Genomic DNA, 72,089 nt, shown 5'->3' with positions numbered 1-72,089 from the left:
TCAAGTTTCAAAGAGCTAGCACAAACCGTGTTTGATTTAGAGTTCCAAATGCATGTATCCATATAGGAGAAAACAGAGTGAAACCTAAAAATTAAAACTGTTACTGCCAAAGCACGGTTTAACATAGAAGAACGAAATTTGGTGAGGCAAGTGGGATTGGGGTACTGATCATTACCTGAAACTGTCATCAAGTTTGGGTTAAAAAATGTGTGCTGAGATTTCAGGAAACTCGTAGTTTTTTGGAAGCTTGGCAACCCCTTTCCATGAAAGTGATTTGCGCCAGTCTCTGCTTAGGGCTACATCAATAGGAGACAAACCATAGAGATAGGACATGGAACTACTTTATTGTGTCAATATACAAAGAGCTAGCACAAACCGTCTTTGATTTAGAGTTCCAACTACATGTATCCATATAGGAGAAAACAGTGAAACCTAAAAATTAAAACTGTTACTGCCAACGAACGGTTTAACCTAGAAGAACAAAATTTGGTGAGCCAAGTGGGATTGGGGTACTGATCAAAATCTGAAAGTGTCATCAAGATTGGATGAAAAAATGTGTGCTGAGATTTCAGGAAACTCGTAGTTTTTTGGAAGCTTGGCAAAACCTTTCCATGAAAGTGATTTGTGATAGTCTCTGCTTAGGGCTACATCAATAGGAAACAAAACATAGAGATAGAATTTGGAACTACTTTATTGTGTCAAGTTATAATGAGCTAGCAAAAACCGTGTTTTATTTAGAGTTCCAACTACATGTATCCATATAGGAGAAAACAGAGTGAAACCTAAAAATTAAAACTGTTACTGCCAACGAACGGTTTAACCTAGAAGAACGAAATTTGGTGAGCCAAGTGGCATTGGGGTACTGATCATTAACTGTAAGTGTCATCAAGATTGGGTGAAAAAATGTGTGCTGAGATTTCAGGAAACTCGTAGTTTTTTGAAAGCTTGGCAAACCCTTTCCATGAAAGTGATTTTCGCCAGTCTCTGCTTAGGGCTACATAAATAGGAAACAAAGTATAGAGATAGAACTTGGAACTACTTTATTGTGTCAAGTTTCAAAGAGCTAGCACAAACCGTGTTTGATTTAGAGTTTCAACTATATGTATCCATATAGGAGAAAACCGAGTGAAACCTAAAAATTAAAACTGTTACTGCCAACGAACGGTTTAACCTAGAAGAACGAAATTCGGTGAGCCAAGTGAGATTTGGGTACTGATCATTACCTGTAAGTGTCATCAAGATTAGGTGAAAAAATGTGTGCTTAGATTTCAGGAAACTCGTGGTTTTTTGGAAGCTTGGCAACTCCTTTCAATGAAAGTGATTTACGCAGGTCTCTGCTTAGGGCTACATCAATAGGAAACAAGCCATAGAGATACAAATTTGAACTACTTTATTGTGTCAAGTTTCAAAGAGCTAGCACAAACCGTGTTTGATTTAGAGTTCCAACTACATGTATCCATATAGGAGAAAACAGAGTGAAACCTAATTTAAACTGTTACTGAAAACGAACGGTTTATCCTAGAAGAACGGAATTTGGTGAGCCAAGTGGGATTGGGGTACTGCTCATTACCTGTAAGTGTCATCAATATTGGTTGAAAAAATGTGTGCTGAGATTTCAGGAAACTCGTAGTTTTTTGGAAGCTTGGCAACCCCTTTCCATGAAAGTGATTTGCGCCAGTCTCTGCGTAGGACTACATCAATAGGAAACAAACCATAGAGATAGAACTTGGAACTACTTTATTGTGTCAAGTTTCAAAGAGCTAGCACAAACCGTGTTTGATTTAGAGTTCCAACTACATGTATCCATATAGGAGAAAACAGAGTGAAACCTAAAAATTTAAACTGTTACTGCCAACTAACGGTTTAACTTAGACGAACGAAATTTGGTGAGGCAAGTGGCAGTGGGGTCCTGATCATTACCTGTAAGTGTCATCAAGATTGGGTGAAAAAAATGTGTGCTGAGATTTCAGGAAACTCGTAGTTTTTTGGAAGCTTGGCAAACCCTTTCCATGAAAGTGATTTGCGCCAGTATCTGCTTAGGGCTACATGAATAGGAAACAAATCATAGAGATAGGACTTGGAACTACTTTATTGTGTCAAGTTTCAAAAAGCTAGCCCACACCGTGTTTGATTTAGAGTTCCAACTACATGTATCCATATAGGAGAAAACAGAGTGAAACCTAAAAATTAAAACTGTTACTGCCAACGAACGGTTTAAACTAGAAGAACGAAATTTGGTGAGCCAAGTGGCATTGGGGTACTGCTCATTACCTGTAAGTGCCAACAAGATTGGGTAAAAAATGTGTGCTGAGATTTCAGGAAACTCGTAGTTTTTGGAAGCTTGGCAACCCCTTTGTATGAAAGTGATTTGCGCCAGTCTCTGCTAAGGGCTACATCAATAGGAAACAAACCATAGAAATAGAACTTGGAACTACTTTATTGTGTGAAGTTTCAAAGAGCTAGAAAAAACCATCTTTGATTTAGAGTTCCAACTACATATATCCTTATAGGAGAAAACAGAGTGAAGCCTAAAAATTAAAACTGTTACTGCCAACGAACGGTTTAAACTAGAAGAACGAAATTTAGTGAGCCAAGTGGGACTGGGGTACTGATCATTACCTGACAGTGTCATCAAGATTGTGGGAAAAAATGTGTGCTGAGATTTCAGGAAACTCCTAGTTTTTTGGAAGCTTGGCAACCGCTTTCCATGAAAGTGATTTGCGCCGGTCTGTGCTTAGGGCTACATCAATAGGAAACAAACCATAGAAATAGAACTTGGAACTACTTTATTGTGTCAAGTTTCAAAGAGCTAGCACAAACCGTGTTTGTTTTAGTGTTCCAACTACATGTATCCATATAGGAGAAAACAGTGAAACCTAAAAATTAAAACTGTTACTGCCAACGCACGGTTTAACCTAGAAGAACAAATTTTGGTGAGCCAAGTGGGATTGGGGTACTGATCAAAATCTGAAAGTGTCATCAAGATTGGATGAAAAAATGTGTGCTGAGATTTCAGGAAACTCGTAGTTTTTTGGAAGCTTGGCAACCCCTTTCCATGAAAGTGATTTGCGCTAGTCTCTGCTTAGGGCTACATCAATAGGAGACAAACCATAGAGATAGGACATGGAACTACTTGATTGTGTCAATGTACAAAGAGCTATCACAAACCGTATTTGATTTAGAGTTCCAACTACATGTATCCATATAGGAGAAAACAGTGAAACCTAAAAATTAAAACTGTTACTGCCAATGAACGGTTTAACCTAGAAGAACGAAATTTGGTGAGCCAAGTGGGATTGGGGTACTGATCATTACCTGAAAGTGTCATCACGATTAGGTGAAAAAATATGTCCTTAGATTTCAGGAAACTCGTAGTTTTTTGGTAGCTTGGCAACTCCTTTCAATGAAAGTGATTTACACCGGTCTCTGCTTAGGGATACATCAATAGGAAACAAGCCATAGAGATACAAATTAGAACTACTTTATTGTGTCAAGTTTCAAAGAGCTAGCACAAACCGTGTTTGATTTAGAGTTCCAACTGCATGTATCCATATAGGAGAAAACAGAGTGAAACCTAAATATTAAAACTGTTACTGCCAACGAATGATTTAACCTAGAAGAACAAAATATGTTGAGCCAAGTGGGATTGGGGTACTGATCATTACCTGAAAGTGTCATCAAGATTGGGTGAAAAAATGTGTGCTGAGATTTCAGGAAACTCATAGTTTTTTAGAAGCTTGGCAACCCCTTTCAATGAAAGTGATTTGCGCCGGTCTCTGCTTAGGGCTACACCAATAGGAAACAAATCATAGAGACACAACTTGGAACTACTTTATTGTGTCAAGTTTCAAAGAGCTAGCACAAACCGTGTTTGATTTAGAGTTCCAACTACATGTATCCATATAGGAGAAAACAGAGTGAAACCTAAAAATTTAAACTGTTACTGCCAACGAACAGTTTAACCTAGACGAACGAAATTTGGTGAGCCAATTGGGATTGGGGTACTGATCATTACCTGAAAGTGTCATCAAGATTGGGTGAAAAAATGTGTGCTGAGATTTCAGGAAACTCGTAGTTTTTTGGAAGCTTGGCAAACCCTTTCCATTAAAGTGATTTGCGCCAGTATCTGCTTAGGGCTACATGAATAAGAAACAAACTATAGAGATAGGACTTGGAACTACTTTATTGTGTCAAGTTTGAAAAAGCTAGCCCACACCGTGTTTGATTTAAAGTTCCAACTACATGTATCCATATAGGAGAAAACAGAGTGAAACCTAAAAATTAAAACTGTTACTGCCAACGAACGGTTTAACTTAGAAGAACGTAATTTGGAGAGCCAAGTGGCATTGGGGTACTGATCCTTACCTGAAAGTGTCATAAAGATTGGGTGAAAAAATGTATGCTGAGATTTCAGGAAACTTGTAGTTTTTTGGAAGCTTGGCAACCCCTTTCCATGAAAGTGATTTGCGCCAGTATCTGCTTAGGGCTACATGAATAGGAAACAAACCATAGAGATAGGACTTGGAACTACTTTATTGTGTCAAGTTTCAAAAAGCTAGCACAAACCGTGTTTGGTTTAGAGTTCCAAATACATGTATCCTTATAGGAGAAAACAGAGTGAAACCTAAAAATTAAAAGTGTTACTGGCAACGAACGGTTTAACCTAGAAGAACGAAATTTGGTGAGCCAAGTGGGATTGGGGTACTGATCATTACCTGAAAGTGTCATCAATATTGGTTGAAAAAATGTATGCTGAGATTTCAGAAAACTCGTAGTTTTTTGGAAGCTTGGCAACCCCTTTCTATGAAAGTGATTTGCGCCAGTCTCTGCTAAGGGCTACATCAATAGGAAACAAACCAAAGAGATAGAACTTGGAACTACTTTATTGTGTCAAGTTTCAAAGAGCTAGAACAAACCATCTTTGATTTAGAGTTCCAACTACATGTATCCATATAGGAGAAAACAGAGTGAAGCCTAAAAATATAAACTGTTACTGCCAATGAACGGTTTAACCTAGAAGAACGAAATTTGGTGAGGCAAGTGGGATTGGGGTACTGATCATTACCTGAAAGTGTCATCAAGATTGGGGGAAAAAATGTGTGCTGAGATTTCAGGAAACTCCTAGTTTTTTGGAAGTTGGCAACCCGTTTCCATGAAAGTGATTTGCGCCGGTCTGTGCTTAGCGCTACATCAATAGGAAACAAACCATAGAGATAGAAGTTGGAACTACTTTATTGTGTCAATTTTCAAAGAGCTAGCACAAACCGTGTTTGTTTTAGAGTTCCAACTACATGTATCAATATAGGAGAAAACAGAGTGAAGCCTAAATATTAAAACTGTTACTGCCAAAGAACAGTTTAACCTAGAAGAACGAAATTTGGTGAGCCAAGTGGGATTGGCGTACTGATCATTATCTGAAAGTGTCATCAAGATAGGGTGAAAAATGTGTGCTGAGATTTCAGGAATCTCGAAGTTTTTTGAAAGCTTGGCAACCCCTTTCCATGAAAGTGATTTGCGCTAGTCTCTGCTTAGGGCTACATCAATAGGAGACAAACCATAGAGATAGGACATGGAACTACTTTATTGTGTCAAGTTTCAAAGAGCTAGCACAAACCGTGTTTGATTTAGAGTTCCAACTACATGTATCCATATAGGAGAAAACAGAGTGAAACCTAAAAATTAAAACTGTTACTGCCAACGAACGGTTTAACCTAGAAGAACGAAATTTGGTGAGCCAAGTGGCATTGGGGTACTGCTCATTACCTGTAAGTGCCAACAAGATTGGGTAAAAAATGTGTTCTGAGATTTCAGGAAACTCGTAGTTTTTTGGAAGCTTGGCAACCCCTTTCTATGAAAGTGATTTGCGCCAGTCTCTGCTAAGGGCTACATCAATAGGAAACAAACCATAGAGATAGAACTTGGAACTACTTTATTGTGTGAAGTTTCAAAGAGCTAGAACAAACCATCTTTGATTTAGAGTTCCAACTACATGTATCCATATAGGAGAAAACAGAGTGAAACCTAAAAATTAAAACTGTTACTGCCAACGAACGGTTTAACGTAGAAGAACGAAATTTGGTGAGCCAAGTGGGATTGGGGTACTGATCATTACCTGAAAGTGTCATCAAGATTGGGTGAAAAATGAGTGCTGAGATTTCAGGAAACTCGTAGTTTTTGGGAATCTTGGCAACCCCTTTCCGTGAAAGTGATTTGCGCCAGTCTCCGCTTACGGCTAAATCAATAGGAAACAAACCATAGAGGTACAACTTGGAACTACTTTATTGTGTCAAGTTTCAAAGACTAGCACAAACCGTGTTTGATTTAGAGTTCCAACTACATGTATCCATATAGGAGAAAACAGAGTGAAACCTAAAATTTAAAACTGTTACTGCCAAAGAACGGTTTAAAGTAGAAGAACGAAATTTGGTGAGCCAAGTGGCACTGGGGTACTGATCATTTCCTGAAAGTGTCATCAAGTTTGGTTGAAAAAATGTGTGCTGAGATTTCAGGAAACTCGTAGTTTTTTGGAAGGTTGGCAACCCCTTTCCATGAAAGTGATTTGTGCCGGTCTCTGCATAGGGCTACATCAATAGGAAACAAACCATAGAGATAGAACTTGGAACTACTTTATTGTGTCAAGTTTCAAAGAGCTAGCACAAACCGTGTTTGATTTTGAGTTCCAATTACATGTATCCATATAGGAGAAAACAGAGTGCAACCTAAAAATTAAAACTGTTACTGCCAATGAATGGTTTAACCTAGAAGAAGGAAATTTGGTGAGCCAAGTGGGATTGGGGTACTGATCTTTACCTGAAAGTTTCATCAAGAATGGGTGAAAAAATGTGTGCTGAGATTCCAGGAAACTCGTAGTTTTTTGGATGCTTGGCAACCCCTTTCCATCAAAGTGATTTGCGCTGGTCTCTGCTTAGGGCTACATCAATAGGAAACAAGCCATAGAGATACAACTTGGAACTAATTTATTGTGTCAAGTTTCAAAGAGCTAGCACAAACCGTCTTTGATTTAGAGTTCCAACTACAAGTGTCCATATAGGAGAAAACAGAGTGAACACTAAAAATTAAAAATGTTTCTGCCAATGAATGGTTTAACCTAGAAGAAGGAAATATGGTGAGCCTAGTGGGATTGGGGTACTAATCATTACCTGAAAGTGTCATCAAGATTGGGTGAAAAATGTGTGCTGAGATTTCAGGAAACTCGTAGGGTTTTGGAAGCTTGGCAACCACTTTCCATGAAACTGATTTGCGCCAGTCTCTGCTTAGGGCTACATCAATAGGAAACAAACCATAGAGATAGAACTTGGAACTACTTTATTGTGTCAAGTTTCAAAGAGCTAGCACAAACCGTGTTTGATTTAGAGTTCCAACTACATGTATCCATATAGGAGAAAACAGAGTGAAACCAAATTTAAAACTGTTACTGCCAACGAACGGTTTAACCTAGAAGAATGAAATTGGGGGAGACAAGTGGGATTGGGGTACTGATCATTACCTGAAAGTGTCATCAAGATTGGGTGAAAAAACCTGTGCTGAGATTTCAGGAAACTCGTCGTTTTTTGGAAGCTTGGCCACCCCTTTCAATGAAAGTGATTTGTGCCAGTCTCTGCTTAGGGCTACATCAATAGGAAACAAACCATAGAGATAGAACTTGGAACTCTTTATTGTGTCAAGTTTCAAAGAGCTAGCACAAACCGTGTTTGATTTAGAGTTCCAACTACATGTATCCATATAGGAGAAAACAAAGTGAAACCTAAAAATTAAAACTGTTACTGAGAACGAATGGTTTAACCTAGAAGAACGAAACTTGGGGAGACAATTGGGATTGGGGTACTGATCATTACCTGTGTCATCAAGATTGGGTGAAAAAATGTGTGCTGAGATATCAGGAAACTCGTAGTATTTTGGAAGGTTCGCAACCACTTTCCATGAAAGTGATTTGCGCCAGTCTCTGCTTAGGGCTACATCAATATGAAACAAACCATAGAGATAGAACTTGGAACTACTTTATTGTGTCAAGTTTAAAAGAGCTAGCAAACCGTGTTTGATTTAGAGTTCCAACTACATGTATCCATAAAGGAGAAAACAGAGTGAAACCTAAAAATAAAAGCTCTTACTGCCAACGAACGGTTTAACCTAGAAGAACGAAATTCAGGGAGCCAAGTGGGATTGGGGTACTGATCATTACCAGAAAGTGTCATCAAGATTGGGTGAAAAAATGTGTGCTGTGATTTCATGAAACTCGTAGTTTTTTGGAAGCATGGCAACCCCTTTCCGTGAAAGTGATTTGCGCAAGTCTCTGCTTAGGGCTACATCAATAGGAAACAAACCATAGAGATAGAACTTGGAACTACTTTATTGTGTCAAGTTTCAAAGAGCTAGCACAAACCGTGTTTGGTTTAGAGTTCCAACTACATGTATCCTTATAGGAGAAAACAGAGTGAAACCTAAAAATTAAAAGTGTTACTGGCAACGAACGGTTTAACCTAGAAGAACGAAATTTGGTGAGCCAAGTGGGATTGGGGTACTGATCATTACCTGAAAGTGTCATCAATATTGGTTGAAAAAATGTATGCTGAGATTTCAGAAAACTCGTAGTTTTTTGGAAGCTTGGCAACCCCTTTCTATGAAAGTGATTTGCGCCAGTCTCTGCTAAGGGCTACATCAATAGGAAACAAAACATAGAGATAGAACTTGGAACTACTTTATTGTGTCAAGTTTCAAAGAGCTAGAACAAACCATCTTTGATTTAGAGTTCCAACTACATGTATCCATATAGGAGAAAACAGAGTGAAGCCTAAAAATATAAACTGTTACTGCCAATGAACGGTTTAACCTAGAAGAACGAAATTTGGTGAGGCAAGTGGGATTGGGGTACTGATCATTACCTGAAAGTGTCATCAAGATTGGGGGAAAAAATGTGTGCTGAGATTTCAGGAAACTCCTAGTTTTTTGGAAGTTGGCAACCCGTTTCCATGAAAGTGATTTGCGCCGGTCTGTGCTTAGCGCTACATCAATAGGAAACAAACCATAGAGATAGAACTTGGAACTACTTTATTGTGTCAATTTTCAAAGAGCTAGCACAAACCGTGTTTGTTTTAGAGTTCCAACTACATATATCAATATAGGAGAAAACAGAGTGAAGCCTAAATATTAAAACTGTTACTGCCAAAGAACAGTTTAACCTAGAAGAACGAAATTTGGTGAGCCAAGTGGGATTGGCGTACTGATCATTATCTGAAAGTGTCATCAAGATAGGGTGAAAAATGTGTGCTGAGATTTCAGGAATCTCGAAGTTTTTTGAAAGCTTGGCAACCCCTTTCCATGAAAGGGATTTGCACCAGTCTCTGCTTAGGGCTACATCAATAGGAAACAAACCATAGAGATAGAACTTGGAACTACTTTATTGTGTCAAGTTTCAAAGAGCTAGCACAAACCCATTTGATTTAGAGTTCCAACTACAAGTATCCATATAGGAGAAAACAGAGTGAACCCTAAAAATTAAAAATGTTACTGCCAATGAACGGTTTAACCTAGAAGAAGGAAATATGGTGAGCCTAGTGGGATTGGGGTACTGATCATTACCTGAAAGTGTCATCAAGATTGGGTGAAAAATGTGTGCTGAGATTTCAGGAAACTCGTCGTTTTTTGGAAGATTGGCAACCCCTTTCCATGAAACTGATATGCGCCAGTCTCTGCTTAGGGCTACATCAATAGGAAACAAACCATAGAGATAGAACTTGGAACTACTTTATTGTGTCAAGTTTCAAAGAGCTAGCACAAACCGTGTTTGATTTAGAGTTCCAACTACATGTTTCCATATAGGAGAAAACAGAGAGAAACCTAAAAATTAAAACTGTTACTGCCAACGAGCGGTTTAACTTGGAAGAACGAAAATGACGGAGCCAAGTGCGATTGGGGTTCTGATCATTACCTGAAAGTGTCATCAAGATTGGGTGACAAAAGTGTGCTGAGATTTCAGGAAACTCGTCGTTTTTTGGAATCTTGCCAACCGCTTTCCATGAAAGTGATTTGTGCCAGTCTCTGCTTAAGGCTACATCAATAGGAAACAAAACATAGATATAGAACTTGGAACTACTTTATTGTGTCAAGTTTCAAAGAGCTAGCACAAACCGTGTTTGATTTAGAGTTCCAACTACATGTATCCATATAGGAGAAAACAGAGTGAAACCTAAAAATTAAAACTGTTACTGCCAACGAACGGTTTAACCTAGAACAACAAAAATATGGAGCCACGTGGGATTGGGGTACTGATCTTTACCTGAAAGTGTCATCAAGATTGGGTGAAAAAAACTGTGCTGAGATTTCAGGAAACTCGACGTTTTTTTGAAGCTTGGCAACCCCTTTCCATGAAAGTGATTTGCGCCAGTCTCTGCTTATGGCTACATCAATAGGAAACAAAGCATAGAGATAGAACTTGGAACTACTTTATTGTGTCAAGTTTCAAAGAGCTAGCACAAACCGTCTTTGATTTACAGTTCCAACTACATGTATCCATATAGGAGAAAACAGAGCGAAACCTAAAAATTAAATCTGTTACTGCCAATGAACGGTTTAACCTAGAAGAAGGAAATTTGGTGAGCCTAGTGGATTGGGGTACTGATCATTTCCTGAAAGTGTCATCAAGATTGGGTGAAAAAATGTGTGCTGAGATTTCAGGAAACTCGTAGTTTTTTGGATGCTTGGCAACCCCTTTCCATCAAAGTGATTTGCGCTGGTCTCTGCTTAGGGCTACATCAATAGGAAACAAGCCATAGAGATACAACTTGGAACTACTTTATTGTGTCATGTTTCAAAAAGCTAGCACAAACCGTCTTTGATTTAGAGTTCCAACTACAAGTGTCCATATAGGAGAAAACAGAGTGAACACTAAAAATTAAAAATGTTTCTGCCAATGAATGGTTTAACCTAGAAGAAGGAAATATGGTGAGCCTAGTGGGATTGGGGTACTAATCATTACCTGATAGTGTCATCAAGATTGGGTGAAAAATGTGTGCTGAGATTTCAGGAAACTCGTAGGGTTTTGGAAGCTTGGCAACCACTTTCCATGAAACTGATTTGCGCCAGTCTCTGCTTAGGGCTACATCAATAGGAAACAAACCATAGAGATAGAACTTGGAACTACTTTATTGTGTCAAGTTTCAAAGAGCTAGCACAAACTGTGTTTGATTTAGAGTTCCAACTACATGTATCCATATAGGAGAAAACAGAGTGAAACCAAATTTAAAACTGTTACTGCCAACGAACGGTTTAACCTAGAAGAATGAAATTGGGGGAGACAAGTGGGATTGGGGTACTGATCATTACCTGAAAGTGTCATCAAGATTGGGTGAAAAAATGTGTGCTGAGATATCAGGAAACTCGTAGTATTTTGGAAGGTTCGCAACCACTTTCCATGAAAGTGATTTGCGCCAGTCTCTGCTTAGGGCTACATCAATATGAAACAAACCATAGAGATAGAACTTGGAACTACTTTATTGTGTCAAGTTTAAAAGAGCTAGCACAAACCGTGTTTGATTTAGAGTTCCAACTACATGTATCCATAAAGGAGAAAACAGAGTGAAACCTAAAAATAAAAGCTCTTACTGCCAACGAACGGTTTAACCAGAAGAACGAAATTCAGGGAGCCAAGTGGGATTGGGGTACTGATCATTACCTGAAAGTGTCATCAAGATTGGGTGAAAAAATGTGTGCTGTGATTTCATGAAACTCGTAGTTTTTTGGAAGCATGGCAACCCCTTTTTGTGAAAGTGATTTGCGCAAGTCTCTGCTTAGGGCTACATCAATAGGAAACAAACCATAGAGATAGAACTTGGAACTACTTTATTGTGTCAAGTTTCAAAGAGCTAGCACAAACCCTGGTTGATTTAGAGTTCCAACTACATGTATCCATATAGGAGAAAACAGAGTGAAACCTAAAAATTAAAACTGTTACGCCCAACGTACAGTTTAACCTAGAACAACGAAATTTGGGATCAAAGTGGGATTGGATCCTGATCAACACCTGAAAGTGTCATCAATATTGGGTCAAAAAATGTGTGCTGAGATTTCGGGAAAATCATAGTTTTTTGGAAACTTGGCAACCCCTTTCCCTGAAAGTGATTTGTGCCACTCTCTGCTTAGGGCTACATCAATATTAAACAAACCATAGAGATAGAACTTGGAACTACTTTATGGTGTCAAATTTCAAAGAGCTAGCACAAACCGTGTTTGATTTAGAGTTCCAAATACATGTATCCATATAGGAGAAAATAGAGTGAAACCTAAAAATTAAAACTGTTACTGCCAACGAACGGTTTAAAGTAGAAGAATGAAATTTGGTGAGCCAAGTGGCACTGGAGTACTGATCATTTCCTGAAAGTGTCATCAAGTTTGGTTGAAAAAATGTGTGCTGAGATTTCAGGAAACTCGTAGTTTTTTGGAAGGTTGGCAACCCCTTTCCATGAAAGTGATTTGTGCCGGTCTCTGCTTAGGGCTACATCAATAGGAAACACACCATAGAGATAGAACTTGGAACTACTTTATTGTGTCAAGTTTCAAAGAGCTAGCACAAATCGTGTTTGATTTAGAGTTCCAACTACATGTATCCATATAGGAGAAAACAGAGAGAAACCTAAAAATTAAAACTGTTACTGCCAACGAACGGTTTAACCTAGAATAACGAAATTGGGGGAGACAAGTGGGATTATGGTACTGATCATTACCTGAAAGTGTCATCAAGATTGGGTGAAAAAACGTGTGCTGAGATTTCAGGAAACTCGTAGTTTTTTGGAAGCTTGGCAACCCCTTTCCATGAAAGTAATTTGCGCCAGTCTCTGCTTAGGGCTACATCAATCGGAATAAAACCATAGAGATAGAACTTGGAACTACTTTATTGTGTCAAGTTTCAAAGAGCTAGCACAAACCGGGTTTGATTTAGAGTTCCAACTACATGTATCCATATAGGAGAAAAAGAAGTGAAACCTAAAAATTAAAACTGTTACTGAGAACGAACGTTTTAACCTAGAAGAGCGAAACTTGGGGAGCCAATTGGGATTGGGGTACTGATCATTACCTGTGTCATCAAGATTGGGTGAAAAAATGTGTGCTGAGATTTCAGGAAACTCATAGTATTTTGGAAGGTTCGCAACCACTTTCCATGAAAGTGATTTGCGCCAGTCTCTGCTTAGGGCTACATCAATATGAAACAAACCATAGAGATAGAACTTGGAACTACTTTATTGTGTCAAGTTTAAAAGAGCTAGCACAAACCGTGTTTGATTTAGAGTTCCAACTACATGTATCCATATAGGAGAAAACAGAGTGAAACCTAAAAATTAAAGCTCTTACTGCCAACGAACGGTTTAACCTAGAAGAACGAAATTCAGGGAGCCAAGTGGGATTGGGGTACTGATAATTACCAGAAAGTGTCATCAAGATTGGGTGAAAAAATGTGTGCTGTGATTTCAGGAAACTCGTCGTGTTTTGGAAGCTTGGCAACCCCTTTCCTTGAAATTGATTTGTGCTGGTCTCTGCTTAGGGCTACATCAATAGGAAACAAGCCATCGAGATACAACTTGGAACTACTTTATTGTGTCAAGTTTCAAAGAGCTAGTACAAACCGTGTTTGATTTAGAGTTCCAACTACATGTATCCATATAGGAGAAAACAGAGTGAAACCTAAAAATTAAAAAGGTTAGTGCCAACAAACGGTTTAACCTAGAAGAACGAAATTTGGTGAGCCAAGTGGGATTGGGGTACTGATCATTACCTGAAAGTGTCATCAAGATTGGGTGAAAAAATGTGTGCTGAAATTTCAGGAAACTCGTAGTTTTTTGGATGCTTGGCAACCCCTTTCCATCAAAGTGATTTGCACTGGTCTCTGCTTAGGGCTACATCAATAGGAAACAAGCCATAGAGATACAACTTGGAACTACTTTATTGTGTCAAGTTTCAAAGAGCTAGCACAAACCCATTTGATTTAGAGTTCCAACTACAAGTATCCATATAGGAGAAAACAGAGTGAACCCTAAAAATTAAAACTGTTACTGCTAATGAACGGTTTAACCTAGAAGAAGGAAATTTGGTGAGCCTAGTGGGATTGGGGTACTGATCATTACCTGAAAGTGTCATGAAGATTGGGTGAAAAATGTGCGCTGAGATTTCAGGAAACTCGTAGTTTTTTGGAAGCTTGGCAACCCCTTTCCATGAAACTGATTTGCGCCAGTCTCTGCTTAGGGCTACATCAATAGGAAACAAACCATAGAGATAGAACTTGGAACTACTTTATTGTGTCAAGTTTCAAAGAGCTAGCACAAACCGTGTTTGATTTAGAGTTCCAAATACATGTATCCATATATGAGAAAAGAGAGAGAAACCTAAAAATTAAAACTGTTACTGCCAACGAACGCTTTAACCTAGAAGAACGAAAATGACGGAGCCAAGTGGGATTGGGATTCTGATCATTACCTGAAAGTGTCATCAAGATTGGGTGAAAAAATGTGTGCTGAGATTTCAGGAAACTCGTCGTTTTTTGGAAGCTTGCAAACCCCTTTCAATGAAAGTGATTTGCGCTGGTCTCTGCTTAGGGCTACATCAATAGGAAACAAGCCATCGAGATACAACTTGGAACTACTTTATTGTGTCAAGTTTCAAAGAGCTAGTACAAACCGTGTTTGATTTAGAGTTCCAACTACATGTATCCATATAGGAGAAAACAGAGTGAAACCTAAAAATTAAAAAGGTTAGTGCCAACAAACGGTTTAACCTAGAAGAACGAAATTTGGTGAGCCAAGTGGGATTGGTGTACTGATCATTACCTGAAAGTGTCATCAAGATTGGGTGAAAAAATGTGTGCTGAGATTTCAGGAAACTCGTAGTTTTTTGGAAGATTGGCAACCCCTTTCCATGAAAGTGATTTGCGCCAGTCTCTACTTAGGGCTACATCAATAGGAAACAAACCATAGAGATAGAACTTGGAACTACTTTATTTTGTCAAGTTTCAAAGAGCTAGCACAAACCGTGTTTGATTTAGAGTTCCAATTACATGTATCCTTATAGGAGAAAACAGAGTGAAACCTAAAAATTAAAACTGTTACTGCCAATGCACAGTTTAACATAGAAGAACGAAATTTGGTGAGCCAAGTGGGATTGGGGTACTGATCCTTACCTGAAAGTGTCATAAAGATTGGGTGAAAAAATGTGTGCTGAGATTTCAGGAAACTCGTCGTTTTTTGGAAGCTTGGCAACCCCTTTCCATGAAAGTGATTTGCGCCAGTCTCTGCTTAGGGCTACATCAATAGGAAACAAACCATAGAGATAGAACTTGGAACTACTTTAATGTGTCAAGTTACAAAGAGCTAGCACAAACCGTGTTTGATTTAGAGTTCCAAATACATGTATCCATATAGGAGAAAACAGAGTGAAACCTAAAAATTAAAACTGTTACTGCCAACGAACGGTTTAACCTAGAAGAACGAAATTTGGTGAGCCAAGTGGGATTGGGAACTGATCATTACCTGAAAGTGTCATCAAGATTGGGTGAAAAAATATGTGCTCATGTGGTGAGCCGTTTCTGCGGACTGTGGTCGCCATTACAAGATGGCGCTGGCTCCGCTGTGGTCTGTAACAAACAACTCCTTATTTGGGAGAGTTGGCGCATGGTTTTTTAACACCCTATGAGAAAGCTCCACGTGGCAGCTTCGCATTGGGGCTTGAGATGCTTTATTAAGGCTGGGAGAGGCATCCGAGAGGAAGAAGAAGAAATATCAAGGACCTGAATAAACGGCTGAAAGAAGATTCCTGTTGTTGCGTCTTCCTTGCGGGCAAGGGGGTCGCGACAAGTGGTGCCGAAACCCGGGAACCAGAACTTTCAGACGTCAGGGGTGGTGCACCGGATAGTCCCAGGTAAGTGGGACCCGCGACCAAAGCGGGGATAGTCCCAGTAAGTGGGATCTGCGACCAAAGCGGGGTCAGCTCCTCTACAAAGAAAGAGAGAGCCTCATATTTTATTGCAGCTGCAATGTGTACTTTCACTTTTGTTTTCTGTGTTTCTTTTGTCGTCTTTGTCTTTTGTTTTCTGTGTTTCTTTTGTTGTTGTGTCATGGGTGCCGCATCTTCAAGTCCGCTTCTCCTGGCCCTAGATGGCCTGTTACGTTCCAAGGGCCTGGAAGTGAAGCATCGTACTTTACAGAGATTTTTACAGAAGATAGATATTGCTGCACCGTGGTTTGCATTTTCGGGCAGCCTTACCATACCTAGTTGGGATAAATTAGGCAAAGATCTTGACTTTGCTTCTGAGCAGGGCATATTAGAGGGCGGGGTGATACCCCTTTGGAGAATAGTCCGTAGTTGCCTCACAGAGGACAGATGTCATGACGCACTTACTAAAGGACAGGAAGTTCTAGAACAATTACATGAGGAGAAATCAGAGACGGCAGGAAGTGAGGTATCTCGGGAGGATGGAAGTGTGCGGAGTGTGAAACAGGGGAAGAGGCGATTGTATCCAGATCTCAGTGCGCTGCGCACACCTCCATGTGAAAGTGGGTCAGAGGAAGAGGAGAATGAGGAGGAGGAGCTTGGGAGGCTGTCTCGCCAGCTAGGGAGTTTAGCTGTAGGAGAAGGGAGCAAAGATAAGCAGGGGCTCAAGAAATGTGATCCTCCGGATCCACCGCCGTATGGTGGGGGTGTTTCGGGGAGAGCTTTCCATGCTCAAACATGGAAGGTTGTTCACGCTGAGATGGGTCTTGCTTATCCAGTTTTTCAGGACGATAATAGGGGAAGATTCCATGAGCCTTTAGATTTTAAAATTGTGAAGACCCTGGCGGAGTCTGTGCGCACTTATGGGGTGGATGCCGCCTTCACACTAACTCAGGTGGAGAGTCTGTCTAGATACTGTATGACTCCCTCTGATTGGGCTAGCCTTGTTCGGGCTTGTGTTTCCCCAGGTAAATATTTGGACTGGAGAACATTTGTGTTAGAGGGCGCAATAGAACAGGCCGCCCAAAACCATGCGGCGGGACATCCTCATTGGGATAAGGACATGCTTTTGGGGCAAGGTAGATTTGCTAATCAACAGACAGGATTCCCTCTTGAGGTATATGATCAAATTAATAACATTTGCATTCGGGCATGGAAGTCACTTCCAAACAGAGGAGAGGTATCTGGTAATTTGACCAAGATTATACAAGGCCCTACAGAACCCTTTTCAGACTTTGTAGCAAGGATGGTGGATGCCGCTGGAAAGATTTTTGGGGATCCTGATAGAGCCATGCCCCTTGTTAAGCAATTGGTCTTTGAACAATGCACCAAGGAATGTAAAGCAGCAATCGCTCCTTATAAGAACAAAGGCATAGAAGCATGGATGAAGGTGTGTAGAGAGATTGGAGGACCTTTAACTAATGCAGGTCTTGCAGCTGCTGTCCTTCGGATTGCAAAAGGGGGCGGTCCTGCCGCCGGAACGTGCTTCCATTGTGGTCAACCCGGTCATGTCAGACGTGAATGTCCCAAAAAAGACAATTTTACTGGACCTCCTCACGGTGGCCCTTCCAATGGCTTTCGTCTACCGGGGTTGTGTCCAAGATGCAAAAAGGGGAAGCATTGGACAAAAGAGTGTAGATCAGTGAGGGACATTCATGGACAACCTATTTCAGCTGGGCCAAAAAACGGCCGACGGGGCCCTCGACCCCAGGGCCCACAAATATATGGGGCAGTGGAGAATGTTGCACCCGAACCCGAGACATGGCCATCTCTACGCCATCCCATGAAACGCGGAGAGCCACTACAGGTGCCGCGGGATTGGACCTCTGTTCCACCTCCAGACTCGTATTAACACCTAAGATGGGAGTCCAATTGGTGGAAACTGAGTTCAAAGGGCCTTTACCACCTGGCACTGTAGGTTTGCTAATTGGACGTGCATCCTCTATTTTACAAGGTCTTCGTGTTTTCCCCGGAGTCATAAGTCCTGATACTGTAGGGATAGTAAAGGTTATGGTGGAAGCTCCAGGGGGCATTGTGACCATCTCCCCAGGAGATCGGATTGCTCAATTACTAATTTTGCCTAGTTTGCATAATCACTTCCCTGCTGACTCAAGGTCACGGACAGGGAATGAGATTGGTGCCACCGGAGGGAATTGTGCTTGTTTGTCACTAGATATGAGCAATCGCCCTACTTTGGAATTAAGCATAGAAGGTAAATCTATTGTGGGATTACTTGATACAGGAGCAGACCGTAGCATTATAGCGCTTAGGGACTGGCCTAAGGGATGGCCAGTGCAGACTTCTGATCAATCTCTGAGAGAACTTGGATATGCCCAAGCTCCTCAGATTACCTGTAGACATCTATTCTGGAAGGACGTAGAAGGACATAATGGTACCTTTCAGCCTTATGTGCTTGATTTACCTATCTCTCTATGGGGTCGTGATCTGATGAAAGACATGGGGTTCACTCTTAGTAATGATTATTCCCCGGTGTCTCAACAAATTATGCAAAGTATGGGGTATAGGCCAGGTTTGGGACTAGGAAAACATTTACAGGGACGTAAGCATCCTGTACAAGGTCATGAAAAGCTTGACAGATTTGGTCTGGGTTTTTCCTAGGGGCCGCTGGGGCTCGAATACCCATAGCATGGCTCACCGAGGAGCCTGTTTGGGTGCCTCGGTGGCCTCTTCCCTCGGTTGGATTGGCAGCAGCCCATGCTCTAGTTAAAGAACAACTTGACTTGGGTCACATCCAACCTTCTACTTCTCCATGGAATACTCCCATATTTGTCATTAAGAAAAAAATCAAGGAAGTGGCGCCTACTGCATGATCTACGAGCAGTTAATGCTCAAATGCAACTTATGGGGCCCATTCAAAGAGGGCTGCCTCTGCTCTCCTCTGTTTCTCAAGGCTGGCACATTATTGTTATTGACATTAAAGACTGTTTCTTTTCTATTCCTTTGCATCCTAAAGACTCGCAGCGTTTTGCCTTCACCCTTCCATCGTGTAACCACGAGAAAACAGATCAAAGGTTTGAGTGGGTAGTGTTGCCGCAGGGAATGGCTAATAGTCCCACGATGTGTCAGATGTATGTGGGGAAGACACTCGCACCTCTCAGACAAAAGTATTCCTCCATCAAGATCATTCATTATATGGATGATGTATTATTGGCTGCTAAATTAGAGCAGACAATTCATGAGGCCTATAAAGACCTAGTGAAGTTGTTAGCTCAATATGGACTGCATATTACACCTGAAAAGGTTCAAACAGGGGATTCTATTAAGTATTTGGGAGCAACAATTGGGTATGGCAAATTACGACCACAAAAAATCACCATACGAACTCAGGATCTCCAAACTCTAAATGATTATCAAAAACTGCTGGGAGATATTAATTGGATACGAGGATATTTACATATTTCTAATGTTATGCTACAGCCTTTGTATGCTACTCTTAGGGGTGATCCAGATCTTACTTCCCCTCGTAGCCTCACTAAAGAGGCTAGAGCGGCCCTTATGACAGTAGAAGAAGCTATACAACATGCTACTTTATGCAGGCTCCAGAGTGATAAACCTTTCCAATTATGTGTGCTTGCCACTATGCGGCAGCCTACTGTTGAGCGTGCTCATCGCACCTTAAAGGAAACTTTACAAAAACAAAAGGGGGGAATAGGAGCTGAACATACTCCTAAAGAACGCCTGTCCTTAGCTCTCTTTACCATTAATTTTTTGAATTTGGATATTCACGGTCGCTCTGCGGCCGATAGACATGTGTCCCCTCAGCCCTCTGTGATTGGCTATGTTAAGTGGAAAGATGTTCTTACGGGCCAATGGAACGGCCCCGACCCCGTGCTGACATGGGCACGAGGATCTGTATGTGTTTTTTCCCAGGATCGCACGGAACCATTGTGGGTCCCTGAACGCCTGACAAGAAGAGTCTTGACGCCAGCTACTCAGCAACAAGAAATACCACAGCAACCCCGTGATGAGGATCTTCATTCTGCTGAGTGCTCTGGCTCTGGTGCTGGTGCCGATGACATGGACGACACCAATGCAGTGGTGGGCAGCGGCACGGGCTTGGCCAATGCCGATGCCGGTTCATGATTTAATGATTCCAGGAATGCCTCCCGTATCATTGGCGAATATTTGGCCGGAAATTGGTCCAGATAAAGCTATGATCATACAAGCTCTTGCAGCTTTAGAAAATGGCATCTCATCTCAAGTCTGGCTTGCGCAGATTAAACAGTAAATCTTTGACATGGTCGTTGCACCCCAAGTTTTATGAACATTGCACTGGGATTGACATGTCTTTCTTTGTTATTCTCTTAGTGTTGGAAAGCCCTTGCACTCTGCCGGCTTTACTGCCATTGCACGCAGATGGGTTTCCACACTAGTGCTTTTCTATCACCTTAAGACCCGTGCCTTTCTTTTAGGGTGTTGCCAACTTGTTTGTCGTCGTATTTCTATACAGCCACAGTTCAGCCTCAGCCATCCCCCTTCGTCCACCATCATCACGATACAGGATGCGAGGCAAGGCACTGCACTTGAGTGATCCTTGAAGTGGACCTCAAGGAGAGCATGTCCTATTGCATGCGGGTTAGACGCGTCCACGCCCCGTCCCACGAAAAAAGGCGTCGGCTGATATGGCCTCAGATCTGGGGAAGGGCCCTCCTTGGGGCTGAGCCATACTATGCAGCCACTTCTGCACAGTGGGATAGGACCTCTACTCTCGCCTGTATTGTTTTTGGAAAACAAAAGGGGGAACTGTGGTGAGCCGTTTCTGCGGACTGTGGTCGCCATTACAAGATGGCGCTGGCTCTGCTGTGGTCTGTAACAAACAACTCCTTATTTGGGAGAGTTGGCGCATGGTTTTTTAACACCCTATGAGAAAGCTCCACGTGGCAGCTTCGCATTGGGGTTTGATATGCTTTATTAAGGCTGGGAGAGGCATCCGAGAGGAAGAAGAAGAAATATCAAGGACCTGAAAAAACGGCTGAAAGAAGATTCCTGTTGTTGCGTCTTCCTTGCGGGCAAGGGGGTCGCGACATGCTCAGATTTCAGGAAATTTGTAGTTTTTGGAAGCTTGGCAACCCCTTTCCATGTAAGTGATTTGCGCCCGTCTCTGCTTAGGGCTACATCAATAGGAAACAAACCATAGAGATAGAACTTGGAACTACTTTATTGTGTCAAGTTTCAAAGAGCTAGCACAAACTGTGTTTGATTTAGAGTTCCAACTACATGTATCCATATAGGAGAAAAAAGAGTGAAACCTAAAAATTAAAACTGTTACTGCCAACGCACGGTTTGACCTAGAAGAACAAAATGTGGTGAGCCAAGTGGGATTGGGGTACTGATCATTACCTGAAAGTGTCATCAAGATTGGGTGAAAAATTGTGTGATGGGAATTCAGGAAACTCGTAGTTTTTTGGAAGCTTGGAAACCCCTTTCAATGAAAGTGATTTGCGCTGGTCTCTGCTTAGGGCTACATCAATAGGAAACAAGCCATCGAGATACAACTTGGAACTACATTATTGTGTCAAGTTTCAAAGAGCTAGTACAAACCGTGTTTGATTTAGAGTTCCAACTACATGTATCCATATAGGAGAAAACAGAGTGAAACCTAAAAATTAAAAAGGTTAGTGCCAACAAACGGTTTAACCTAGAAGAACGAAATTTGGTGAGCCAAGTGGGATTGGGGTACTGATCATTACCTGAAAGTGTCATCAAGATTGGGTGAAAAAATGTGTGCTGAGATTTCAGGAAACTCGTAGTTTTTTGGAAGCTTGGCAACCCCTTTTCATGAAAGTTATTTGCGCCAGTCTCTGCTTAGGTCTACATCAATAGGAAACAAACCATAGAGATAGAACTTGCAACTACTTTATTTTGTCAAGTTTCAAAGAGCTAGCACAAACCGTGTTTGATTTAGAGTTCCAATTACATGTATCCTTATAGGAGAAAACAGAGTGAAACCTAAAAATTAAAACTGTTACTGCCAATGCACAGTTTAACATAGAAGAACGAAATTTGGTGAGCCAAGTGGGATTGGGGTACTGATCCTTACCTGAAAGTGTCATAAAGATTGGGTGAAAAAATGTGTGCTGAGATTTCAGGAAACTCGTAGTTTTTTGGAAGCTTGGCAAACCCTTTCCATGAAAGTGATTTGCGCCGGTCTCTGCTTAGGGCTACAACAATAGGAAACAAACCATAGAGATAGAACTTGGAACAACTTTATTGTGTCAAGTTTCAAAGAGCTAGCACAAACCGTGTTTGATTTAGAGTTCCACCTACATGTATCCATATAGGAGAAAACAGAGTGAAACCTAAAACTTAAAACTGTTACTGCCAACGAACGGTTTAACCTAGAAGAATGAAATTTGGGGAGCCAAGTGGGATTTGGGTTGTGGTCATTACCTGAAAGTGTCATCAAGATTGGGTGAAAAATTGTGTGCTGGGAATTCAGGAAACTCGTAGTTTTTTGGAAGCTTGGCAACCCCTTTCCATGAAAGTGATTTGCGCCAGTCTCTGCTTAGGGCTACATCAATTAGAAACAAACCCTAGAGACAGAACTTGGAACTACTTTATTGTGTCAAGTTTCAAAGAGCTAGCACAAACTTTGTTTGATTTAGAGTTCCAACTACATGTATCCATATAGGAGAAAACATAGTGAAACCTAAAAATTAAAACTGTTACTGCCAATGAATGGTTTAACCTAGGAGAATGAAATTTGGTGAGCCAAGTGGGATTGGGGTACTGATCATTACCTGAAAGTGTCATCAATATTGGTTGAAAAAATGTGTGCTGAGATTTCAGGAAACTCGTAGATTTTTGGAAGCTTGGCAACCCCTTTCAATGAAAGTGATTTGCGCCGGTCTCTGATTAGGGCTACATCAATAGGAAAGAAGCTATAGATATACAACTTGGAACTACTTTATTTTTTCAAGTTTCAAAGACCTAGCACAAACCGTGTTTGATTTAGAGTTCCAACTACATGAATCCTTATAGGAGAAAACAGAGTGAAACATAAAAATTTACACTGTTACTGCCAACGAACAATTTAACCTAGAAGTACGAAATTTGGTGAGCCAAGTGGGATTGGGGAGCTGATATTACCTGAAAGTGTCATCAAGATTGGGTGAAAAAATGTGTGCTGAGATTTCAGGAAACTCGTAGTTTTTTTGGAAGCTTGGCAACCCCTTTCCATGAAAGTGATATGCGCCCTTCTCTGCTTCGGGCTACATCAATAGGAAACAAACCATAGAGAGAGAACTTGGAACTACTTTATTGTGTCAAGTTTCAAAAAGCTAGCACAAACCGTGTTTGATTTACAGTTCCAACTACATGTATCCATATAGAAAAAAACAGAGTGAAACATAAAAATTTACACTGTTACTGCCAACGAACAATTTAACCTAGAAGTACGAAATTTGGTGAGCCAAGTGGGATTGGGGAGCTGATATTACCTGAAAGTGTCATCAAGATTGGGTGAAAAAATGTGTGCTGAGATTTCAGGAAACTCGTAGTTTTTTTGGAAGCTTGGCAACCCCTTTCCATGAAAGTGATTTGTGCCGGTCTCTGCTTAGGTCTACATCAATAGGAAACAAACCATAGAGAGAGAACTTGGAACTACTTTATTGTGTCAAGTTTCAAAGAGCTAGCACAAACCCTGTTTGATTTAGAATCCCAACTACATGTATCCATATAGCAGAAAACATAGTGAAACCTAAAATTTAAAACTGTTACTGCCAACGAACGGTTTAACCTAGAAGAACGAAATTTGGTGAGCCAAGTGGGATTGGGGAACTGATCATTACCTGAAAGTGTCATCAAGATTGGGTGAAAAAATGTGTCCTGAGATTTCAGGAAACTCGTAGTTTGTTGGAAGCTTGGGAACCCCTTTCCATGAAAGTGATTTGCTCCCGTCTCTGCTTCGGGCTACATGAATAGGAAACAAACCATAGAGATAGAACTTGGAACTACTTTATTGTGTGAAGTTTCAAAAAGCTAGCACAAACAGTGTTTCATTTACACTTCCAACTACTTGTATGCATATAGAAGAAAACAGAGTAAAACCTAAAAATTAAAACTGCTACTGCCAACGAACGGTTTAACCTAGAAGAACGAAATTCGGTGAGCCAAGTGGGAATGGGGTAATGATCATTACCTGAAAGTGTCATCAAGATTGGGTGAAAAAATGTGTGCTGAGATTTCAGGAAACTCGAAGTTTTATGAAAGCTTGGCAACCCCTTTCCATGAAAGAGATTTGCGCCGGTCTCTGCTTAGGGCTACATCAATAGGAAAAAAACCATAGAGATACAACTTGGAACTACTTTATTGTGTCAAGTTTCAAGAGCTAGCACAAACCGTGTTTGATTTAGAGTTCTAACTACATGTATAAATATAAGAGAAAACAGAGTGAAACCTAAATATTAAAACTGTTACTGCCAACGAGCGGTTTAACCTAGAAGAACGAAATTCGGGGAGCCAAGTGGGATTGGTCTACTGATCGTTACCGGAAAGTGTCATCAAGATTGGGTGAAAAAATGTGTGCTGAGATTTCAGGAAACTCATAGTTTTTTGGAAGCTTGGCAACCCCTTTCCATGAAAGTGATTTGCGCCAGTCTCTGCTTAGGGCTACATCGATAGGAAACAAACCCTAGCAATAGAACTTGGAACTACATTATTGTGTCAAGTTTCAAAGTGCTAGCACAAACCGTGTTTGATTTAGAGTTCCAACTACATGTATCCATATAGGAGAAAACAGAGTGAAACCTAAAAATTAAAACTGTTACTGCCAACGAACGGTTTAACCTAGAAGAACGAAAATGACAGAGCCAAGTGGGTTTGGGGTACTGATCATTACCTGAAAGTGTCATCATGATTGGCTGAAAAAATGTGTGCCGAGATATCAGGAAACTCGTCGTTTTTTGGAAGCTTGGCAACCCCTTTCCATGAAGGTGATTTGCGCCAGTCTCTGCTTAGGGCTACATCAATAGGAAACAAACCATAGAGATAGAACTTGGAACTACTTTATGGTGTCAAGTTTCAAAGAGCTAGCACAAATCATCTTTGATTTAGAGTTCCAACTACATGTATCCATATAGGAGAAAACAGAGTGAAACATAAAAATTAAAACTGTTACTGCCAATGAACGGTTTAACCTAGAAGAAGGCAATTTGGTGAGCCCAGTGGGATTGGGGTACTGATCATTACCTGAAAGTGTCATCAATACTGGGTGAAAAATGTGTGCTGAGATTTCCAAAAACTCGTAGTTTTTTGGAAGCTTGGCAAACCCTTTCCATGAAAGTGACTTACGCCCACCTCTGCTTCGGGCTACATCAATAGGAAACAAACCATAGAGACAGAACTTGGAACTACTTTATTGTGTCAAGTTTCAAAGAGCTAGCACAAACCGTGTTTGATTTAGAGTTCCAACTACCTGTATCCATATAGGAGAAAACAGAGTGAAACCTAAAAATTTAAACTGTTACTGCCAACGAATGGTTTAACCTAGAAGAACGAAATTTGGTGAGCCAAGGTGGATTGGTGTACTGATCGTTACCTGAATGTGTCGTCAAGATTGGGTGAAAAAATGTGTGCTGAGATTTCAGGAAACTCGTAGTTTTTTGGAAGCTTGGCAACCCCTTTCCATGAAAGTGATTTGTGCCGGTCTCTGCTTAGGGCTACATCAATAGGAAACAAACCATAGAGACAGAACTTGGAACTACTTTATTGTGTCAAGTTTCAAAGAGCTAGCACAAACCGTGTTTGATTTAGAGTTCCAACTACCTGTATCCATATAGGAGAAAACAGAGTGAAACCTAAAAATTTACACTGTTACTGCCAAAGAACGGTTTAACCTAGAAGCAAGAAATTCGGGGTGCCAAGTGAGATTGGGGTACTGACCATTACCTGAAAGTGTCATCAAGATTCGGTGAAAAAATGTGTGCTGAGATTTCAGGAAACTCGTAGTTTTTTGGAAGCTTGGCAACGCCTTTCCATGAAAGTGATTTGCGCCCGTCTCTGCTTAAGGCTACATCAACAGGAAACAAATCATAGAGATAGAACTTGGAACTACTTTATTGTGTCAAGTTTCAAAAAGCTAGCAAAAACCGTGTTTGATTTACACTTCCAACGACATGTATCCATATAGGAGAAAACAGAGTGAAACCTAGAAATTAAAACTGTTACTGCCAACGAACGGTTTAAACTAGAAGAAAAAAATTTGGTGAGCCAAGTGGGGTTGGCGTACTAATCATTATCTGAAAGTGTCATCAAGATTGGGTGAAAAAATGTGTGCTGAGATTTCAGGAAACTCGTAGATTTTTGGAAGCTTGGCAACCCCTTTCAATAAAAGTGATTTGCGCCGGTCTCTGATTAGGGCTACATCAATAGGAAAGAAGCTATAGATATACAACTTGGAACTACTTTATTGTTTCAAGTTTCAAAGACCTAGCACAAACCGTGTTTGATTTAGAGTTCCAAATACATGAATCCTTATAGGAGAAAACAGAGTGAAACATAAAAATTTACACTGTTACTGCCAACGAACAATTTAACCTAGAAGTACGAAATTTGGTGAGCCAAGGTGGATTGGGGAGCTGATATTACCTGAAAGTGTCATCAAGATTGGGTGAAAAAATGTGTGCTGAGATTTCAGGAAACTCGTAGTTTTTTTGGAAGCTTGGCAACCCCTTTCCATGAAAGTGATATGCGCCCTTCTCTGCTTCGGGCTACATCAATAGGAAACAAACCATAGAGAGAGAACTTGGAACTACTTTATTGTGTCAAGTTTCAAAAAGCTAGCACAAACCGTGTTTGATTTACAGTTCCAACTACATGTATCCATATAGAAAAAAACAGAGTGAAACCTAAAAATTAAAACTGTTACTGCCAACGAACGGTATAACCTAGAAGAACGATCATTACCTGTAGGTGTCATCAAGATTGGGTGAAAAAATATGTGCTGAGATTTCAGGAAACTCTTAGTTTTTTGGAATCTTGTTAACCCCTTTCCATGAAAGTGATTTCTGCCGGTCTCTGCTTAGGGCTACATCAATAGGAAACAAACCATAGAGCGAGAACTTGGAACTACTTTATTGTTTCAAGATTCAAAGAGCTAGCACAAACCCTGTTTGATTTCGAGTTCCAACTACATGTATCCATATAGGAGGAAACAGAGTGGAACCTAAAAATTAAAACTGTTACTGCCAATGAACGGTTTAACATAGAAGAATGAAATTTGGTGAGCCAAGTGGGATTGGGGTACTGATAATTACCTGAAGTGTCATCAAGATTGGGTAAAAAATGTGTGCTGAGATTTCAGGAAACTCGTAGTTCTTTGGAAGCTTGGCAACCCCTTTCCATGAAAGTGATTTGCGCCAGTCTCTGCTTAGGGCTACATCAATAGGAAACAAACCATAGAGATAGAACTTGGAACTACTTTATTGTGTGAAGTTTCAAAAAGCTAGCACAAACAGTGTTTCATTTACACTTCCAACTACTTGTATGCATATAGAAGAAAACAGAGTAAAACCTAAAAATTAAAACTGCTACTGCCAACGAACGGTTTAACCTAGAAGAACGAAATTCGGTGAGCCAAGTGGGAATGGGGTAATGATCATTACCTGAAAGTGTCATCAAGATTGGGTGAAAAAATGTGTGCTGAGATTTCAGGAAACTCGTAGTTTTTTGGAAGCTTGGCAACCCCTTTCCATGAAAGTGATTTCGCCAGTCTCTGCTTAGGGCTACATCAATAGGAAACAAATCATAGAGACAGTACTTGGAACTACTTTATTGTGTCAAGTTTCAAAGAGCTAGCACAAACCGTGTTTGATTTAGAGTTCCAAATACATGTATCCTTATAGGAGAAAACAGTGTGAAACCTAAAAATTAAAACTGTTACTGCCAAGGAACGATTTAACCTAGAAGTACGAAATTTGGTGAGCCAAGTGGGATTGGGGAGCTGATCATTACCTGAAAGTGTCATCAAGATTGGGTGAAAAAATGTGTGCTGAGATTTCAGGAAACACGTAGTTGTTTGGAAGCTTGGCAACACCTTTCCATGAAAGTGATTTGCGCAAGTCTCTGCTTAGGGCTACATCAATAGGAAACAATCCATAGAGATAGAACTTGGAACTAATGTATTGTGTCAAGTTTCAAAGAGCTAGCACAAACCGTGTTTGATTTAGAGTTCCAACTACATGTATCCATATAGGAGAAAACAGAGTGAAACCTAAAAATTAAAACTGTTACTGCCAACGAACGGATTAACTTAGAAGAATGAAATTTGGGGAGCCAAGTTGGATTGGGGTTCTGATCATTACCTTAAAGTGTCATCAAGATTGGGTGAAAAAATGTGTGCTGAGATTTCAGGAAACTCGTTGTTTTTGGAAGCTTGGCAACCCCTTTCCATGAAAGTGATTTGCGCCAGTTTCTGCTTAGGGCTACATCAATAGGAAACAAACCATAGAGATAGAACTTGGAACTATTTTATTGTGTCAAGTTTCAAAGAGCTAGCACAAACCGTGTTTCTTTTAGAGTTCAAACTACATGTATAGATATAGGAGAAAACAGAGTGAAACCTAAAAATTAAAACTGTTACTGCCAACGAATGATTTAACCTAGAAGAACAAAATTTGGTGATCCAAGTGGGATTGGGGTACTGATCATTACCTGAAAGTGTCATCAAGATTGGGTGAAAAAATGTGTGCTGAGATTTCAGGAAACTCATAGTTTTTTAGAAGCTTTGCAACCCCTTTCCATGAAAGGGATTTGCGTCGGTCTCTGCTTAGGGCTACTCCAATAGTAAACAAATCATAGAGATACAACATGGAACTGCTTTATTGTGTCAAGTTTCAAAGAGCTAGCACAAACCGTGTTTGATTTAGAGTTCCAAATGCATGTATCCATATAGGAGAAAACAGAGTGAAACCTAAAAATTTAAACTGTTACTGACAACGAACGACTTAACCTAGAAGAACGAAATTTATTTAGCCAAGTGGCATTGGGGTACTGATCATTACCTGTAAGTGTCATCAAGTTTGGGTGAAAAAATGTGTGCTGAGATTTCAGGAAATTCGTAGTTTTTTTGGAAGCTTGTCAACTTCTTTCCATGAAAGTGATTTGTTCCGCTCTCTGCTTAGGGCTACATCAATAGGAAACAAACCATAGAGAGAGAACTTGGAACTACTTTATTGTGTCAAGTTTCAAAGAGCTAGCACAAACCGTGTTTGATTTAGAGTTCCAACTACATGGTTCCATATAGGAGAATACAGACTGAAACCTAAAAATTTAAACTGTTACAGACAACGAACTGTTTAACCTAGAAGAACGAAATTTTTTGAGCCAAGTGGGATTGGGGTACTGATCATTACCTGACAGTGTCATCAAGATTGTGTGAAAAAATGTGTGCTGAGATTTCAGGAAACTCGTAGTTTTTTTGGATGCTTTTCAACCCCTTTCCATGAAAGTGATTTGTGCCGCTCTCTGCTTAGGGCTATATCAATAGGAAACAAACCATAGAGAGAGAACTTGGAACTACTTTATTGTTTCAAGTTTCAAAGAGCTAGCACAAACCGTGTTTGATTTAGAGTTCCAACTACATGTATCCATATAGGAGAAAACAGAGTGAAACCTAAAAATTAAAACAGTTACTGCCAACGAACGGTTTAACCTAGAAGAACGAAATTCGGTGAGCCAAGTGGGATTGGGGTAATGATCATTACCTGAAAGTGTCATCAAGATTGGGTGAAAAAATGTGTGCTGAGATTTCAGGAATCTCGTAGTTTTTTGGAAAGTTGGCAACCCTTTTCCATGAAAGTGATTTGTGCCAGTCTCTGCTTAGGGCTAAATCAATAGGAAAGAAACCATAGAGATAGAACTTGGAACTACTTTATTGTGTCAAGTTTCAAAGAGCTAGCACAAACCGTGTTTGATTTAGAGTTCCAACTATATGTTTCCATATAGGAGAAAACAGACTGAAACTTAAAATTAAAACTGTTACGGACAACGAACGGTTTAACCTAGAAAAACGAAATTTTTTGAGCCAAGTGGCATTGGGGTACTAATCATTACCTGTAAGTGTCATCAAGATTGGGTGAAAAAATGTGTGCTGAGATTTCAGGAAACTCGTAGTTTTTTTGGAAGCTTGTCAACTTCTTTCCATGTAAGTGATTTGTGCCGCTCTCTGCTTAGGGCTACATCAATAGGAAACAAACCATAGAGATAGAACTTGGAACTAATTTATTGTGTCAAGTTTCAAAGAGCTAGCACAAACCGTGTTTGATTTAGAGTTCCAACTACATGTATCCATATAGGAGAAAACAGAGTGAAACCTAAAAATTAAAACTGTTACTGCCAACAAACGGATTAACTTAGAAGAATGAAATTTGGGGAGCCAACTTGGATTGGGGTTCTGATCCTTACCTTAAAGTGTCTTCAAGATTGGGTGAAAAAATGTGTGCTGAGATTTCAGGAAACTCGTAGTTTTTGAAAGCTTGGCAACCCCTTTCCATGAAAGTGATTTGCGCCAGTTTCTTCTTAGGGCTACATCAATAGGAAACAAACCATAGAGATAGAACTTGGAACTATTTTATTGTGTCAAGTTTCAAAGAGCTAGTAAAAACCGTGTTTCTTTTAGAGTTCAAACTACATGTATCCATATAGGAGAAAACAGAGTGAAACCTAAAAATTAAAACTGTTACTGCCAACGAATGATTTAACCTAGAAGAACAAAATTTGGTGAGTCAAGTGGGATTGGGGAACTGATCATTACCTGAAAGTGTCATCAAGATTGGGTGAAAAAATGTGTGCTGAGATTTCAGGAAACTCATAGTTTTTTAGAAGCTTTGCAACCCCTTTCCATGAAAGGGATTTGCGCCGGTCTCTGCTTAGGGCTACTCCAATTGTAAACAAATCATAGAGATACAACTTGGAACTACTTTATTGTGTCAAGTTTCAAAGAGCTAGCACAAACCGTGTTTGATTTAGAGTTCCAAATGCATGTATCCATATAGGAGAAAACAGAGTGAAACCTAAAAATTAAAACTGTTACTGCCAACGCACGGTTTAACATAGAAGAACGAAATTTGGTGAGCCAAGTGGGATTGGGGTACTGATCATTACCTGAAAGTGTCATCAAGATTGGGTTAAAAAATGTGTGCTTAGATTTCAGGAAACTCGTAGTTTTTTGGAAGCTTGGAAAAACCTTTCAATGAAAGTGATTTGCGCTGGTCTCTGCTTAGGCTACATTAATGGGAAACAAACCATAGAGATAGAACTTGGAACTACTTTATTGTGTCAACTTTCAAAGAGCTAGCACAAACCGTGTTTGATTTAGAGTTCCAACTACATGTTTCCATATAGGAGAAAACAGAGTGAAACTTAAAAATTAAAACTGTTACTGACAACGAACGACTTAACCTAGAAGAACGAAATTTATTTAGCCAAGTGGCATTGGGGTACTGATCATTACCTGTAAGTGTCATCAAGTTTGGGTGAAAAAATGTGTGCTGAGATTTCAGGAAATTCTTAGTTTTTTTGGAAGCTTGTCAACCCCTTTCCATGAAAGTGATTTGTTCCGCTCTCTGCTTAGGGCTATATCAATAGGAAACAAACCATAGAGAGAGAACTTGGAACTACTTTATTGTGTCAAGTTTCAAAGAGCTAGCACAAACCCTGTTTGATTTAGAGTTCCAACTACATGTATCCATATAGGAGAAAACAGAGTGAAACCTAAAAATTAAAACTGTTACTGCCAACGAACGGTTTAACCTAGAAGAGCGAAATTTGGTGAGCCAAGTGAGATTGGGGTACTGATCATTACCTGAAAGTGTCATCAAGATTGGGTGAAAAAATATGTGCTGAGATTTCAGGAAACTCGTCGTTTTTTGGAAGCTTGGCAACCCCTTTCCATGAAAGTTATTTGCGCCCGTCTCTGCTTAGGGCTACATCAATAGGAAACAATCCATAGAGATAGAACTTGGAACTACTTTATTGTGTCAAGTTTCGAAGAGCTAGCACAAACCGTTTTTGATTTAGAGTTCCAACTGCATGTATCCATATAGGAGAAAACAGAGTGAAACCAAAAAAATTAAAACTGTTACTGCCAACGAATGATTAAATCTAGAAGAACAAAATTTGGTGAGCCAAGTGGGATTGGGGTACTGATCATTACCTGTAAGTGTCATCAAGATTGGGTGAAAAAATGTGTGCTGAGATTTCAGGAAACTCGTAGTTTTTTTGGAACCTTGTCAACCCCTTTCAATGTAAGTGATTTGTGCCGCTCTCTGCTTAGGGCTACATCAATAGGAAACAAACCATAGAGAGAGAACTTGGAACTACTTTATTGTGTCAAGTTTCAAAGAGCTAGCACAAACCGTGTTTGATTTAGAGTTCCAACTATATGTTTCCATATAGGAGAAAACAGAGTGAAACCTAGAAATTAAAACTGTTACTGCCAACGAACAATTTAACCTAGAAGAACGAAATTCGGTGAGCCAAGTGGGATTGGGTTAGTGATCATTACCTGAAAGTGTCATCAAGATTGGGTGAAAAAATGTGTGCTGAGATTTCAGGAAACTCGTAGTTTTTTTGGAAGCTTGTCATCTCCTTTCCATGTAAGTGATTTGTGCCGCTCTCTGCTTAGGGCTACATCAATAGGAAACAAACCATAGAGAGAGAACTTGGAACTACTTTATTGTGTCAAGTTTCAAAGAGCTAGCACAAACCGTCTTTGATTTAGAGTTCCAACTATATGTTTCCATATAGGAGAAAACAGAGTGAAACCTAAAAATTAAAACAGTTACTGCCAACGAACGGATTAACCTAGAAGAACGAAATTCGGTGAGCCAAGTGGGATTGGGGTAATGATCATTACCTGAAAGTGTCATCATGATTGGGTGAAAAAATGTGTGCTGAGATTTCAGGAAACTCGTAGTTTTTTGGAAAGTTGGCAACCCCTTTCCATGAAAGTGATTTGTGCCAGTCTCTGCTTAGGGCTACATTAATAGGAAAGAAACCATAGAGATAGAACTTGGAACTACTTTATTGTATCAAGTTTCAAAGAGCTAGCACAAACCGTGTTTGATTTAGAGTTCCAACTACATGTATCCATATAGGAGAAAACAGAGTGAAACCTAAAAATTAAAACTGTTACTGCCAACGAACGGTTTAACCTAGAAGAACGAAATTTGGTGAGCCAAGTGGCATTGGGGTACTGATCATTAACTGTAAGTGTCATCAAGATTGGGTGAAAAAATGTGTGCTGAGATTTCAGGAAACTCGTAGTTGTTTGAAAGCTTGGCAAACCATTTCCATGAAAGTGATTTTCGCCAGTCTCTGCTTAGGGCTACATAAATAGGAAACAAACTATAGAGATAGAACTTGGAACTACTTTATTGTGTCAAGTTTCAAAGAGCTAGCACAAACCGTGTTTGATTTAGAGTTTCAACTATATGTATCCATATAGGAGAAAACCGAGTGAAACCTAAAAATTAAAACTGTTACTGCCAACGAAAGGTTTAACCTAGAAGAACGAAATTCGGTGAGCCAAGTGGGATTCGGGTACTGATCATTACCTGTAAGTGTCATCAAGATTAGGTGAAAAAATGTGTGCTTAGATTTCAGGAAACTCGAGGTTTTTTGGAAGCTTGGCAACTCCTTTCAATGAAAGTGATTTACGCCGGTCTCTGCTTAGGGCTACATCAATAGGAAACAAGCCATAGAGATACAAATTTGAACTACTTTATTGTGTCAAGTTTCAAAGAGCTAGCACAAACCGTGTTTGATTTAGAGTTCCAACTACATGTATCCATATAGGAGAAAACAGAGTGAAACCTAATTTAAACTGTTACTGAAAACGAACGGTTTATCCTAGAAGAACGGAATTTGGTGAGCCAAGTGGGATTGGGGTACTGCTCATTACCTGTAAGTGTCATCAATATTGGTTGAAAAAATGTGTGCTGAGATTTCAGGAAACTCGTAGTTTTTTGGAAGCTTGGCAACCCCTTTCCATGAAAGTGAATTGCGCCAGTCTCTACGTAGGACTACATCAATAGGAAACAAACCATAGAGATAGAACTTGGAACTACATTATTGTGTCAAGTTTCAAAGAGCTAGCACAAACCGTGTTTGATTTAGAGTTCCAACTACATGTATCCATATAGGAGAAAACAGAGTGAAACCTAAAAATTTAAACTGTTACTGCCAGCGAACGGTTTAACTTAGACGAACGAAATTTGGTGAGCCAAGTGGCAGTGGGGTACTGATCATTACCTGTAAGTGTCATCAAGATTGGGTGAAAAAATGTGTGCTGAGATTTCAGGAAACTCGTAGTTTTTTGGAAGCTTGGCAAACCCTTTCCATGAAAGTGATTTGCGCCAGTATCTGCTTAGGGCTACATGAATAGGAAACAAATCATAGAGATAGGACTTGGAACTACTTTATTGTGTCAAGTTTCAAAAAGCTAGCCCACACCGTGTTTGATTTAGAGTTCCAATTACATGTATCCATATAGGAGAAAACAGAGTGAAACCTAAAAATTAAAACTGTTACTGCCAACGAACGGTTTAACCTAGAAGAACGAAATTTGGTGAGCCAAGTGGCATTGGGGTACTGCTCATTACCTGTAAGTGCCAACAAGATTGGTTAAAAAATGTGTGCTGAGATTTCAGGAAACTCGTAGTTTTTTGGAAGCTTGGCAACCCCTTTGTATGAAAGTAATTTGCGCCAGTCTCTGCTTAGGGCTACATCAATCGGAATAAAACCATAGAGATAGAACTTGGAACTACTTTATTGTGTCAAGTTTCAAAGAGCTAGCACAAACCGTGTTTGATTTAGACTTCCAACTACATATATCCATATAGGAGAAAACAGAGTGAAACCTAAAAATTTAAACTGTTACAGCCAACGAACGGTTTAACCTAGAAGAACGAAATTTGTTGAGCCAAGTGGGATTCGTGTACTGATCATTACCTGAAAGTGTCATCAAGATTGGGTGACAAAAGTGTGCTGAGATTTCAGGAAACTCGTCGTTTTTTGGAAGCTTGCCAACCGCTTTCCATGAAAGTGATTTGTGCCAGTCTCTGCTTAAGGCTACATCAATAGGAAACAAAACATAGATATAGATCTTGGAACTACTTTATGGTGTCAAGTTTCAAAGAGCTAGCACAAACCGTCTTTGATTTAGTGTTCCAACAACATGTATCTCTATAGGAGAAAACAGAGTGAAACCTAAAAATTAAAACTGTTACTGCCAATGAACGGTTTAACCTAGAAGAAGGAAATTTGGTGAGCCTAGTGGGATTGTGGTACTGATCATTACCTGAAAGTGTCATCAAGATTGGTTGAAAAAATGTGTGCTGAGATTTCAGGAAACTCGTAGTTTTTTGGAAGATTGGCAACCCCTTTCCATGAAACTGATTTGCGCCAGTCTCTGCTTAGGGCTACATCAATAGGAAACAAACCATAGAGATCGAACTTTGAACTACTTTATTGTGTCAAGTTTCAAAGAGCTAGCACAAACCGTGTTTGATTTAGAGTTCCAACTACACGTATCCATATAGGATAAAACAGAGGGAAACCTAAAAATTAAAACTGTTACTGCCAACGAACGGTTTAACCTAGAAGAACGAAATTGGGGGAGACAAGTGGGATTATGGTACTGATCATTACCTCAAAGTGTCATCAAGATTGGGTGAAAAAACGTGTGCTGAGATTTCAGGAAACTCGTCGTTTTTTGGAAGCTTGGCAACCCCTTTCCATGAAAGTAATTTGCGCCAGTCTCTGCTTAGGGCTACATCAATCGGAATAAAACCATAGAGATAGAACTTGGAACTACTTTATTGTGTCAAGTTTCAAAGAGCTAGCACAAACCGGGTTTGATTTAGAGTTCCAACTACATGTATCCATATAGGAGAAAAAGAAGTGAAACCTAAAAATTAAAACTGTTACTGAGAACGAACGTTTTAACCTAGAAGAACGAAACTTGGGGAGCCAATTGGGATTGGGGTACTGATCATTACCTGTGTCATCAAGATTGGGTGAAAAAATGTGTGCTGAGATTTCAGGAAACTTATTGTATTTTGGAAGGTTCGCAACCACTTTCCATGAAAGTGATTTGCGCCAGTCTCTGCTTAGGGCTACATCAATATGAAACAAACCATAGAGATAGAACTTGGAACTACTTTATTGTGTCAAGTTTCAAAGAGCTAGCACAAACCGTCTTTGATTTACAGTTCCAACTACATGTATCCATATAGGAGAAAACAGAGCGAAACCTAAAAATTAAAACTGTTACTGCCAATGAACGGTTTAACCTAGAAGAAGGAAATTTGGTGAGCCTAGTGGATTGGGGTACTAATCATTTCCTGAAAGTGTCATCAAAATTGGGTGAAAAAATGTGTGCTGAGATTTCAGGAAACTCGTAGTTTTTTGGAAGCTTGGCAACCGTTTCCATTAAAGTGATTTGCGCCAGTCTCTGCATAGGGCTACATCAATAGGAAACAAACCATAGAGATCGAACTTGGAACTACTTTATTGTGTCAAGTTTCAAAGAGCTAGCACAAACCGTTTTTGATTTAGAGTTCCAACTACATGTATCCATATAGGAGAAAACAGAGTGAAACCTAAAAATTAAAACTGTTACTGCCAACGAACGGTTTAACCTAGAAGAACGAAATTTGGTGAGCCAAGTGGCACTGGGGTATTGATCATTACCTGAAAGTGTCATCAAGTTTGGTTGAAAAAATGTGTGCTGAGATTTCAGGAAACTCGTAGTTTTTTGGAAGGTTGGCAACCCCTTTCCATGAAAGTGATTTGTGCCGGTCTCTGCTTAGGGCTACATCAATAGGAAACAAACCATAGAGATAGAACTTGGAACTACTTCATTGTGTCAAGTTTCAAAGAGCTAGCACAAACCGTGTTTGATTTTGAGTTCCAATTACATGTATCCATATAGGAGAAAACAGAGTGCAACCTAAAAATTAAAACTGTTACTGCCAATGAATGGTTTAACCTAGAAGAAGGAAATTTGGTGAGCCAAGTGGGATTATGGTACTGATCATTACCATAAAGTGTCTTAAAGATTGGGTGAAAAAATGTGTGCTGAGATTTCAGGAAACTCGTAGTTTTTTGGATGCTTGGCAACCCCTTTCCATCAAAGTGATTTGCGCTGGTCTCTGCTTAGGGCTACATCAATAGGAAACAAGCCATAGAGATACAACTTAGAACTACTTTATTGTGTCAAGTTTCAAAGAGCTAGCACAAACGCATTTGATTTAGAGTTCCAACTACAAGTATCCATATAGGAGAAAACAGAGTGAACCCTAAAAATTAAAAATGTTACTGCCAATGAACGGTTTAATCTAGAAGAAGGAAATATGATGAGCCTAGTGGGATTGGGGTACTGATCATTACCTTAAAGTGTCATCAAGATTGGGTGAAAAATGTGTGCTGAGATTTCAGGAAACTCGTCGTTTTTTGGAAGATTGGCAACCCCTTTCCATGAAACTGATTTGCGCCAGTCTCTGCTTAGGGCTACATCAATAGGAAACAAACCATAGAGATAGAACTTGGAACTACTTTATTGTGTCAAGTTTCAAAGAGCTAGCACAAACCGTGTTTGATTTAGAGTTCCAACTATATGTTTCCATATAGGAGAAAACAGAGAGAAACCTAAAAATTAAAACTGTTACTGCCAACGAGCGGTTTAACTTGGAAGAACGAAATTCAGGGAGCCAAGTGGGATTGGGGTTCTGATCATTACCTGAAAGTGTCATCAAGATTGGGTGACAAAAGTGTGCTGAGATTTCAGGAAACTCGTCGTTTTTTGGAAGCTTGCCAACCGCTTTCCATGAAAGTGATTTGTGCCAGTCTCTGCTTAAGGCTACATCAATAGGAAACAAAACATAGATATAGATCTTGGAACTACTTTATGGTGTCAAGTTTCAAAGAGCTAGCACAAACCGTCTTTGATTTAGTGTTCCAACAACATGTATCTCTATAGGAGAAAACAGAGTGAAACCTAAAAATTAAAACTGTTACTGCCAATGAACGGTTTAACCTAGAAGAAGGAAATTTGGTGAGCCTAGTGGGATTGTGGTACTGATCATTACCTGAAAGTGTCATCAAGATTGGTTGAAAAAATGTGTGCTGAGATTTCAGGAAACTCGTAGTTTTTTGGAAGATTGGCAACCCCTTTCCATGAAACTGATTTGCGCCAGTCTCTGCTTAGGGCTACATCAATAGGAAACAAACCATAGAGATCGAACTTTGAACTACTTTATTGTGTCAAGTTTCAAAGAGCTAGCACAAACCGTGTTTGATTTAGAGTTCCAACTACACGTATCCATATAGGATAAAACAGAGGGAAACCTAAAAATTAAAACTGTTACTGCCAACGAACGGTTTAACCTAGAAGAACGAAATTGGGGGAGACAAGTGGGATTATGGTACTGATCATTACCTCAAAGTGTCATCAAGATTGGGTGAAAAAACGTGTGCTGAGATTTCAGGAAACTCGTCGTTTTTTGGAAGCTTGGCAACCCCTTTCCATGAAAGTAATTTGCGCCAGTCTCTGCTTAGGGCTACATCAATCGGAATAAAACCATAGAGATAGAACTTGGAACTACTTTATTGTGTCAAGTTTCAAAGAGCTAGCACAAACCGGGTTTGATTTAGAGTTCCAACTACATGTATCCATATAGGAGAAAAAGAAGTGAAACCTAAAAATTAAAACTGTTACTGAGAACGAACGTTTTAACCTAGAAGAACGAAACTTGGGGAGCCAATTGGGATTGGGGTACTGATCATTACCTGTGTCATCAAGATTGGGTGAAAAAATGTGTGCTGAGATTTCAGGAAACTTATTGTATTTTGGAAGGTTCGCAACCACTTTCCATGAAAGTGATTTGCGCCAGTCTCTGCTTAGGGCTACATCAATATGAAACAAACCATAGAGATAGAACTTGGAACTACTTTATTGTGTCAAGTTTCAAAGAGCTAGCACAAACCGTCTTTGATTTACAGTTCCAACTACATGTATCCATATAGGAGAAAACAGAGCGAAACCTAAAAATTAAAACTGTTACTGCCAATGAACGGTTTAACCTAGAAGAAGGAAATTTGGTGAGCCTAGTGGATTGGGGTACTAATCATTTCCTGAAAGTGTCATCAAAATTGGGTGAAAAAATGTGTGCTGAGATTTCAGGAAACTCGTAGTTTTTTGGAAGCTTGGCAACCGTTTCCATTAAAGTGATTTGCGCCAGTCTCTGCATAGGGCTACATCAATAGGAAACAAACCATAGAGATCGAACTTGGAACTACTTTATTGTGTCAAGTTTCAAAGAGCTAGCACAAACCGTTTTTGATTTAGAGTTCCAACTACATGTATCCATATAGGAGAAAACAGAGTGAAACCTAAAAATTAAAACTGTTACTGCCAACGAACGGTTTAACCTAGAAGAACGAAATTTGGTGAGCCAAGTGGCACTGGGGTATTGATCATTACCTGAAAGTGTCATCAAGTTTGGTTGAAAAAATGTGTGCTGAGATTTCAGGAAACTCGTAGTTTTTTGGAAGGTTGGCAACCCCTTTCCATGAAAGTGATTTGTGCCGGTCTCTGCTTAGGGCTACATCAATAGGAAACAAACCATAGAGATAGAACTTGGAACTACTTCATTGTGTCAAGTTTCAAAGAGCTAGCACAAACCGTGTTTGATTTTGAGTTCCAATTACATGTATCCATATAGGAGAAAACAGAGTGCAACCTAAAAATTAAAACTGTTACTGCCAATAAACGGTTTAACCTAGAAGGATGATATTTGGTGAGCCAAGTGGGATTGGGGTACTGATCATTACCTGAAAGTGTCATCAATATTGGTTGAAAAAATGTGTTCTGAGATTTCAGGAAACTCGTAGTTTTTTGGAAGCTTGGCAACCCCTTTCCATGAAAGTGATTTGCGCTAGTCTCTGCTTAGTGCTACATCAATACGAAACAAACCATAGAGATAGAACTTGGAACTACTTTATGGTGTCAAGTTTCAAAGAGCTAGCACAAACCGTGTTTGATTTAGAGTTCCAACTACAAGTATCCATATAGGAGAAAACAGAGTGAACCCTAAAAATTAAAAATGTTACTGCCAATGAACGGTTTAATCTAGAAGAAGGAAATATGATGAGCCTAGTGGGATTGGGGTACTGATCATTACCTGAAAGTGTCATCAAGATTGGGTGAAAAATGGTGTGCTGAGATTTCAGGAAACTCGTCGTTTTTTGGAAGATTGGCAACCCCTTTCCATGAAACTGATTTGCGCCAGTCTCTGCTTAGGGCTACATCAATAGGAAACAAACCATAGAGATAGAACTTGGAACTACTTTATTGTGTCAAGTTTAAAAGAGCTAGCACAAACCGTGTTTGATTTAGAGTTCCAACTACATGTATTTATATAGGAGAAAACAGAGAGAAACCTAAAAATTAAAACTGTTACTGCCAACGAGCGGTTTAACTTGGAAGAACGAAATTCAGGGAGCCAAGTGGGATTGGGGTTCTGATCATTACCTGAAAGTGTCATCAAGATTGGGTGACAAAAGTGTGCTGAGATTTCAGGAAACTCGTCGTTTTTTGGAAGCTTGCCAACCGCTTTCCATGAAAGTGATTTGTGCCAGTCTCTGCTTAAGGCTACATCAATAGGAAACAAAACATAGATATAGATCTTGGAACTACTTTATGGTGTCAAGTTTCAAAGAGCTAGCACAAACCGTCTTTGATTTAGTGTTCCAACAACATGTATCTCTATAGGAGAAAACAGAGTGAAACCTAAAAATTAAAACTGTTACTGCCAATGAACGGTTTAACCTAGAAGAAGGAAATTTGGTGAGCCTAGTGGGATTGTGGTACTGATCATTACCTGAAAGTGTCATCAAGATTGGTTGAAAAAATGTGTGCTGAGATTTCAGGAAACTCGTAGTTTTTTGGAAGATTGGCAACCCCTTTCCATGAAACTGATTTGCGCCAGTCTCTGCTTAGGGCTACATCAATAGGAAACAAACCATAGAGATCGAACTTTGAACTACTTTATTGTGTCAAGTTTCAAAGAGCTAGCACAAACCGTGTTTGATTTAGAGTTCCAACTACATGTATCCATATAGGATAAAACAGAGGGAAACCTAAAAATTAAAACTGTTACTGCCAACGAACGGTTTAACCTAGAAGAACGAAATTGGGGGAGACAAGTGGGATTATGGTACTGATCATTACCTGAAAGTGTCATCAAGATTGGGTGAAAAAACGTGTGCTGAGATTTCAGGAAACTCGTCGTTTTTTGGAAGCTTGGCAACCCCTTTCCATGAAAGTAATTTGCGCCAGTCTCTGCTTAGGGCTACATCAATCGGAATAAAACCATAGAGATAGAACTTGGAACTACTTTATTGTGTCAAGTTTCAAAGAGCTAGCACAAACCGGGTTTGATTTAGAGTTCCAACTACATGTATCCATATAGGAGAAAAAGAAGTGAAACCTAAAAATTAAAACTGTTACTGAGAACGAACGTTTTAACCTAGAAGAACGAAACTTGGGGAGCCAATTGGGATTGGGGTACTGATCATTACCTGTGTCATCAAGATTGGGTGAAAAAATGTGTGCTGAGATTTCAGGAAACTTATTGTATTTTGGAAGGTTCGCAACCACTTTCCATGAAAGTGATTTGCGCCAGTCTCTGCTTAGGGCTACATCAATATGAAACAAACCATAGAGATAGAACTTGGAACTACTTTATTGTGTCAAGTTTAAAAGAGTTAGCACAAACCGTGTTTGATTTAGAGTTCCAACTACATGTATCCATATAGGAGAAAACAGAGTGAAACCTAAAAATTAAAGCTCTTACTGCCAACGAACGGTTTAACCTAGAAGAACGAAATTCAGGGAGCCAAGTGGGATTGGGGTACTGATAATTACCAGAAAGTGTCATCAAGATTGGGTGAAAAAATGTGTGCTGTGATTTCAGGAAACTCGTAGTTTTTTGGAAGCTTGGCAACCCCTTTCCGTGAAAGTGATTTGCGCCAGTCTCTGCTTAGGGCTACATCAATAGGAAACAAACCATAGAGATAGAACTTGGAACTACTTTATTGTGTCAAGTTTCAAAGTGCTAGCACAAACCTTGTTTGATTTAGAGTTCCAACTACATGTATCCATATAGGAGAAAACAGAGTGAAACCTAAAAATTAAAACTGTTACTGCCAATGTACGGTTTAACCTAGAACAACGAAATTTGGGGAGCAAAGTGGGATTGGATCCTGATCAACACCTGAAAGTGTCATCAATATTGGGTCAAAAAATGTGTGCTGAGATTTCAGGAAAATCATAGTTTTTTGGAAGCTTGGCAACCCCTTTCCCTGAAAGTGATTTGTGCATCTCTCTGCTTAGGGGTACATCAATAGGAAACAAACCATAGAGATAGAACTTGGAACTACTTTATGGAGTCAAGTTTCAAAGAGCTAGCACAAACCGTGTTTGATTTAGAGTTCCAACTACATGTATCTCTATAGGAGAAAACAGAGGGAAACCTAAAAATTAAAACTGTTACTGCCAATAAACGGTTTAACCTAGAAGGATGATATTTGGTGAGCCAAGTGGGATTGGGGTACTGATCATTACCTGAAAGTGTCATCAATATTGGTTGAAAAAATGTGTTCTGAGATTTCAGGAAACTCGTAGTTTTTTGGAAGCTTGGCAACCCCTTTCCATGAAAGTGATTTGCGCTAGTCTCTGCTTAGGGCTACATCAATACGAAACAAACCATAGAGATAGAACTTGGAACTACTTTATGGTGTCAAGTTTCAAAGAGCTAGCACAAACCGTGTTTGATTTAGAGTTCCAACTACATGTATCCATATAGGAGAAAACAGAGGGAAACCTAAAAATTAAAACTGTTACTGCCAACGCACGGTTTAACCTAGAAGAACGAAATGTGGTGAGCCATGTGGGACTGGGGTTCTGATCATTACCTAAAAATGTCATCAAATTGGGTGAAAAATTGTGTGCTGGGAATTCAGGAAACTCGTAGTTTTTGGAAGCTTGGAAACCCCTTTCAATGAAAGTGATTTGCGCCGGTCTCTGATTAGGGCTACATCAATAGGAAACAAAACATAGAGATAGAACTTGGAACCTTTATTGTGTCAAGTTTAAAAGAGCTAGCACAAACCGTGTTTGATTTAGAGTTCCAACTACATGTATTTATATAGGAGAAAACAGAGTGAAACCTAAAAATTAAAGCTCTTACTGCCAACGCACGGTTTAACCTAGAAGAACGAAATTCAGGGAGCCAAGTGGGATTGGGGTACTGATCATTACCAGAAAGTGTCATCATGATTGGGTGAAAAAATGTGTGCTGTGATTTCAGGAAACTCGTAGTTTTTTGGAAGCTTGGCAACCCCTTTCCGTGAAAGTGATTTGCGCCAGTCTCTGTTAGGGCTACATCAATAGGAAACAAAACATAGAGATAGAACTTGGAACCTTTATTGTGTCAAGTTTAAAAGAGCTAGCACAAACCGTGTTTGATTTAGAGTTCCAACTACATGTATTTATATAGGAGAAAACAGAGTGAAACCTAAAAATTAAAGCTCTTACTGCCAACGCACGGTTTAACCTAGAAGAACGAAATTCAGGGAGCCAAGTGGGATTGGGGTACTGATCATTACCAGAAAGTGTCATCATGATTGGGTGAAAAAATGTGTGCTGTGATTTCAGGAAACTCGTAGTTTTTTGGAAGCTTGGCAACCCCTTTCCGTGAAAGTGATTTGCGCCAGTCTCTGTTAGGGCTACATCAATAGGAAACAAACCATAGAGATAGAACTTGGAACTACTTTATTGTGTCAAGTTTCAAAGAGCTATCACAAACCGTGTTTGATTTAGAGTTCCAAATACATGTATCCATATAGGAGAAAACAGAGTGAAACCTAAAAATTAAAACTGTTACTGCCAACGAACGGTTTAACCTAGAAAAACAAAAATGATGGAGCCAAGTGGGATTGGGGTACTGATCATTACCTGAAAGTGTCATCAAGATTGGGTGAAAAAATGTGTGCTGAGATTTCAGGAAACTCGACGTTTTTTGGAAGCTTGGCAACCCCTTTCCATGAAAGTGATTTGCGCCAATCTGTGCTTAGGGCTACATCAATAGGAAACAAACCATAGAGATAGAACTTGGAACTACTTTATTGTGTCAAGTTTCAAAGAGCTAGCACAAACCGTCTTTGATTTACAGTTCCAACTACATGTATCCATTTAGGAGAAAACAGAGCGAAACCTAAAAATTAAAACTGTTACTGCCAATGAACGGTTTAACCTAGAAGAAGGAAATTTGGTGAGCCTAGTGGATTGGGGTACTGATCATTTCCTGAAAGTGTCATCAAGATTGGGTGAAAAAATGTGTGCTGAGATTTCAGGAAACTCGTAGTTTTTTGGAAGGTTGGCAACCCCTTTCCATGAAAGTGATTTGTGCCGGTCTCTGCTTAGGGCTACATCAATAGGAAACAAACAATAGAGATAGAACTTGGAACTACTTTATTGTGTCAAGTTTCAAAGAGCTAGCACAAACCGTGTTTGATTTTGAGTTCCAATTACATGTATCCATATAGGAGAAAACAGAGTGCAACCTAAAAATTAAAACTCTTACTGCCAATGAATGGTTTAACCTAGAAGAAGGAAATTTGGTGAGCCAAGTGGGATGGGGTACTGATAATTACCTGAAAGTGTCATCAAGATTGGGTGAAAAAATGTGTGCTGAGATTTCAGGAAACTCGTATTTTTTTGGATGCTTGGCAACCCCTTTCCATCAAAGTGATTTGCGCTGGTCTCTGCTTGGGGCTACATCAATAGGAAACAAGCCATAGAGATACACCTTGGAACTACGTTATTGTGTCAAGTTTCAAAGAGCTAGCACAAACCCATTTGATTTAGAGTTCCAACTACAAGTATCCGTATAGGAGAAAACAGAGTGAACCCTAAAAATTAAAACTGTTACTGCCAATGAACGGTTTAACCTAGAAGAAGGAAATTTGGTGAGCCTAGTGGGATTGGGGTACTGATCATTACCTGAAAGTGTCATCAAGATTGGGTGAAAAATGTGTGCTGAGATTTCAGGAAACTCTTAGTTTTTTGGAAGCTTGGCAACCCCTTTCCATGAAAGTGATTTGGGCCGTTCTCTGCTTAGGGCTACATCAATAGGAAACAAACCATAGTGATAGAACTTGGAACTACTTTATTGTGTCAAGTTTCAAAGAGCTAGCACAAACCGTGTTTGATTTAGAGTTCCAACTACATGTATCCATTTGGAGAAAACAGAGTGAAACCTAAAAATTAAAACTGTTACTGCCAACAAGGGGTTTAACCTAGAAGAACGAAAATGATGGAGCCAAGTGGGATTGGGGAGCTGATCATTACCTGAAAGTGTCATCATGATTGGGTGAAAAAATGTGTGCTGAGATTTCAGGAAACTTGTAGTTTTTTGGAAGCTTGGCAACCCCTTTCCATGAAAGTGATTTGGGCCGTTCTCTGCTTAGGGCTACATCAATAGGAAACAAAACATAGAGAGAGAACTTGGAACTACTTTATTGTGTCAAGTTTCAAAGAGCTAGCACAAACCGTGTTTGATTTAGAGTTCCAAATACATGTATCCATATAGGAGAAAACAGAGTGAAACCTAAAAATTAAAACTGTTACTGCAAAAGAACAGTTTAACCTAGAAGAACGAAATTTGGTAGGCCAAGTGGCATTGGGGTACTGATCATTACCTGTAAGTGTCATCAAGATTGGGAGAAAAAATGTGTGCTGAGATTTCAGGAAACTCGTAGTTTTTTGGAAGATTGGCAACCCCTTTCCATGAAAGTGATTTGCGCCAGTCTCTGCTTAGGGCTACATCAATAGGAAACAAACCATAGAGATAGAACTTGGAATTACTTTATGGTGTCAAGTTTCAAAGAGCTAGCACAAACCGTCTTTGATTTAGAGTTCCAACTACATGTATCTATATAGGAGAAAACAGAGTGAAACCTAAAAATTAAAACTGTTACTGTCAATGAACGGTTTAACCTAGAAGAACGAAATTTGGTGAGCCTAGTGGGATTGGGGTTCTGATCATTACCTGAGAGTGTCATCAATATTGGTTGAAAAAATGTGTGCTGAGATTTCAGAAAACTCGTAGATATTTGGAAGCTTGGCAACCCCTTTCAATGAAAGTGATTTGCGCCATCTCTGCTTAGGGCTACATCAATAGGAAACAAACCATAGAGATAGAACTTGGAACTACTTTATGGTGTCAAGTTTCAAAGAGCTAGCACAAACCGTCTTTGATTTAGAGTTCCAACTACATGTATCTATATAGGAGAAATCAGAGTGAAACCTAAAAATTAAAACTGTTACTGCCAATGAACGGTTTAACCTAGAAGATGGAAATTTGGTGAGCATAGTGGGATTGGGGTACTGATCATTACCTGAAAGTGTCATCAAGACTGGTTGAAAAAATGTGTGCTGAGATTTCAGGAAACTCGTAGTTTTTTGGAAGTTTGGCAACCCCTTTCCATGAAAGTGATATGCGCCAGTCTCTGCTTAGGGCTACATCAATAGGAAACAAACCATAGAGATCGAACTTGGAACTACTTTATTGTGTCAAGTTTCAAAGAGCTAGCACAAACCGTGTTTGATTTAGAGTTCCAACTTCATGTATCCATATGGGAGAAAAGAGAGTGAAACCTAAAAATTAAAACTGTTACTGCCATTGAACGGTTTTACCTAGAAGAACGAAATTTGGTGAGCCAAGTGGCACTGGGGTACTGATCATTACCTGAAAGTGTCATCAAGATTGGTTGAAAAAATGTGTGCTGAGATTTCAGGAAACTCGTAGTTTTTTGGAAGGTTGGCAACCCCTTTCCATGAAAGTGATTTGTGCCGGTCTCTGCTTAGGGCTACATCAATACGAAACAAACCATAGAGATAGAACTTGGAACTACTTCATTGTGTCAAGTTTCAAAGAGCTAGCACAAACCGTGTTTGATTTTGAGTTCCAATTACATTTATCCATATAGGAGAAAACAGAGTGCAACCTAAAAATTAAAACTGTTACTGCCAATGAATGGTTTAACCTAGAAGATGGAAATTTGGTGAGCATAGTGGGATTGGGGTACTGATCATTACCTGAAAGTGTCATCAAGATTGGGTGAAAAAATGTGTGCTGAAATTTCAGGAAACTCGTAGTTTTTTGGATGCTTGGCAACCCCTTTCCATCAAAGTGATTTGCGCTGGTCTCTGCTTAGGGCTACATCAATAGGAAACAAGCCATAGAGATACAACTTGGAACTACTTTATTGTGTCAAGTTTCAAAGAGCTAGCACAAACCCATTTGATTTAGAGTTCCAACTACAAGTATCCATAGAGGAGAAAACAGAGTGAACCCTAAAAATTAAAACTGTTACTGCTAATGAACGGTTTAACCTAGAAGAAGGAAATTTGGTGAGCCTAGTGGCATTGGGGTACTGATCATTACCTGAAAGTGTCATCAAGATTGGGTGAAAAATGTGCGCTGAGATTTCAGGAAACTCGTAGTTTTTTGGAAGCTTGGCAACCCCTTTCCATGAAACTGTTTTGCGCCAGTCTCTGCTTAGGGCTACATCAATAGGAAACAAACCATAGAGATAGAACTTGTAACTACTTTATTGTGTCAAGTTTCAAAGAGCTAGCACAAACCGTGTTTGATTTAGAGTTCCAACTACATGTATCCATATAGGAGAAAACAGAGAGAAACCTAAAAATTAAAACTGTTACTGCCAACGAACGCTTTAACCTAGAAGAACAAAAATGACAGAGCCAAGTGGGATTGGGGTTCTGATCATTACCTGAAAGTGTCATAAAGATTGGGTGAAAAAATGTGTGCTGAGATTTCAGGAAACTCCTCGTTTTTTGGAAGCTTGGCAACCCCTTTCCATGAAAGTGATTTGCGCCAGTCTCTGCTTAGGGCTACATCAATACGAAACAAACCATAGAGATAGAACTTGGAACTACTTTATGGTGTCAAGTTTCAAAGAGCTAGCACAAACCGACTTTGATTTAGAGTTCCAACTACATGTATCTATATAGGAGAAATCAGAGTGAAACCTAAAAATTAAAACTGTTACTGCCAATGAACGGTTTAACCTAGAAGATGGAAATTTGGTGAGCATAGTGGGATTGGGGTACTGATCATTACCTGAAAGTGTCATCAAGACTGGTTGAAAAAATGTGTGCTGAGATTTCAGGAAACTCATAGTTTTTTGGAAGCCTGGCAAACCCTTTCCATGAAAGAGATTTGCGCCAGTCTCTGCTTAGGGCTACATCAATAGGAAACAAACCATAGAGATCGAACTTGGAACTACTTTATTGTGTCAAGTTTCAAAGAGCTAGCACAAACCGTGTTTGATTTAGAGTTCCAACTTCATGTATCCATATGGGAGAAAACAGAGTGAAACCTAAAAATTAAAACTGTTACTGCCATTGAACGGTTTTACCTAGAAGAACGAAATTTGGTGAGCCAAGTGGCACTGGGGTACTGATCATTACCTGAAAGTGTCATCAAGATTGGTTGAAAAAATGTGTGCTGAGATTTCAGGAAACTCGTAGTTTTTTGGAAGGTTGGCAACCCCTTTCCATGAAAGTGATTTGTGCCGGTCTCTGCTTAGGGCTACATCAATACGAAACAAACCATAGAGATAGAACTTGGAACTACTTCATTGTGTCAAGTTTCAAAGAGCTAGCACAAACCATGTTTGATTTTGAGTTCCAATTACATTTATCCATATAGGAGAAAACAGAGTGAAACCTAAAAATTTACACTGTTACTGCCAAAGAACGGTTTAACCTAGAAGCACGAAATTTGGTGAGCAAAGTGGAATTGGTGTACTGATCATTACCTGAAAGTGTCATCAAGATTGGGTGAAAAAATGTGTGCTGAGATTTCCGGAAACTCGTAGTTTTTTGGAAGCTTGGCAACCCCTTTCCATGAAAGTGATTTGCGCCAGTCTCTGCTTATGGCTACATCAATAGGAAACAAACCATAGAGATAGAACTTGGAACTACTTGATTGTGTCAAGTTTCAAAGAGCTAGCACAAAACGTGTTTGATTTAGAGTTCCAATTACATGTATCCTTATAGGAGAAAACAGAGTGAAACCTAAAAATTAAAACTGTTACTGTCAATGAACGGTTTAACCTAGAAGAACGAAATTTGGTGAGCCTAGTGGGATTGGGGTTCTGATCATTACCTGAGAGTGTCATCAATATTGGTTGAAAATATGTGTGCTGAGATTTCAGAAAACTCGTAGATATTTGGAAGCTTGGCAACCCCTTTCAATGAAAGTGATTTGCGCCAGTCTCTGCTTAGGGCTACATCAATAGGAAACAAACCATAGAGATAGAACTTGGAACTACTTTATGGTGTCAAGTTTCAAAGAGCTAGCACAAACCGTCTTTGATTTAGAGTTCCAACTACATGTATCTATATAGGAGAAATCAGAGTGAAACCTAAAAATTAAAACTGTTACTGCCAATGAACGGTTTAACCTAGAAGATGGAAATTTGGTGAGCATAGTGGGATTGGGGTACTGATCATTACCTGAAAGTGTCATCAAGACTGGTTGAAAAAATGTGTGCTGAGATTTCAGGAAACTCGTAGTTTTTTGGAAGCTTGGCAACCCCTTTCCATGAAAGTGATTTGTGCCGGTCTCTGCTTAGGGCTACATCAATAGGAAACAAACCATAGAGATAGAACTTGGAACTACTTCATTGTGTCAAGTTTCAAACAGCTAGCACAAACCGTGTTTGATTTTGAGTTCCAATTACATGTATCCATATAGGAGAAAACAGAGTGCAACCTAAAAATTAAAACTGTTACTGCCAATGAATGGTTTAACCTAGAAGAAGGAAATTTGGAGAGCCAAGTGGGATTGGGGTACTGATCATTACCTGAAAGTGTCATCAAGATTGGGTGAAAAAATGTGTGCTGAAATTTCAGGAAACTCGTAGTTTTTTGGATGCTTGGCAACCCCTTTCCATCAAAGTGATTTGCGCTGGTCTCTGCTTAGGGCTACATCAATAGGAAACCAGCCATAGAGATACAACTTGGAACTACTTTATTGTGTCAAGTTTCAAAGAGCTAGCACAAACCCATTTGATTTAGAGTTCCAACTACATGTATCCAAAGAGGAGAAAACAGAGTGAACCCTAAAAATTAAAACTGTTACTGCTAATGAACGGTTTAACCTAGAAGAAGGAAATTTGGTGAGCCTAGTGGGATTGGGGTACTGATCATTACCTGAAAGTGTCATCAAGATTGGGTGAAAAATGTGCGCTGAGATTTCAGGAAACTCGTAGTTTTTTGGAAGCTTGGCAACCCCTTTCCATGAAACTGTTTTGCGCCAGTCTCTGCTTAGGGCTACATCAATAGGAAACAAACCATAGAGATAGAACTTGTAACTACTTTATTGTGTCAAGTTTCAAAGAACTAGCACAAACCGTGTTTGATTTAGAGTTCCAAATACATGTATCCATATAGGAGAAAACAGAGAGAAACCTAAAAATTAAAACTGTTACTGCCAACGAACGCTTTAACCTAGAAGAACAAAAATGACAGAGCCAGTGGGATTGGGGTTCTGATCATTACCTGAAAGTGTCATAAAGATTGGGTGAAAAAATGTGTGCGGAGATTTCAGGAAACTCGTCGTGTTTTGGAAGCTTGGCAACCCCTTTCCATGAAAGTGATTTGCGCCAGTCTCTGCTTAGGGCTACATCAATACGAAACAAACCATAGAGATAGAACTTGGAACTACTTTATGGTGTCAAGTTTCAAAGAGCTAGCACAAACCGTCTTTGATTTAGAGTTCCAACTACATGTATCTCTATAGGAGAAAACAGAGTGAAACCTAAAAATTAAAACTGTTACTGCCAATGAACGGTTTAACCTAGAAGGATGAAATTTGGTGAGCCAACTGGGATTGGGGTACTGATCGTGACCTGAATGTGTCATCAAGATTGGGTGAAAAAATGTGTGCTGAGATTTCAGGAAACTCGTCGTTTTTTGGAAGCTTGGCAACCCCTTTCCATGAAAGTGATTTGCGTCAGTCTCTGCTTAGGGCTACATCAATAGGAAACAAACCCTAGAGATAGAACTTGGAACTACTTTACTTTGTCAAGTTTCAAAGTGCTAGCACAAACCGATTTGATTTAGAGTTCCAACTATATGTATCCATAAAGGAGAAAACAGAGTGAAACCTAAAAATTTACACTGTTACTGCCAAAGAACGGTTTAACCTAGAAGCACGAAATTTGGTGAGCCAAGTGGGATTGGTGTACTGATCATTACCTGAAAGTGTCATCAAGATTGGGTGAAAAAATGTGTGCTGAGATTTCCGGAAACTCGTAGTTTTTTGGAAGCTTGGCAACCCCTTTCCATGAAGGTGATTTGCGCCACTCTCTGCTTATGGCTACATCAATAGGAAACAAACCATAGAGATAGAACTTGGAACTACTTGATTGTGTCAAGTTTCAAAGAGCTAGCACAAACCGTGTTTGATTTAGAGTTCCAATTACATGTATCCTTATAGGAGAAAACAGAGTGAAACCTAAAAATTAAAACTGTTACTGCCAATGCACAGTTTAACATAGAAGAACGAAATTTGGTGAGCCAAGTGGGATTGGGGTACTGATCCTTACCTGAAATTGTCATCAAGATTGGGTGAAAAAATGTGTGCTGAGATTTCAGGAAACTCGTAGTTTTTTGGAAGGTTGGCAACCCCTTTCCATGAAAGTGATTTGTGCTGGTCTCTGCTTAGGGCTAAATCAATAGGAAACAAACAATAGAGATAGAACTTGGAACTACTTTATTGTGTCAAGTTTCAAAGAGCTAGCACAAACCGTGTTTGATTTTGAGTTCCAATTACATGTATCCATATAGGAGAAAACAGAGTGCAACCTAAAAATTAAAACTCTTACTGCCAATGAATGGTTTAACCTAGAAGAAGGAAATTTGGTGAGCCAAGTGGGATTGGGGTACTGATAATTACCTGAAAGTGTCATCAAGATTGGGTGAAAAAATGTGTGCTGATATTTCAGGAAACTCATAGTTTTTTGGATGCTTGGCAACCCCTTTCCATCAAAGTGATTTGCGCTGGTCTCTGCTTGGGGCTACATCAATAGGAAACAAGCCATAGAGATACACCTTGGAACTACGTTATTGTGTCAAGTTTCAAAGAGCTAGCACAAGCCCATTTGATTTAGAGTTCCACCTACAAGTATCCATATAGGAGAAAACAGAGTGAACCCTAAAAATTAAAACTGTTACTGCCAATGAACGGTTTAACCTAGAAGAAGGAAATTTGGTGAGCCTAGTGGGATTGGGGTACTGATCATTACCTGAAAGTGTCATCAAGATTGGCTGAAAAATGTGTGCTGAGATTTCAGGAAACTCTTAGTTTTTTGGAAGCTTGGCAACCCCTTTCCATGAAACTGATTTGCGCCAGTCTCTGCTTAGGGCTACATCAATAGGAAACAAACCATAGTGATAGAACTTGGAACTACTTTATTGTGTCAAGTTTCAAAGAGCTAGCACAAACCGTGTTTGATTTAGAGTTCCAACTACATGTATCCATATAGGAGAAAACAGAGTGAAACCTAAAAATTAAAACTGTTACTGCCAAGAAAGGGTTTAACCTAGAAGAACGAAAATGATGGAGCCAAGTGGGATTGGGGAGCTGATCATTACCTGAAAGTGTCATCAAGATTGGGTGAAAAAATGTGTGCTGAAATTTCAGGAAACTCGTAGTTTTTTGGATGCTTGGCAACCCCTTTCCATCAAAGTGATTTGCGCTGGTCTCTGCTTAGTGCTACATCAATAGGAAACAAGCCATAGAGATACAACTTGGAACTACTTTATTGTGTCAAGTTTCAAAGAGCTAGCACAAACCCATTTGATTTAGAGTTCCAACTACAAGTATCCATATAGGAGAAAACAGAGTGAACCCTAAAAATTAAAACTGTTACTGCTAATGAACGGTTTAACCTAGAAGAAGGAAATTTGTTGAGCCTAGTGGGATTGGGGTACTGATAATTACCTGAAAGTGTCATCAAGATTGGGTGAAAAATGTGCGCTGAGATTTCAGGAAACTCGTAGTTTTTGGAAGCTTGGCAACCCCTTTCCATGAAACTGTTTTGCGCCAGTCTCTGCTTAGGGCTACATCAATAGGAAACAAACCATAGAGATAGAACATGTAACTACTTTATTGTGTCAAGTTTCAAAGAGCTAGCACAAACCGTGTTTGATTTAGAGTTCCAACTACATGTATCTATATAGGAGAAATCAGAGTGAAACCTAAAAATTAAAACTGTTACTGCCAATGAACGGTTTAACCTAGAAGATGGAAATTTGGTGAGCATAGTGGGATTGGGGTACTGATCATTACCTGAAAGTGTCATCAAGACTGGTTGAAAAAATGTGTGCTGAGATTTCAGGAAACTCGTAGTTGTTTGGAAGTTTGGCAACCCCTTTCCGTGAAAGTGATATGCGCCAGTCTCTGCTTAGGGCTACATCAATAGGAAACAAACCATAGAGATCGAACTTGGAACTACTTTATTGTGTCAAGTTTCAAAGAGCTAGCACAAACCCATTTGATTTAGAGTTCCAACTACATGTATCCATATAGGAGAAAACAGAGTGAAACCTAAAAATTAAAACTGTTACTGCCATTGAACGGTTTTACCTAGAAGAACGAAATTTGGTGAGCCAAGTGGCACTGGGGTACTGATCATTACCTGAAAGTGTCATCAAGATTGGTTGAAAAAATGTGTGCTGAGATTTCAGGAAACTCGTAGTTTTTTGGAAGGTTGGCATCCCCTTTCTATGAAAGTGATTTGTGCCGGTCTCTGCTTAGGGCTACATCAATAGGAAACAAACCATAGAGATAGAACTTGGAACTGCTTTATTGTGTCAAGTTTCAAACAGCTAGCACAAACCGTGTTTGATTTTGAGTTCCAATTACATGTATCCATATAGGAGAAAACAGAGTGCAACCTAAAAATTAAAACTGTTACTGCCAATGAATGGTTTAACCTAGAAGAAGGAAATTTGGTGAGCCAAGTGGGATTGGGGTACTGATCATTACCTGAAAGTGTCATCAAGATTGGGTGAAAAAATGTGTTTTGAAATTTCAGGAAACTCGTAGTTTTTTGGATGCTTGGCAACCCCTTTCCATCAAAGTGATTTGCGCTGGTCTCTGCTTAGTGCTACATCAATAGGAAACAAGCCATAGAGATACAACTTGGAACTACTTTATTGTGTCAAGTTTCAAAGAGCTAGCACAAACCCATTTGATTTAGAGTTCCAACTACAAGTATCCATATAGGAGAAAACAGAGTGAACCCTAAAAATTAAAACTGTTACTGCTAATGAACGGTTTAACCTAGAAGAAGGAAATTTGTTGAGCCTAGTGGGATTGGGGTACTGATAATTACCTGAAAGTGTCATCAAGATTGGGTGAAAAATGTGCGCTGAGATTTCAGGAAACTCGTAGTTTTTGGAAGCTTGGCAACCCCTTTCCATGAAACTGTTTTGCGCCAGTCTCTGCTTAGGGCTACATCAATAGGAAACAAACCATAGAGATAGAACATGTAACTACTTTATTGTGTCAAGTTTCAAAGAGCTAGCACAAACCGTGTTTGATTTAGAGTTCCAAATACATGTATCCATATAGGAGAAAACAGAGAGAAACCTAAAAATTAAAACTGTTACTGCCAATGAACGCTTTAACCTAGAAGAACGAAAATGACAGAGCCAAGTGGGATTGGGGTTCTGATCATTACCTGAAAGTGTCATAAAGATTGGGTGAAAAAATGTGTGCTGAGATTTCAGGAAACTCGTCGTTTTTTGGAAGCTTGGCAACCCCTTTCCATGAAAGTGATTTGCGCCAGTCTCTGCTTAGGGCTACATCAATACGAAACAAACCATAGAGATAGAACTTGGAACTACTTTATGGTGTCAAGTTTCAAAGAGCTAGCACAAACCGTCTTTGATTTAGAGTTCCAACTACATGTATCTCTATAGGAGAAAACAGAGTGAAACCTAAAAATTAAAACTGTTACTGCCAATGAACGGTTTAACCTAGAAGGATGAAATTTGGTGAGCCAAATGGGATTGGGGTACTGATCCTTACCTGAAAGTGTCATCAAGATTGGGTGAAAAAATGTGTGCTGAGATTTCAGGAAACTCGTCGTTTTTTGGAAGCTTGGAAACCCCTTTCAATGAAAGTGATTTGCGCTGGTCTCTGCTTAGGGCTACATCAATAGGAAACAAGCCATCGAGATAGAACTTGGAACTACTTTAATGTGTCAAGTTACAAAGAGCTAGCAGAAACCGTGTTTGATTTAGAGTTCCTACTACATGTATCCATATAGGAGAAAACAGAGTGAAACCTAAAAATTTAAACTGTTACTGCGAACGAATGGTTTAACCTAGAAGAACGAAATTTGGTGAGCCAAGGGGGATTGGGGTACTGATCGTTACCTGAATGTGTCATCAAGATTGGGTGAAAAAATGTGTGCTGAGATTTCAGGAAACTCGTAGTTTTTTGGAAGCTTGGCAACCCCTTTCCATGAAAGTGATTTGCGTCAGTCTCTGCTTAGGGCTACATCAATAGGAAACAAACCCTAGAGATAGAACTTGGAACTACTTTATTTTGTCAAGTTTCAAAGTGCTAGCACAAACCGATTTGATTTAGAGTTCCAACTATATGTATCCATATAGGAGAAATCAGAGTGAAACCTAAAAATTTACACTGTTACTGCCAAAGAACGGTTTAACCTAGAAGCACGAAATTTGGTGAGCCAAGTGGAATTGGTGTACTGATCATTACCTGAAAGTGTCATCAAGATTGGGTGAAAAAATGTGTGCTGAGATTTCCGGAAACTCGTAGTTTTTTGGAAGCTTGGCAACCCCTTTCCATGAAAGTGATTTGTGCCAGTCTCTGCTTAGGGCTACATCAATAGGAAACAAACCATAGAGATAGAACTTGGAACTACTTGATTGTGTCAAGTTTCAAAGAGCTAGCACAAACCGTGTTTGATTTAGAGTTCCAATTACATGTATCCTTATAGGAGAAAACAAAGTGAAACCTAAAAATTAAAACTGTTACTGCCAATGCACAGTTTAACATAGAAGAACGAAATTTGGTGAGCCAAGTGGGATTGGGGTACTGATCCTTACCTGAAATTGTCATCAAGATTGGGTGAAAAAATGTGTGCTGAGTTTTCAGGAAACTCGTAGTTTTTTGGAAGCTTGGCAACCCCTTTCCATGAAAGTGATTTGTGCCGGTCTCTGCTTAGGGCTACATCAATAGGAAACAAACCATAGAGATAGAACTTGGAACTACTTTATTGTGTCAAGTTTCAAAGAGCTAGCACAAACCGTGTTTGATTTAGAGTTCCAAATACATGTATCCATATAGGAGAAAAGAGAGAGAAACCTAAAAATTAAAACTGTTACTGCCAACGAACGCTTTAACCTAGAAGAACGAAAATGACGGAGCCAAGTGGGATTGGGATTCTGATCATTACCTGAAAGTGTCATCAAGATAGGGTGAAAAAATGTGTGCTGAGATTTCAGGAAACTCGTCGTTTTTTGGAAGCTTGCAAACCCCTTTCAATGAAAGTGATTTGCGCTGGTCTCTGCTTAGGGCTACATCAATAGGAAACAAGCCATCGAGATACAACTTGGAACTACTTTATTGTGTCAAGTTTCAAAGTGCTAGTACAAACCGTGTTTGATTTAGTGTTCCAACTACATGTATCCATATAGGAGAAAACAGAGTGAAACCTAAAAATTAAAAAGGTTAGTGCCAACAAACGGTTTAACCTAGAAGAACGAAATTTGGTGAGCCAAGTGGGATTGGGGTACTGATCATTACCTGAAAGTGTCATCAAGATTGGGTGAAAAAATGTGTGCTGAGATTTCAGGAAACTCGTAGTTTTTTGGAAGATTGGCAACCCCTTTCCATGAAAGTGATTTGCGCCAGTCTCTGCTTAGGGCTACATCAATAGGAAACAAACCATAGAGATAGAACTTGGAACTACTTTATTTTGTCAAGTTTCAAAGAGCTAGCACAAACCGTGTTTGATTTAGAGTTCCAATTACATGTATCCTTATAGGAGAAAACAGAGTGAAACCTAAAAATTAAAACTGTTACTGCCAATGCACAGTTTAACATAGAAGAACGAAATTTGGTGAGCCAAGTGGGATTGGGGTACTGATCCTTACCTGAAAGTGTCATAAAGATTGGGTGAAAAAATGTGTGCTGATATTTCAGGAAACTCGTCGTTTTTTGGAAGCTTGGCAACCCCTTTCCATGAAAGTGATTTGCGCCAGTCTCTGCTTAGGGCTACATCAATAGAAACAAACCATAGAGATAGAACTTGGAACTACTTTAATGTGTCAAGTTACAAAGAGCTAGCACAAACCGTGTTTGATTTAGAGTTCCAAATACATGTATCCATATAGGAGAAAACAAAGTGAAACCTAAAAATTAAAACTGTTACTGCCAACGAACGGTTTAACCTAGAAGAACGAAATTTGGTGAGCCAAGTGGGATTGGGAACTGATCATTACCTGAAAGTGTCATCAAGATTGGGTGAAAAAATATGTGCTCATGTGGTGAGCCGTTTCTGCGGACTGTGGTCGCCATTACAAATGGCGCTGGCTCCGCTGTGGTCTGTAACAAACAACTCCTTATTTGGGAGAGTTGGCGCATGGTTTTTTAACACCCTATGAGAAAGCTCCACGTGGCAGCTTCGCATTGGGGCTTGAGATGCTTTATTAAGGCTGGGAGAGGCATCCGAGAGGAAGAAGAAGAAATATCAAGGACCTGAATAAACGGCTGAAAGAAGATTCCTGTTGTTGCGTCTTCCTTGCGGGCAAGGGGGTCGCGACAAGTGGTGCCGAAACCCGGGAACCAGAACTTTCAGACGTCAGGGGTGGTGCACCGGATAGTCCCAGGTAAGTGGGACCCGCGACCAAAGCGGGGATAGTCCCAGTAAGTGGGATCTGCGACCAAAGCGGGGTCAGCTCCTCTACAAAGAAAGAGAGTGCCTCATATTTTATTGCTGCTGCAATGTGTACTTTCACTTTTGTTTTCTGTGTTTCTTTTGTCGTCTGTGTCTTTTGTTTTCTGTGTTTCTTTTGTTGTTGTGTCATGGGTGCCGCATCTTCAAGTCCGCTTCTCCTGGCCCTAGATGGCCTGTTACGTTCCAAGGGCCTGGAAGTGAAGCATCGTACTTTACAGAGATTTTTACAGAAGATAGATATTGCTGCACCGTGGTTTGCATTTTCGGGCAGCCTTACCATACCTAGTTGGGATAAATTAGGCAAAGATCTTGACTTTGCTTCTGAGCAGGGCATATTAGAGGGCGGGGTGATACCCCTTTGGAGAATAGTCCGTAGTTGCCTCACAGAGGACAGATGTCATGACGCACTTACTAAAGGACAGGAAGTTCTAGAACAATTACATGAGGAGAAATCAGAGACGGCAGGAAGTGAGGTATCTCGGGAGGATGGAAGTGTGCGGAGTGTGAAACAGGGGAAGAGGCGATTGTATCCAGATCTCAGTGCGCTGCGCACACCTCCATGTGAAAGTGGGTCAGAGGAAGAGGAGAATGAGGAGGAGGAGCTTGGGAGGCTGTCTCGCCAGCTAGGGAGTTTAGCTGTAGGAGAAGGGAGCAAAGATAAGCAGGGGCTCAAGAAATGTGATCCTCCGGATCCACCGCCGTATGGTGGGGGTGTTTCGGGGAGAGCTTTCCATGCTCAAACATGGAAGGTTGTTCACGCTGAGATGGGTCTTGCTTATCCAGTTTTTCAGGACGATAATAGGGGAAGATTCCATGAGCCTTTAGATTTTAAAATTGTGAAGACCCTGGCGGAGTCTGTGCGCACTTATGGGGTGGATGCCGCCTTCACACTAACTCAGGTGGAGAGTCTGTCTAGATACTGTATGACTCCCTCTGATTGGGCTAGCCTTGTTCGGGCTTGTGTTTCCCCAGGTAAATATTTGGACTGGAGAACATTTGTGTTAGAGGGCGCAATAGAACAGGCCGCCCAAAACCATGCGGCGGGACATCCTCATTGGGATAAGGACATGCTTTTGGGGCAAGGTAGATTTGCTAATCAACAGACAGGATTCCCTCTTGAGGTATATGATCAAATTAATAACATTTGCATTCGGGCATGGAAGTCACTTCCAAACAGAGGAGAGGTATCTGGTAATTTGACCAAGATTATACAAGGCCCTACAGAACCCTTTTCAGACTTTGTAGCAAGGATGGTGGATGCCGCTGGAAAGATTTTTGGGGATCCTGATAGAGCCATGCCCCTTGTTAAGCAATTGGTCTTTGAACAATGCACCAAGGAATGTAAAGCAGCAATCGCTCCTTATAAGAACAAAGGCATAGAAGCATGGATGAAGGTGTGTAGAGAGATTGGAGGACCTTTAACTAATGCAGGTCTTGCAGCTGCTGTCCTTCGGATTGCAAAAGGGGGCGGTCCTGCCGCCGGAACGTGCTTCCATTGTGGTCAACCCGGTCATGTCAGACGTGAATGTCCCAAAAAAGACAATTTTACTGGACCTCCTCACGGTGGCCCTTCCAATGGCTTTCGTCTACCGGGGTTGTGTCCAAGATGCAAAAAGGGGAAGCATTGGACAAAAGAGTGTAGATCAGTGAGGGACATTCATGGACAACCTATTTCAGCTGGGCCAAAAAACGGCCGACGGGGCCCTCGACCCCAGGGCCCACAAATATATGGGGCAGTGGAGAATGTTGCACCCAAACCCGAGACATGGCCATCTCTACGCCATCCCATGAAACGCGGAGAGCCACTACAGGTGCCGCGGGATTGGACCTCTGTTCCACCTCCAGACTCGTATTAACACCTAAGATGGGAGTACAATTGGTGGAAACTGAGTTCAAAGGGCCTTTACCACCTGGCACTGTAGGTTTGCTAATTGGACGTGCATCCTCTATTTTACAAGGTCTTCGTGTTTTCCCCGGAGTCATAAGTCCTGATACTGTAGGGATAGTAAAGGTTATGGTGGAAGCTCCAGGGGGCATTGTGACCATCTCCCCAGGAGATCGGATTGCTCAATTACTAATTTTGCCTAGTTTGCATAATCACTTCCCTGCTGACTCAAGGTCACGGACAGGGAATGAGATTGGTGCCACCGGAGGGAATTGTGCTTGTTTGTCACTAGATATGAGCAATCGCCCTACTTTGGAATTAAGCATAGAAGGTAAATCTATTGTGGGATTACTTGATACAGGAGCAGACCGTAGCATTATAGCGCTTAGGGACTGGCCTAAGGGATGGCCAGTGCAGACTTCTGATCAATCTCTGAGAGAACTTGGATATGCCCAAGCTCCTCAGATTACCTGTAGACATCTATTCTGGAAGGACGTAGAAGGACATAATGGTACCTTTCAGCCTTATGTGCTTGATTTACCTATCTCTCTATGGGGTCGTGATCTGATGAAAGACATGGGGTTCACTCTTAGTAATGATTATTCCCCGGTGTCTCAACAAATTATGCAAAGTATGGGGTATAGGCCAGGTTTGGGACTAGGAAAACATTTACAGGGACGTAAGCATCCTGTACAAGGTCATGAAAAGCTTGACAGATTTGGTCTGGGTTTTTCCTAGGGGCCGCTGGGGCTCGAATACCCATAGCATGGCTCACCGAGGAGCCTGTTTGGGTGCCTCGGTGGCCTCTTCCCTCGGTTGGATGGGCAGCAGCCCATGCTCTAGTTAAAGAACAACTTGACTTGGGTCACATCCAACCTTCTACTTCTCCATGGAATACTCCCATATTTGTCATTAAGAAAAAATCAAGGAAGTGGCGCCTACTGCATGATCTACGAGCAGTTAATGCTCAAATGCAACTTATGGGGCCCATTCAAAGAGGGCTGCCTCTGCTCTCCTCTGTTCCTCAAGGCTGGCACATTATTGTTATTGACATTAAAGACTGTTTCTTTTCTATTCCTTTGCATCCTAAAGACTCGCAGCGTTTTGCCTTCACCCTTCCATCGTGTAACCACGAGAAACCAGATCAAAGGTTTGAGTGGGTAGTGTTGCCGCAGGGAATGGCTAATAGTCCCACGATGTGTCAGATGTATGTGGGGAAGACACTCGCACCTCTCAGACAAAAGTATTCCTCCATCAAGATCATTCATTATATGGATGATGTATTATTGGCTGCTAAATTAGAGCAGACAATTCATGAGGCCTATAAAGACCTAGTGAAGTTGTTAGCTCAATATGGACTGCATATTACACCTGAAAAGGTTCAAACAGGGGATTCTATTAAGTATTTGGGAGCAACAATTGGGTATGGCAAATTACGACCACAAAAAATCACCATACGAACTCAGGATCTCCAAACTCTAAATGATTATCAAAAACTGCTGGGAGATATTAATTGGATACGAGGATATTTACATATTTCTAATGTTATGCTACAGCCTTTGTATGCTACTCTTAGGGGTGATCCAGATCTTACTTCCCCTCGTAGCCTCACTAAAGAGGCTAGAGCGGCCCTTATGACAGTAGAAGAAGCTATACAACATGCTACTTTATGCAGGCTCCAGAGTGATAAACCTTTCCAATTATGTGTGCTTGCCACTATGCGGCAGCCTACTGTTGAGCGTGCTCATCGCACCTTAAAGGAAACTTTACAAAAACAAAAGGGGGGAATAGGAGCTGAACATACTCCTAAAGAACGCCTGTCCTTAGCTCTCTTTACCATTAATTTTTTGAATTTGGATATTCACGGTCGCTCTGCGGCCGATAGACATGTGTCCCCTCAGCCCTCTGTGATTGGCTATGTTAAGTGGAAAGATGTTCTTACGGGCCAATGGAACGGCCCCGACCCCGTGCTGACATGGGCACGAGGATCTGTATGTGTTTTTTCCCAGGATCGCACGGAACCATTGTGGGTCCCTGAACGCCTGACAAGAAGAGTCTTGACGCCAGCTACTCAGCAACAAGAAATACCACAGCAACCCCGTGATGAGGATCTTCATTCTGCTGAGTGCTCTGGCTCTGGTGCTGGTGCCGATGACATGGACGACACCAATGCAGTGGTGGGCAGCGGCACGGGCTTGGCCAATGCCGATGCCGGTTCATGATTTAATGATTCCAGGAATGCCTCCCGTATCATTGGCGAATATTTGGCCGGAAATTGGTCCAGATAAAGCTATGATCATACAAGCTCTTGCAGCTTTAGAAAATGGCATCTCATCTCAAGTCTGGCTTGCGCAGATTAAACAGTAAATCTTTGACATGGTCGTTGCACCCCAAGTTTTATGAACATTGCACTGGGATTGACATGTCTTTCTTTGTTATTCTCTTAGTGTTGGAAAGCCCTTGCACTCTGCCGGCTTTACTGCCATTGCACGCAGATGGGTTTCCACACTAGTGCTTTTCTATCGCCTTAAGACCCGTGCCTTTCTTTTAGGGTGTTGCCAACTTGTTTGTCGTCGTATTTGTATACAGCCACAGTTCAGCCTCAGCCATCCCCCTTCGTCCACCATCATCACGATACATGATGCGAGGCAAGGCACTGCACTTGAGTGATCCTTGAAGTGGACCTCAAGGAGAGCATGTCCTATTGCATGCGGGTTAGACGCGTCCACGCCCCGTCCCACGAAAAAAGGCGTCAGCTGATATGGCCTCAGATCTGGGGAAGGGCCCTCCTTGGGGCTGAGCCATACTATGCAGCCACTTCTGCACAGTGGGATAGGACCTCTACTCTCGCCTGTATTGTTTTTGGAAAACAAAAGGGGGAACTGTGGTGAGCCGTTTCTGCGGACTGTGGTCGCCATTACAAGATGGCGCTGGCTCTGCTGTGGTCTGTAACAAACAACTCCTTATTTGGGAGAGTTGGCGCATGGTTTTTTAACACCCTATGAGAAAGCTCCACGTGGCAGCTTCGCATTGGGGTTTGAGATGCTTTATTAAGGCTGGGAGAGGCATCCGAGAGGAAGAAGAAGAAATATCAAGGACCTGAATAAACGGCTGAAAGAAGATTCCTGTTGTTGCGTCTTCCTTGCGGGCAAGGGGGTCGCGACATGCTCAGATTTCAGGAAATTTGTAGTTTTTGGAAGCTTGGCAACCCCTTTCCATGTAAGTGATTTGCGCCCGTCTCTGCTTAGGGCTACATCAATAGGAAACAAACCATAGAGATAGAACTTGGAACTACTATATTGTGTCAAGTTTCAAAGAGCGAGCACAAACTGTGTTTGATTTAGAGTTCCAACTACATGTATCCATATAGGAGAAAAAAGAGTGAAACCTAAAAATTAAAACTGTTACTGCCAATGCACGGTTTGACCTAGAAGAACAAAATGTGGTGAGCCAAGTGGGATTGGGGTACTGATCATTACCTGAAAGTGTCATCAAGATTGGGTGAAAAATTGTGTGCTGGGAATTCAGGAAACTCGTAGTTTTTTGGAAGCTTGGAAACCCCTTTCAATTAAAGTGATTTGCGCTGGTCTCTGCTTAGGGCTACATCAATAGGAAACAAGCCATCGAGATACAACTTGGAACTACTTTATTGTGTCAAGTTTCAAAGAGCTAGTACAAACCGTGTTTGATTTAGAGTTCCAACTACATGTATCCATATAGGAGAAAACAGAGTGAAACCTAAAAATTTAAACTGTTACTGCCAACGAATGGTTTAACCTAGAAGAATGAAATTTGGTGAGCCAAGGGGGATTGGGGTACTGATCGTTACCTGAATGTGTCATCAAGATTGGGTGAAAAAATGTGTGCTGAGATTTCAGGAAACTCGTAGTTTTTTGGAAGCTTGGCAACCCCTTTCCATGAAAGTGATTTGCGTCAGTCTCTGCTTAGGGCTACATCAATAGGAAACAAACCCTAGAGATAGAACTTGGAACTACTTTATTTTGTCAAGTTTCAAAGTGCTAGCACAAACCGATTTGATTTAGAGTTCCAACTATATGTATCCATATAGGAGAAAACAGAGTGAAACCTAAAAATTTACACTGTTACTGCCAAAGAACGGTTTAACCTAGAAGCACGAAATTTGGTGAGCCAAGTGGGATTGGTGTACTGATCATTACCTGAAAGTGTCATCAAGATTGGGTGAAAAAAGGTGTGCTGAGATTTCCGGAAACTCGTAGTTTTTTGGAAGCTTGGCAATCCCTTTCCATGAAAGTGATTTGCGCCAGTCTCTGCTTATGGCTACATCAATAGGAAACAAACCATAGAGATAGAACTTGGAACTACTTTATTGTGTCAAGGTTCAAAGAGCTAGCACAAACCGTGTTTGATTTAGAGTTCCAAATACATGTATCCATATAGGAGAAAACAGAGTGAAACCTAAAAATTAAAACTGTTATTGCCAACGAATGGTTTAACCTAGAAGAACGAAATTTGGTGAGCCAAGTGGGATTGGGGAACTGATCATTACCTGAAACTGTCAACAAGATTGGGTGAAAAAATGTGTGCTGAGATTTTAGGAAACTCGTAGTTTTTGGAAGCTTGGCACCCCCTTTCCATGTAAGTGATTTGCGCCAGTCTCTGCTTAGGGCTACATCAATAGGAAACAAACCATAGAGATAGAACTTGGAACTACTTTATTGTGTCAAGTTTCAAAGAGCTAGCACAAACTGTGTTTGATTTAGAGTTCCAACTACATGTATCCATATAGGAGAAAACAGAGTGAAACCTAAAAATTAAAACTATTACTGCCAACGCACGGTTTAACCTAGAAGGATGAAATATGGAGAGCCTAGTGGGATTGGGGTACTGATCATTACCTGAAAGTGTCATCATGATTGGGTGAAAAATGTGTGCTGAGATTTCAGGAAACTCGTAGTTTTTTGGAAGGTTGGCAACCCCTTTCCATGAAAGTGATTTGTGCCGGTCTCTGCTTAGGGCTACATCAATAGGAAACAAACCATAGAGATAGAACTTGGAACTACTTTATTTTTTCAAGTTTCAAAGTGCTAGCACAAACCGTGTTTGATTTAGAGTTCCAACTACATGTATCCATATAGGAGAAAACAGAGTGAAACCTAAAAATTAAAACTGTTACTGCCAACGAACGGTTTAACCTAGAAGAACAAAAATGATGGAGCCAAGTGGGATTGGGGTACTGATCATTACCTGAAAGTGTCATCAAGATTGGGTGAAAAATGTGTGCTGAGATTTCAGGAAACTCGTAGTTTTTTGGAAGGTTGGCAACCCCTTTCCATGAAAGTGATTTGTGCCGGCCTCTGCTTAGGGCTACATCAATAGGAAGCAAACAATAGAGATAGAACTTGGAACTACTTTATTGTGTCAAGTTTCAAAGAGCTAGCACAAACCGTGTTTGATTTTGAGTTCCAATTACATGTATCCATATAGGAGAAAACAGAGTGCAACCTAAAAATTAAAACTGTTACTGCCAATGAATGGTTTAACCTAGAAGAAGGAAATTTGGTGAGCCAAGTGGGATACGGGTACTGATCATTACCTGAAAGTGTCATCAAGATTGGGTGAAAAAATGTGTGCTGAGATTTCAGGAAACTCGTAGTTTTTTGGATGCTTGGCAACCCCTTTCCATCAAAGTGATTTGCGCTGGTCTCTGCTTAGGGCTACATCAATAGGAAACAAACCATAGAGATAGAACTTGGAACTACTTTATTTTGTCAAGTTTCAAAGAGCTAGCACAAACCGTGTTTCATTTAGAGTTCCAATTACATGTATCCTTATAGGAGAAAACAGAGTGAAACCTAAAAATTAAAACTGTTACTGCCAATGCACAGTTTAACATAGAAGAACAAAATTTGGTGAGCCAAGTGGGATTGGGGTACTGATCCTTACCTGAAAGTGTCATAAAGATTGGGTGAAAAAATGTGTGCTGAGATTTCAGGAAACTCGTCGTTTTTTGGAAGCTTGGCAACCCCTTTCCATGAAAGTGATTTGCGCCAGTCTCTGCTTAGGGCTACATCAAAAGGAAACAAACCATAGAGATAGAACTTGGAACTACTTTATGGTGTCAAGTTTCAAAGAGCTAGCACAAACCGTCTTTGATTTAGAGTTCCAACAACATGTATCTCTATAGGAGAAAACAGAGTGAAACCTAAAAATTAAAACTGTTACTGCCAATGAACGGTTTAACCTAGAAGGATGAAATGTGGTGAGCCAAGTGGGATTGAGGTACTGATCATTACCTGAAAGTGTCATCAATATTGGTTGAAAAAATGTGTGCTTAGATTTCAGGAAACTCATAGTTTGTTGGAAGCTTGGCAACACCTTTCCATGAAAGAGATTTGCGCCAGTCTCTGCTTAGGGCTACATCAATAGGAAACAAACCATAGAGATAGAATTTGGAACTACTTTAATGTGTCAAATTACAAAGAGATAGCACAAACCGTGTTTGATTTAGAGTTCCAAATACATGTATCCATATAGGAGAAAACAGAGTGAAACCTAAAAATTAAAACTGTTACTGCCAACGAACGGTTTAACCTAGAAGAACGAAATTTGGTGAGCCAGGTGGAATTGGGAACTGATCATTACCTGAAAGTGTCATCAAGATTGGGTGAAAAAATGTGTGCTCAGATTTCAGGAAATTCGTAGTTTTTGGAAGCTTGGCAACCCCTTTCCATGTAAGTGATTTGCGCCCGTCTCTGCTTAGGGCTACATCAATAGGAAACAAACCATAGAGATAGAACTTGGAACTACTTTATTGTGTCAAGTTTCAAAGAGCTAGCACAAACTGTGTTTGATTTAGAGTTCCAACTACATGTATCCATATAGGAGAAAACAGAGTGAAACCTAAAAATTAAAACTGTTACTGCCAATGAATGGTTTAACCTAGGAGAACGAAATTTGGTGAGCCAAGTGGGATTGGGGTACTGATCATTACCTATAAGTGTCATCAAGATTGGGTGAAAAAATGTGTGCTTAGATTTCAGGAAACTCGTAGTTTTTTGGAAGCTTGGCAACCCCTTTCAATGAAAGTGATTTGCGCCGGTCTCTGCTTAAGGCTACATGAATAGGAAACAAGCCATAGAGATACAACTTGGAACTACTTTAATGTGTCAAGTTTCAAATAGCTAGCACAAACCGTGTTTGATTTAGATTTCAAACTATATGTATCCATATAGGAGAAAACAGAGTGAAACCTAAAAATTAAAACTGTTACTGCCAACGCACGGTTTGACATAGAAGAACAAAATGTGGTGAGCCAAGTGGGATTGGGGTACTGATCATTACCTGAAAGTGTCATCAAGATTGGGTGAAAAATTGTGTGCTGGGAATTCAGGAAACTCGTAGTTTTTTGGAAGCTTGGAAACCCCTTTCAATGAAAGTGATTTGCGCTGGTCTCTGCTTAGGGCTACATCAATAGGAAACAAGCCATCGAGATACAACTTGGAACTACTTTATTGTGTCAAGTTTCAAAGAGCTAGTAGAAACCGTGTTTGATTTAGAGTTCCAACTACATGTATCCATATAGGAGAAAACAGAGTGAAACCTAAAAATTAAAAAGGTTAGTGCCAACAAACGGTTTAACCTAGAAGAAGGAAATTTGGTGAGCCAAGTGGGATTGGGGTACTGATCATTACCTGAAAGTGTCATCAAGATTGGGTGAAAAAATGTGTGCTGAGATTTCAGGAAACTCGTAGTTTTTTGGAAGCTTGGCAACCCCTTTCCATGAAAGTGATTCGCGCCAGACTCTGCTTTAGGGCTACATCAATAGGAAACAAACCATAGAGATAGAACTTGGAACTACTTTATTTTGTTAAGTTTCAAAGAGCTAGCACAAACCGTGTTTGATTTAGAGTTCCAACTACATGTATCCATATAGGAGAAAACAGAGTGAAACCTAAAATTTAAAACTGTTACTGCCAATGAACGGTTTAACCTAGAAGAATGAAATTTGGGGAGCCAAGTGGGATTTGGGTTGTGATCATTACCTGAAAGTGTCATCAAGATTGGGTGAAAAATTGTGTGCTGGGAATTCAGGAAACTCGTAGTTTTTTGGAAGCTTGGCAACCCCTTTCCATGAAAGTGATTTGCGTCAGTCTCTGCTTAGGGCTACATCAATAGGAAACAAACCCTAGAGATAGAACTTGGAACTACTTTATTTTGTCAAGTTTCAAAGTGCTAGCACAAACCGATTTGATTTAGAGTTCCAACTACATGTATCCATATAGGAGAAAACAGAGTGAAACCTAAAAATTAAAACTGTTACTGCCAAAGAACGGTTTAACCTAGAAGCACGAAATTTGGTGAGCCAAGTGGGATTGGTGTAGTGATCATTACCTGAAAGTGTCATCAAGATTGGGTGAAAAAATGTGTGCTGAGATTTCCGGAAACTCGTAGTTTTTTGGAAGCTTGGCAACCCCTTTCCATGAAAGTGATACGCGCCAGTCTCTGCTTATGGCTACATCAATAGGAAACAAACCCTAGAGATAGAACTTGGAACTACTTTATTTTGTCAAGTTTCAAAGTGCTAGCACAAACCGATTTGATTTAGATTTCCAACTACATGTATCCATATAGGAGAAAACAGAGTGAAACCTAAAAATTAAAACTGTTATTGCCAACGAACGGTTTAACATAGAAGAATGAAATTTGGTGAGCCAAGTGGGATTGGGGAGCGGATATTACCTGAAAGTGTCATCAAGATTGGGTGAAAAATGTGCGCTGAGATTTCAGGAAACTCGTAGTTTTTGGAAGCTTGGCAACCCCTTTCCATGAAACTGTTTTGCGCCAGTCTCTGCTTAGGGCTACATCAATAGGAAGCAAACAATAGAGATAGAACTTGGAACTACTTTATGGTGTCAAGTTTCAAAGAGCTAGCACAAACCGTCTTTGATTTAGAGTTCCAACTACATGTATCTCTATAGGAGAAAACAGAGTGAAACCTAAAAATTAAAACTGTTACTGCCAATGAACGGTTTAACCTAGAAGGATGAAATTTGGTGAACCAAATGGGATTGGGGTACTGATCCTTACCTGAAAGTGTCATCAAGATTGGGTGAAAAAATGTGTGCTGAGATTTCAGGAAACTCGTCGTTCTTTGGAAGCTTGGAAACCCCTTTCAATGAAAGTGATTTGCGCTGGTCTCTGCTTAGGGCTACATCAATAGGAAACAAGCCATCGAGATAGAACTTGGAACTACTTTAATGTGTCAAGTTACAAAGAGCTAGCAGAAACCGTGTTTGATTTAGAGTTCCTACTACATGTATCCATATAGGAGAAAACAGAGTGAAACCTAAAAATTTAAACTGTTACTGCCAACGAATGGTTTAACCTAGAAGAACGAAATTTGGTGAGCCAAGGGGGATTGGGGTACTGATCGTTACCTGAATGTGTCATCAAGATTGGGTGAAAAAATGTGTGCTGAGATTTCAGGAAACTCGTAGTTTTTTGGAGGCTTGGCAACCCCTTTCCATGAAAGTGATTTGCGTCAGTCTCTGCTTAGGGCTACATCAATAGGAAACAAACCCTAGAGATAGAACTTGGAACTACTTTATTTTGTCAAGTTTCAAAGTGCTAGCACAAACCGATTTGATTTAGAGTTCCAACTATATGTATCCATATAGGAGAAAACAGAGTGAAACCTAAAAATTTACACTGTTACTGCCAAAGAACGGTTTAACCTAGAAGCACGAAATTTGGTGAGCCAAGTGGAATTGGTGTACTGATCATTACCTGAAAGTGTCATCAAGATTGGGTGAAAAAATGTGTGCTGAGATTTCCGGAAACTCGTAGTTTTTTGGAAGCTTGGCAACCCCTTTCCATGAAAGTGATTTGTGCCAGTCTCTGCTTAGGGCTACATCAATAGGAAACAAACCGTAGAGATAGAACTTGGAACTACTTGATTGTGTCAAGTTTCAAAGAGCTAGCACAAACCGTGTTTGATTTAGAGTTCCAATTACATGTATCCTTATAGGAGAAAACAAAGTGAAACCTAAAAATTAAAACTGTTACTGCCAATGCACAGTTTAACATAGAAGAACGAAATTTGGTGAGCCAAGTGGGATTGGGGTACTGATCCTTACCTGAAATTGTCATCAAGATTGGGTGAAAAAATGTGTGCTGAGTTTTCAGGAAACTCGTAGTTTTTTGGAAGCTTGGCAACCCCTTTCCATGAAAGTGATTTGTGCCGGTCTCTGCTTAGGGCTACATCAATAGGAAACAAACCATAGAGATAGAACTTGGAACTACTTTATTGTGTCAAGTTTCAAAGAGCTAGCACAAACCGTGTTTGATTTAGAGTTCCAAATACATGTATCCATATAGGAGAAAAGAGAGAGAAACCTAAAAATTAAAACTGTTACTTCCAACGAACGCTTTAACCTAGAAGAACGAAAATGACGGAGCCAAATGGGATTGGGATTCTGATCATTACCTGAAAGTGTCATCAAGATAGGGTGAAAAAATGTGTGCTGAGATTTCAGGAAACTCGTCGTTTTTTGGAAGCTTGCAAACCCCTTTCAATGAAAGTGATTTGCGCTGGTCTCTGCTTAGGGCTACATCAATAGGAAACAAGCCATCGAGATACAACTTGGAACTACTTTATTGTGTCAAGTTTCAAAGTGCTAGTACAAACCGTGTTTGATTTAGTGTTCCAACTACATGTATCCATATAGGAGAAAACAGAGTGAAACCTAAAAATTAAAAAGGTTAGTGCCAACAAACGGTTTAACCTAGAAGAACGAAATTTGGTGAGCCAAGTGGGATTGGGGTACTGATCATTACCTGAAAGTGTCATCAAGATTGGGTGAAAAAATGTGTGCTGAGATTTCAGGAAACTCGTAGTGTTTTTGGAAGATTGGCAACCCCTTTCCATGAAAGTGATTTGCGCCAGTCTCTGCTTAGGGCTACATCAATAGGAAACAAACCATAGAGATAGAACTTGGAACTACTTTATTTTGTCAAGTTTCAAAGAGCTAGCACAAACCGTGTTTGATTTAGAGTTCCAATTACATGTATCCTTATAGGAGAAAACAGAGTGAAACCTAAAAATTAAAACTGTTACTGCCAATGCACAGTTTAACATAGAAGAACGAAATTTGGTGAGCCAAGTGGGATTGGGGTACTGATCCTTACCTGAAAGTGTCATAAAGTTTGGGTGAAAAAATGTGTGCTGATATTTCAGGAAACTCGTCGTTTTTTGGAAGCTTGGCAACCCCTTTCCATGAAAGTGATTTGCGCCAGTCTCTGCTTAGGGCTACATCAATAGAAACAAACCATAGAGATAGAACTTGGAACTACTTTAATGTGTCAAGTTACAAAGAGCTAGCACAAACCGTGTTTGATTTAGAGTTCCAAATACATGTATCCATATAGGAGAAAACAAAGTGAAACCTAAAAATTAAAACTGTTACTGCCAACGAACGGTTTAACCTAGAAGAACGAAATTTGGTGAGCCAAGTGGGATTGGGAACTGATCATTACCTGAAAGTGTCATCAAGATTGGGTGAAAAAATATGTGCTCATGTGGTGAGCCGTTTCTGCGGACTGTGGTCGCCATTACAAATGGCGCTGGCTCCGCTGTGGTCTGTAACAAACAACTCCTTATTTGGGAGAGTTGGCGCATGGTTTTTTAACACCCTATGAGAAAGCTCCACGTGGCAGCTTCGCATTGGGGCTTGAGATGCTTTATTAAGGCTGGGAGAGGCATCCGAGAGGAAGAAGAAGAAATATCAAGGACCTGAATAAACGGCTGAAAGAAGATTCCTGTTGTTGCGTCTTCCTTGCGGGCAAGGGTGTCGCGACAAGTGGTGCCGAAACCTGGGAACCAGAACTTTCAGACGTCAGGGGTGGTGCACCGGATAGTCCCAGGTAAGTGGGACCCGCGACCAAAGCGGGGATAGTCCCAGTAAGTGGGATCTGCGACCAAAGCGGGGTCAGCTCCTCTACAAAGAAAGAGAGTGCCTCATATTTTATTGCAGCTGCAATGTGTACTTTCACTTTTGTTTTCTGTGTTTCTTTTGTCGTCTGTGTCTTTTGTTTTCTGTGTTTCTTTTGT

This window comes from Spermophilus citellus (assembly GCF_964194105.1).
Source record: "Spermophilus citellus genome assembly, chromosome: 14".
Lineage (NCBI taxonomy): Eukaryota > Metazoa > Chordata > Mammalia > Rodentia > Sciuridae > Spermophilus > Spermophilus citellus.
Note: the sequence above shows the minus strand (reverse complement) of the source record.